The sequence below is a fragment of the Schistocerca serialis genome, chromosome 2, assembly GCF_023864345.2.
Source record: "Schistocerca serialis cubense isolate TAMUIC-IGC-003099 chromosome 2, iqSchSeri2.2, whole genome shotgun sequence".
NCBI lineage: Eukaryota > Metazoa > Arthropoda > Insecta > Orthoptera > Acrididae > Schistocerca > Schistocerca serialis.
The window spans coordinates 1,133,634,814-1,133,706,902 of NC_064639.1; positions in this window are offsets into that span (position 1 = coordinate 1,133,634,814).

Below are 72,089 nucleotides of genomic sequence, written 5' to 3' on the forward strand. Positions count from 1 at the left end.
AGGAAACAACAAAATGATGCCTCTGCTATTCTCACTTAAAATAAGAAATGAAGTTCTTATGACCTTATGTAACGATTGGCTCGTGAACTAAAATAACATTACTTAAGTAAGAAAGTTCACTAGAGACAGAGTTTCTGCAAGCAGCGACCTCCATCTCTGACAGTCAACACTAATCCAACTCTGTTCCAATCTGTGGCGAATTGACATGTTTAACGTTGATTTTGAACCACAACACAGTCCTGAGTTCTTTCCTTGGAATTTCTGGAGCTAAAGAGTGTAATGTAATAAAATAAAAGTAGTTGGGACTCTTTTTCTTTACTATTAGTGTAATGTAATAGAATAAGTATGAGCAGTGACCTATATAAAAAAGAAACAAACATTAATGCAATGGCTCAGCATAAAAGAGAAAGAACTAACGCAGGAATATTATTAACAGTATAATATGTTGTTTAATTTAGCCTGACATCTATAAGCACTCAGTAAACTAGCTCAGTTCTCAGGAGGGCTACGGAATTGTAAATACTCATGAGTTTAACTGTTAAATCACCACAGATATTCCTCAATATATCCTAGTCAAAGTCAAGTTAAACGTCGTGTGCTTATAGCACCATAGAATATTTCATCAGTGCGTTCACTGTACAACAATAAATTCCGTAACTCAAAATCGTGGTTTCGTCTTGATTCCCAATATAAGATAACAAGCGTAGATTTTGCAAATGAAATCTTATATTAGAACTAGAATCCTGTGACCAGTCCTTCCTGCCTGTGATGTTATCTCGCAACTTTGAAAAAATCTGAAAGTGAATCTTATTAAATTATTTGCAGCGACCGCCAGGCTCGTAGAATCTGAAAGAAAGGTTTCGTTTTCTAACCGGTGGCACGTCTCGACGATTAGCTAAAGGAAAGTTCTTAATTATTTTCTAAGAATTTCTGTTAAGGCCAATGTCTACTCTAGACAAGAAAGGTTTAGGATTACAAATGATTTCAACACGGGCATAACTTTTAAGTCACAAACAACTCTATTTTCAGATTTGTTAATAACTTACATTGGCTGATACAGCAAGATGAACCATCGTTAAACGCTCCTTACGGTTTGCGTTCAGATCATAAGCCAAGAAGAAGAATAGTAATGACAAAAGAGGTCGTGGTTCAAACACAGAATCACAGTTCCAAGGAATAGGCATACATTGTCGCATAATATATTGTTCCTTGCTAAAACTCGCAAGTTACTCATACATTACTTACCGTAAATACATGTAATCTATACATTTCACATCATGTCACCCAGGAGAAACAGTACAAGAGGGTACATTTGTGGCTGTTAAAATCTGTTACACCAGTGGGAATCGCACCCACGCTTTAGCCATTACAAGCTAGCCTCAGTGCAACCAACGACCGAATTTCACATGTGCTCGCATTATGTTTTTTCTCATAATGGAATATGCAGCACATGGTACGAGAAGTGTTAACTTCCATTTAAGCTGTTGTGAATAAAGTATTCACGGTCTAGTAGCCGTCGTCATGCAGAGCAAACGCAAAGCCTTGATATCAAACCCATCCTTTCCCTTTCTTTTCTAAGCCGTATTCCGTCTGTCTGCTAAGAGCATGATGTGATAGAAGGCCAGAGACACTTTCGTTCATTCTCGAAGCAGCCAGTAATAGAAAAATCTTGCCAAAGCATGTTTTTGAAAGGGTTTATGACTGTCTGTCAAGGTAAGACCAATTTCAGCACCATCAGCGAGCGGCCATTTGATGAAGACCGATGTCTCCCCGAGTGATCGCGACGCATTGGACTTAGAGCCTACGATCTCCAGTGGACTTTTATGCTCTCGAATTAGCAAGTATAACATTATCTCATACTATCTTTCAGCATGCTCCATGGCGATTTTGTAAGGAATGTTACTGTAAGTGTATTTTGTTCAAGTTTGTAGTGTAGTTCGAGGCATGACAGCTTGAATATGTTTCATTTTTGACATTATGAGAAGCGTCGTTTATTTATTATAAAACGGTGTCATAACGGAGTGAAGTCTAACATTTGTGTCATTGTGCTATGTTTGTATTTAATAAAGGGTGAAAGCAATGGAGGTAATTCGAAACACCGGTGCCTTGTATGGTGTGAGTGCTACCAAGAAGGTTGTATCATTTCAAGTACGAATGTTTGGAGATAAATTAATCACCACATTTAGGAAGGGAAACAGGCGCTGATTTATGCGATTTACTACTGTGGTTAATGACAGTGTATCTGATAATTAATTGAGGTTAAAAGAAAGGAAGGAGGACTACGGAACAACGTCTCGTCGAAAACGTGATTACACTCGAAGCAGAATCTCGAACTAGGAAGGATGGGGAAGGAAATTGTCTATGCTCTTTCAAAGGATTGATCCTGGCACTTCCCGTAGTAGATTTGAGGTCAACATAAACGCAAATAAGTGCTGCGTTGCGAGGTGCCGGGGTGGAGAAGAGTTTGTACCTCTTTAATTCAGACGAATTTTGCATGAGAAGGAGACATGCACTCGATCCACCTCCTTATCTATCAGCTAATTAATTATTCGCACAACGGTAACGGAAGGAAATGATGGTGTACCCTGCTAGTTGGTAAAATAAGGAGTGCACACTCACGATAATTTAATAAAAATCGTAACCTACTCAAAAATTTTATCATAATAAACAACAGGAAATGGGATTCTACCTATATCTAGAAAATGATACGCGGATTAAATATTACAATGAGATTTATTACACATCAGAACATAAATGCACACGATTGTCGACACACACAGTTGGTTAAAGCATAGGGTATACTAAAATGTTATGAGAATAAGAGTTGGCTCGAAAACAGGGGGCTCCTACTCTTTGTGATGCAACAGATTGACGATAATGACTGTAGGTCCTAATGAATCAAATTTTCATCTCCCGACTATATAGCAGTATCGCAATTAGTAGTGAGAGGTCAAATGGGATCACATGGAGAAACAAGCAAGGTGGACTTGTAGCAAGCAGGCCGAAGTGGCCGAGCGGTTCTAGGCGCTACAGTCTGGAACCGCGCGACCGCTACGGTCGCAGGTTCGAATCCTGCCTCGGGCATACATGTGTGTGATGTCCTTAGGTTAGTTAGGTTTAAGTAGTTTTCAGTTCTAGGGGACTGATGACCTCAGAAGTTAAGTCCCATAGTGCTCAGAGCCATTTGAACCAACTTGTAGCAAAGCGAACGCCCGTGCTGCTGAGGGATTCAGTATAAATCGATAAGGTCATACAATGCTGGAGAAGCGAAATCTGTACCAGTACTGAAATCTGCAGCACGTCGTCGCTAGGCAGCGTCCTGATGATGTAGGCGCCGACTTCTGCCGTGCAGCAACTCTGTGCCAAGCCCTGGCCGCGAAGGCTGTCCAAGAATTCTAAATTCTTCCGAAAACGAGCGACCAAGTCACAAGACTGTCCGACTCTGAGGAAGATCAGATCCCGACATCCCTGCACAATCGACGCAAGAGCAAAGCCAACATTGCTCTACCCCCTACTCTCCTCGAAAAACCGCGAATCAGCATTCAGTTCTGAATCCAAAATTCCCCCACACTGTCTCAGAACGTCATTCACGCCAATAGCGACCGTTCCCTCCAGTTTCTAGCAGGACTTTATGGCGTCAACTAGCCTCAGTTGACTAATCATGCCTTTGCTATTGAGCTGAGGGCACTGAACTTGCCGATTGACCATCTATGAAAACAACCTGCCTAGAGCACTGGCCATCCGGTGCCAGACAGTCGCACTCAGCAGGGCACAGTCCACAAGTTTTCTCCGAATCAAGAGGACAATGCAGTCAGTTGGTGCCAGGAATCTTCATTCCGGACGCGCCGGAACGGTAAACACATCAACTGCAGCGACACTCAGACGTCTCGCAGGTCGTTTCGCCCTGCATACAATAGGTGAAACTCGACCGACGCCAGTCGTTCCATCAGGCGCTTAAGCCTATTGTGCGACCCCCTCAGAATTCAGGGAAACGCAGTGTGCCGCGTCCTCCGATGCTCGCCTCGCACAGGTCACCCAGGGAAGTAAAACAACATGTTTAGGAATCGAGTGAAAAGTATGTTTTGAGCTCTTACAATAACCTTATTCGGTCTGTTACTACTGTGCAATGACATATAACATTAATAGAATTGATGAAAATCAGAGGCGACATTCAAAAGAGGGCATGGACCCTCTCAGCCTGGTGGAGATTTGAAGTACCTTACGGCAACTTCATGAGGTGAAAATACAGGAAAGCCAAACAAAAATTATCTCAAACAATGGCCTGTATACATTCACAAAATACCAGGTGATCAAAAAGTCAGTATAAATTTGAAAACTGAATAAATCACGAAATATGTAGATAGAGAAGTACAAATTGACACACATGCTTGGAATGACATGGGGTTTTATTAGAATCGAAAAAAAACAAAGTTCACAATATGTCCGACAGATGGCGCTGGACAGCAAAACTGCTACCGTGATGGGTGAGAGGTACGCCGATGTGTTACAAAGTCACATCATCCCCAGCCTGGCTGATAAACACCTGCTGGAACGTACGATGTTTATACAGGATGGCACTCCACCGCATATTGCTACACGCGTGAAAGATCTCTTGCGCACGTCGTTTGGTGATGATCGTGTGCTCAGCCGCCACTTTCGTCATGCTTGGCCTCCCAGGTCCCCAGTCCGTGCGATTATTGGGTTTGGGGTTACCTCAAGTCGCAAGTGTATCGTGATCGACCGACATCTCTAGGGATGCTGAAAGACAACATCCGACGCCAATACCTCATCATAACTCTGGACGTGCTTTACAGTGCTGTTCACAACATTATTCCTCGACTACAGCTATTGTTGAGGAATGATGGTGTACATATTGAGCATTTCCTGTAAACATCATCATCTTTGCTTTGTCGTATTTTGTTAGGCCAATTATTGCTATTCTGATCAGAGGATGCACCATCTGTCGGACATTTTTGAACTTTTGTATTTTTTTGGTTCTAATAAAACCCCATGTCATTCCAAGCATGTGTGTCAATTTGTACCTCTCTATCTACATTATTCCGTGATTTATTCAGGTTTCAAATTTATACTGACTTTTTGATCACCCGGTATATTGTTATTGATATACACCTTGTGGCACGACGAAGGTACTTTGTGTTACGATCTGCTTCACAGGGATGTGTGCCTTGCAGGAGACATTTCTTAGCAACAAATGAGATGCCTTGCAGTCGCAGAGTAACAAATGCGACCTGGTAGGCAGCACCAAGAAGCCTGGCTGGCAAACAGGTCTTCTGCAAGTCTTCTAGTTTGGCATCTGAATGTGTTTACTTTTCTCGCCGCTTATCGATCAACCACAGACAGAGTTTTTGTTTTCTTTCGTTTGTTCGGTTTTTGTGATTGCCCTTTGGATGTGGCTAAACTGAAAATTAGCAAGTCGCTCCATAAGTGGGATCGAAAAACTACCTGCGCATCATTAGCAGGTTTTCGATAACGAGGTGGAATATGCGCTATTTGATCTGGAAAATGTCTTACAAGTTCGTGGCGCCCTCCATCGGTAATGCTTCCACTCTCGCAGGCATACGTTCAGTCTGGTGCTGGAAGTTTTCTTGGGGAATGGCAGCCCATTCTTCACGGAGTGCTACACTGAGGAGAGGTATCGATATCGGTCGTTCAGGCCTTGCACGAAGTCGGCGTTCCAAAACATCCACAGCTCTTCTATAGGATTCAGGTCAGGACTCTATGCAGGCCAGTCCATTACAGGGGTGTTATTGTCGTGTAACCACTCCGCCACAGGCCGTGCATTATGAACAGGTGCTCGATCGTGTTGAAAGATGCAGTCGCCATCCCCGAATTGCTCTTCAACTGTGGGAAGCGAGAAGGTGCTTAAAACATCAGTGAAGGCTTGTGCTGTGATAGTGCCACGCAAAACAACAAGGGGTGGAAGTCCTCTCCGTGAAAAAATCGACCGCACCATAAGACCAACGCCTCCGAATTTTATTGTTGGCACTACACACTCTGGCATATGACTTTCACCGGGTATTTGCCATACCCACACCCTGCCATCGGATTGCCACGTTGTGTACCGTGATACGTCATTCCACACAAGGTTTTTCCACTGTTCAATCGTCGAATGTTTACGCTCCTTACACCAAGCGAGGCGTCGTTTGGCATTTACTGGCGTGATGTGTGGCTTATGAGCAGCTGCTCGACCTTGAAATCCACGTTACTGTCATAGTAATTACAGTGGATCGTGATGTAGTTTGTAATGCCTGTGTGATGGTCTGGATAGATGTCTGTCTATTACACATTACGACCCTCTTCAACTGTCGGCGGTCTCTGTCAGTCAATAGACGACGTCGGCCTGTACGCTTTTGTGCTGTACGTGTCCCTTCACGTTTCCACTTCACTATCACATCGAAAACAGTGGACCCACGAATGTTTAGGAGTGTGGAATTCTCGCGTACAGACGTATGACACAAGTGACACTGTAACCTCCCAAAAGAAAAAATAGTTATAACATTCACATTTAGTGTCGCCTGTCAACAGTTTACTTCCGTAACCTCGGAATAATAAAATGTGACCAACCTCCCAATGAAAACTGTGGCTCACATATAACCTTTCAATAATTAACTGACTGTGAATTTAAACTGGTAAATTTTGGACTTCAACAGTGCTGCGTCATGGCCATGAAAGATCGTTCAGAATAAATTGAAAATTCTTGCCTCAATGAAATCGCCGGATAACGCGTGGATATCTGCTCCTATAAGAAATTTTTCGGGCACAGCCCAGTGCAATGCTGACTGCTAGATTTGTCATGTATAAAAAGAAACAACTGATTTTTCTTTACAATAATCGGGATGACCATGGATAGGGTAAATTAGTAAAATCTTTAAATTCAGATGAATGATTATCAAAAGTTACTTTTATAAGTAAGATTATTATTAAATGATTAAAAAAAAACATTTACATGGGACTTGATATAACAACATTCGTTGAAAGTTTCTTCATTTATAACTGACCTAGGTGATCCAGAATCGATTACTGCTGAAAATGTGGATGATCCAATCTTTACTTCAATAACAGGGTGGGAAATGGTTTTTTGTATAACTGGTTTTTCATGTAAAAGCGTATTTCGGACGTGGTCAAAAGTAATAACATTTTCGTGAACAAGATTCTGTGTATCAAAAGTATTGCTTACGTTGCTGGAAGATGCAACCTGTACTGTATCTAGTCAAATTCTTTCTGACGTGCTGTTATTTGCGGGAGGATGCTGTGGCATTTCGACTATTTACGCTGTTCTGTTATTTCTTCCTGACGTATTAGGTTGGGGATGATATCGACTGCCTGGTTCATTCATGATAATCTGTTGTTGTGGATGATTCTGCTGCTGATAAGACCTACTGTTATTAAAGGTACACTGAAAACTGTGCTCATTAGTCTTACGTCTGTCATGATAATCATTACTATACGGCGCGTTGCGTTAGGAGTTGAAATGATGTGTCTTCTGTAGGTAGTGATTTCCTTGTTGCTGTGGGTTACTATTTGGCGGAGACGACGCTATATGTGTAAGCGGCGAAACATTAAAGCTTGGTTGACTTTGCACATTATATTGTTGGTTAGGTATGCTAACCGGCTGGATTTGTTGCTGTTGTGGGGAAAAGCCTCTATTGTTGCCAAAATGTGTTTGCTGTTGCTGATAATTTTGACGATACTGATAATCAAAATTTTTTATGTTATTAAAGTTCTGGTTGTTGTCATTCCTGGAGCATTTAATGAAAACTGTCACTTTCAGGTAAAACTTGTTATATCAGGTTTCCTTTACTCATTTCTAATCGTGGATAGGTCGATAGTTGAAGAGTTGTTTTGATAGATATAAAGGACAGTAAAAGAGTAGACAGCAGTGCAGAAAACTAAACTCGGGGCCCCGTGCATGCTATGGAACATATTCATCAAAGTGTAATGAATCCCCTGAGGTCAAAAGCTGCAAATAAATTTTAGTTTCTGCGTTACAGGCCAAGCCTGTGGAAATGCAAAAGCAAATTTTTGTATCGAGTCCAAAGGGTGTATTTGTGTTCTGTCATTTTAAATACCTTAAATTTTCTCACGGATAGAAAGTGCTTATAGTCAAAGTTATCGTCTCTAAGTGTTTGAGTAAGATCAGGGTTGTATAAGAATCTGTTTGTCTGCGTCTGTTTGGAATCTAAGTGACACACTCTCTGTAAATTACCTAAATTATACTGGCTGTGTGAGTGTGACAAATTTTCTGTCACTTCTAGCTGTAAAGATGACAGTTTTCTACGTAATGTGTTGTTGGATGTACCTTTCTCACTGATTGTCTGCTGTATGTTTTGGAATTCAGGTATTTGATTGAACGAAACTGGTGACGTATCGTCTGATTTGCTGTAATTGTTATTTTCGATAACGTCAATGCGACTGACCAATTCATCAAATTTTTCAGTCAGTGCTTTTACCTGGTCGTGATTTATAGTGTCACAAGCATTAATTTGTTTTTACATTTTACATGTGGTGTTGTTTAGTTTATTAACGTCTGTTTTAATGGCATCGGGATCCTGTATTAATTCCAATTGTTTAAATTTGCTGGTCAGTGTCTGAAAGTATACTGTGTATTTACTTTCCAAAGCCTGAATAACAGTGTCTGTTTTTGTTTTTAGATCGGAGATATCACCACGCAATTCGGTGTTCAACTGTTTGATAGTATTGATTTCGTCTGATACTACAGCAATGTTGGTGTCTACGTATGTTTTTGCTTTCGTAAACAACTTACACTTAGCTTCGTGTCTCTGAGCAGTAATCGTTTCCATGACTTGTTTCTTTACTTTGTTCTGTTCCTGAATGAATTTACGGTAACGCGTGTCACTGTTTTGTAGGTAGTGATTAAAACGTTCGTCAGTTTAGCTGTTCTGTTGTTCAAATTTCTTGTCGACTATCTCATCCAGAGTGCGTGAAAGTTCTGCTGACATTAACTTAAACTCGTCGCGTAACTGTGTTGCGTTTTCTGAACATTGTCTAGCAACTGCACTAATTTCATCTCTAAGTAATCTCGCTGTGGATGCATGTGTTTTACGTAATTCTTGTGCAACAGATCTAATTTCTTCACTATTGTTCCTAGCACAAGCCTTAATTTCCTCACGTAATTGTTCTTTAGTATCATGAATTTGCACGGCAATGGCTGTAATCTGTTCACTAAGTTCTTTGTTCGATTCATTAAGTTGTCTATAATTGTTGTCTTGTTTTTCATTCAACTTTTTGAGACTTTCATTAAGTTGTTTGTTCGATTCAGTAAGGTTGTCGTGTTTTTCATTCAACTGTTTGAAATTTTCATTAAGTTGTAGCAAATCTTCCGTAACTTGATCCATGCCAAAATTAGCGACTCTATTCTCTGTGTTGTCTGATGGTGTATCTGCATTTGTCACCTTTTTTGTAACCATTTGGTCATTGTCTGATTCATGAAAAGGTTTCCTAATTGGATGTGCACTGTTGGTCACAACGTCGGAATCAAATAAATCTGACATATTTTGAGTCGTTCATCTTCGTTAGAAACATTTCTTTGTTCGCTGTGTAAATTTTGCAAATCAGGTGTGTCAAGCTGGGCAGCGTTCATTGTAACGGAATGTGCCATGTCATCAATTGTCGTTAAATTTACTGTGGATATAATTGAATTTGTATGTTCATCATTTAGATTAAAATCTTTACTGGTGGTCGGCACGCACTGATTATCTGTAATTGGAGGATTATCATTATGAAACTGAGTGTCGCTAGTATTATCAGTCAAATTATTCAAGTCGGCTTTTCCACTCATTACGTATCGTGATGTACTGTTAGCAGTTTTTCGCGACATTTTCACAACTCAAAGGTAGGCACAAAATCAGAAAAGACAAAGCAAAAATGGAACAAATATCATAAAAGAAAGAGCAATAAATTGCCGATGATGTGTGAAAGAAGGAGTGACAAATTAGTAAATGCGTTGCGCCAGATGCAAACTCCATCTAACATTAGGTAAATAAGAGCAGATATATAACTGACTACTTCTCAGAAATACACAAAAAAATACGATCCTGCCCGGCTGTCGATCAGTGTAGCCCCCCTACAGAACAAATAGTTATAACTTTCACATTTAGTGTAACCTCTCAACAGTTTACTTCCATAACCTCGGAATAATAAAATGTGACCAACCTCCCAATGAAAATTGTGGCTCACATATAACCTTTCAACAATTAACTGACTGTGAATTTATACTGGTTAGGTTTTGACATCAGTAGTGCTGCGTCATGGCTCTGAAAGATCATTTTGAATAAATTGAAAATTCTTACCTCAATGAAGTCGCCGGATAACGCGTATATATCTGCTCCTCCCCCTCCTCCTCCTCATCATCATCATCATTTAAGACTGATTATGCCTTTCAGCGTTCAGTCTGGAGCATAGTCCCCCTTATAAAATTCCTCCATGATCCCCTATTCAGTGCTAACATTGGTGCCTCTTCTGATGTTAAACCTATTACTTCAAAATCATTCATAACCGAATCCAGGTACCTTCTCCCTGGTCTGCCCCGACTCCTCCTACCCTCTACTGCTGAACACATGAGTTTCTTGGGCAACCTTGCTTCTCCCATGCGTGTAACATGACCCCACCATCTAAGCCTGTTCGCCCTGACTGCTACATCTATAGAGTTCATTCCCAGTTTTTCTTTGATTTCCTAATTGTGGACACCCTCCTGCCATTGTTCCCATCTACTAGTACCTGCAATCATCCTAGCTACTTTCATATCCGTAACCTCAACCTTGTTGATAAGGTAACCTGAATCCACCCAGCTTTCGCTCCCATACAACAAAGTTGGTCGAAAGATTGAACGGTGCACAGATAACTTAGTCTCGGTACTGACTTCCTTCTTGCAGAAGAGAGTAGATCGTAGATGAGCGCTCACTGCATTAGCTTTGCTACACCTCGCTTCCAGTTCTTTCACTGTGTTGCCATCCTGTGAGAATATGCATCCTAAGTACTTGAAACCGTCCACCTGTTCTAACTTTTTTCCTCCTATTTGGCACTCAGTCCGTTTATATTTCTTTCCCATTGACATTACTTTAGTTTTGAAGATGCTAATCTTCATACCATAGTCCTTACGTTTCTGATCTAGCTCTGAAATATTACTTTGCAAACTTTCAATCGAATCTGCCATCACAACTAAGTCATCCGCATATGCAAGACTGCTTATTTTGTGTTCACATGTCTTGATCTCACCCAGCCAGTCTATTGTTTTCAACATATGATCCATAAATAATATGAACAACAGTGGAGACAGGTTGCAGCCTTGTCTTACTCCTGAAACTACTCTGAACCATGAACTCAATTTACCATCAACTCTAACTGCTGCCTGACTATCCATGTAAACACCTTTAATTGCTTGCAAAAGTTTGCCTCCTATTCCATAATCTCGTAGAACAGACAAAATAACTTCCTCCTACGAACCCGGTCATATGCCTTTTCTAGATCTATAAAGCATAGACACAATTCCCTGTTCCACTCATAACTCTTCTCCATTATTTGCCGTAAGCTAAAGATCTGGTCCTGACAACCTCTAAGAGGCCTAAATCCACACCGATTTTCATCCAATTGGTCCTCAACTAATACTCGCACTTTCCTTTCAACAATACCTGAGAAGATTTTACCCACAACGCTGATTAAAGAGATACCTCTGTAGTTGTTACAGTCTTTTCTGTTTCCATGTTTAAAGAATGGTGTGATTACTGCTTTTGTCCAGTCTGATGGAACCTGTCCCGACTCCCAGGCCATTTCAATTATCCTGTGTAGCCATTTAAGACCTGACATTCCACTGTATTTGATGAGTTCTGACTTAATTTCATCCAACCCAGCTGCTTTATTGCACTGCAATCTATTGACCATTTTCTCCACTTCCTCGAATGTGATCCTACTTCGATCATCATTCCTATCCCATTGTACCTCGAAATCTGAAACATTACTGATCGTATTTTCACCTACATTGAGCAACTCTTCAAAATATTCCCTCCATCTGCCCAAGGCATCCACAGGATTCACCAGCAGTTTTCCTGACCTGTCCAAAATACTTGTCATTTCCTTCTTACCTCCCTTTCGAAGACTGCTAATTACACTCCAGAATGGTTTTCCAGCAGCTTGACCCATAGTCTGCAACCTGGTTCCAAAGTGCTCCCAAGATTTCTTCTTGGATGATGCAATTATCTGTTTGGCTTTATTTCTTTCTTCAACATAACTTTCTCTGTCTACCTGAGTTCTAGTATGTAGCCATTTTTGATACGCCTTCTTTTTCCTTTTACAGGCTTCCTTGACTGTGTCATTCCACCAAGCTGTTTGCTTCATCCTACTTTTACACACTACTGTTCCAAGACATTCTTTAGCCACTTCTAGTACTGTGTCCCTGTACCTTATCCATTCCTTTTCCAATGACTGTAATTGACTACATTCAACTAACTGGTACCTTTCTGAGATCGCTGTTATGTACTTGTGCCTGATTTCCTAATCCTGAAGTTTCTCCACTCTTATCCTCCTACATATGGACCTGACCTCCTGTAATTTCGGCTCACAATCCCAATTTCACTGCAGATTAAATAATGATCAGTGTCATCAAAGAATCCCCTGAATACACGTGTGTCCCTCACAGCCTTCCTGAATTCCTGATCTGTTATTATATAGTCAATGACAGATCTGGTTCCCCTGCCTTTCCAAGTATACCAGTGAATGGTCTTATGTTTAAAAAAGGAGTTTGTGATTACTAAGCCCATACTGGCACAGAAACCCAAGATTTGTTTCCCGTTCCTGTTGGCCTCCATATCCCCTCCAAATTTACCCATAACCTTTTCATACCCTTCTGTTCGATTTCCAATCCTGGCATCAAAATCACCCATGAGCAGAACACTGGCCTTGTCCTTTTCTCTAACAACTACATCACTGAGTGCATCATAAAAACTATCCATCTTATCTTGATCTGTTCCTTCATAATGCGAATATATGACACAATCCTAATTTTCTTGCTAGACAATGTCAAATCTATCCTCATCAGTCGTTCGTTTACATACCTTATTGCAACTACGCTGGATTCCATTTCTTTCCTGATGTAAAGCGCTACACCCCATTGTGCTATTCCTGCTTTGACTCCTGACAGGTATACCTTGTATTCTCCCACTTCCTCTTCTTTCTCACCCCTTACCCGAATGTCACTAACAGCTATAACGTGCAGCCCCATCTTACTTGCAGCCTCTGCCAGCTCTACCTTCTTCCCAGAGTAGCCCCCATTGATGTTAATAGCTCTCCATCTCATTACCATTTGTTTGCCAAGTCGTATCTTAGGAGTCCCTGGTTTGTCAGTTAGAAGTGGGACTCTGTCACCTCCAAAGGTCCGAGGCATTTTGCTCTGATTGTTGCCAGCATCATATTTAAAGTACCAGGGAAGCAGGTTGCTAGCCTTACTTGCCGTGAGTCCCATTGGGTTTTACCCCTAACGGTTAAGGGACTAACCGGTGGATTTGGTAGTCTTTGCTGTATGAGCACAAAGGTGACCACGACTCAGAATATGTCCGAGATGCCCAGCCTTATTCCAAAGTAACTGGTATCCCGACTGTCGGGACCACTTACTTGGCCACTCATACGTTGCCCGTGGTTCATGAACTAGGACATGACTGCAGGAACCCACACCATGAACCACTATATCTGCTCCTATAAGAAATTTTTCTGGCACAGCCCAGTACAATGCTGGCCGCTAGATTTGTCATGTATAAAAAGAAACAACTAATTTTTCTTTACAATAATCGTGATGACCATGGATAGGGTAAATTAGTAAAATCTTTAAATTCAGATGAATGATTGTCAAAAGTTACTGTTATAAGAAAGATTATTATTAAAAGATTTTTTTAAAAACATTTACATGGACTAGATATAACAATAGTACAAAATCAGTTGTTACAAATTACATATGCACGCAGCTATGAATAGTAATTTTTGGTTTTACCTTATACTACATCGCTTAGGCACCGCCATCGCTCTCCAAGACCGGCCCAACCGCTCGACTGCGAGCTACTAGTACTACTACTGCTGCTGCCGACACTGCTCTCTGATCTGCGATTCTATTGTAGCTTACATATTGCAGGCAGCGAGTGAGTAATCCATCGAAGTTACATCTGCTCGAGTGCGCTAGCAGTAAATTCCTTAGTCATGGACCTCTTACAACACACACTCACCTGACCATGTTTGAAGTCCATGAGTTCGGTGGAGCGCCCCATTCTGATCTCTCATGATGTCTAATGATTACTGAGGTCGCTGATATGGAGTACCTGGCAGTGTCTATTTTGTTCAGTAACTTTACGGGAAACGCTGTTAATATGCACTACCCTAATACAACTGGTATTAGTTGGCGAGTGTGAAGTTAGTTGTTTTCTACATAACAAATAGGGAACAGTGAATGAACGGGAGCAGATGTGTCTATTATATTACAAAATATTACAAAAATCGTAGGAAGGCATGTGGAACAAACACTACGTTTATATGTTGGAACTGTTCCTATGACAATGTGTAACGCCGGAAATGCATATCCTCCTATTTCCATCTATTGTACTATAAATTTTTTTCCTTATTTTCTTACCTGAAGATAAGATAATTCTGTGTCTTTATATATTGTAATTGTTCTGCTATTTGCATATATATTTATGCATTTATGTCGATGTATAATTGGTTTGTTTTGTAAATATTATTTGTATTTTTATGCTGAGTCTGGCCTAGGGAAAACTATGCTATCGAACGATTACATCGATAGGTCGTGTGGAGAACCAAAGTGTTTAGGATCTTTGGTAGTGTTAACTCTGCAGCATGGAGCGTGGGCAGAGCGAGAGTCTGGCTGGAGTAGGGCGGTGGAGCAGGTGTGTTGTGTGACACTCTTGCGAGTTGCCGCGCTTTCGAGGTTTGGGAGCATGTAATTGCACTCGACTTGCTATGATAGTTTCTGACACGGTGTCGCGGACGGGAAGCATTAGCTGGCGCACATCAACAGCCCGTTTCGCCTGGTGACCGTGTCGAGAAGAAGGCGCGCCAGCATTCAGCTTCTGCAACAGTGACGGCCGACAATGAGTGACTGTCGCCACCTCTCCGATCGACGACTCAAACCTTCAATCAACCAACAAGGAAGACTGGAAGCACGTAAAGTTTTAGAACTGTATGGCAGACCTAAGCTTTTCAAACTGTTGCATTACAAAAATACAGCAACTGAGCATAAACCTTTGTTGCTCATTGTCCCAATTGCATTACCAAGCAGGGTCCCTTCCTTTTCTAAAATAAACCCGAGTGTCGTTGAAATTCATACGCCAGGATTAAAGTAATATCATTCCATTTCACTGCTTTAATTTCAAAGTTCAGTTAAAGTATTCATAGCTGGCTACAATATTTAGATTACACAAGCAGAAATTAAGAGTGCGAGTTTTGTTATTATATTTTAGCTTACCTGTGACTGCAGCACAGCTTCGTACGTACTAAATTTTACTATTGTTAATTGTTCAGAATCATTTAATTCAAGTTCAAAGTTAAATCTCTTATTTCTAAATTGCATAGATTCAAGTAGCTTTTGAAGTGATTGTTGAGGTAGCCCAAGACTAACCTTATTTTATTGAATTTCGTGGTGCTTCAGAAACAAAGTTCACTATTAATTTCAGTCACTAAATTAACTTTCAGTTTTCCGGTTTTGTTAATTCTTTTGCTAAATTAAGTCAGAGTGTAGCGAAATTTATTACTTCTGACAAACATTCAGTTTTCACACAACACGTGTCAACCTTTAGCTGCCACGCTTTTAGTGCTAATTATATGTGCATTAATCCTTCATTTTCAGTTATTATTGTAGTTGTCCATAGGACTGGCGACCGTAATTTTCCCCAAATCTCAAATATCTAATTAACGCCAATTAATTGTTAATGTAACGATGGCATATTTACTTTCTTTATTAATTTTACCGTTTTCTCAAAATTAATTTCCACCAATTTCATTTGCATTTTTCCATTCATTTAGATTTACCGACAAATTAACTTCGGTGACGATTGCTTTTCCCAAATTTCCATTAGGTGCACGCGGTTTAATTTTTAACTGTCATTAAGGTCGATAAGTGAGGGGGAGGTTACAAATGTTGTCTTAAATCCCCAAATTACAATATTATGACTGGAACGAAGCTCCATTTGAAAGAGAAAACAGGCAGTAGTTGCAATAGTGAACGCGACTTTTTGTAGCAGTTCTTTTCAAAAATTTCCGCTTTCGCTGCGCCTCACCTCGTTACAGGAGGTATTTTGGAGACGACGACGCACCATGCTGCTATTCGTTTATTCTGAGTTCAAAATAACGTATCCAAATCTGTCATACTCGTGTTGCAGTTAATTATGAGCCTCCCTTATTGTCGTAGCCGTCGCCGTGAAACTGATGTGGGATTGCAGTTACACGGTGCGCACAGTCTGAAGCACGCTGCAGTGACGAATTTACGGAGTGTATTGGAATATATTCAGCAAATAATTGACGTATGTTGCAAGTGCTACTCCAAGATGAAGAGATTGGTACAGGGGAGGAATTCCTGGTGGGCCGTATCAAACTAGTCAGCAGACTGAAGACTAAAAGAAAATAAATAAATAAATAATAAAATAAAATAAAATGAAATCCTCTGTGCATTATCCTACATTGTGGCATGGACGAAATAGTAAGCAATGAATGGTCGACACGAGGGAGTTTAAGACTTATTGACATCACCGTACAATCTTCGAAATGTTCGAAAATGACATTCTTCACATGCACTGTTGTGTTCATTTGCGTGAAATCATAAAGGCAGGGTGTACAGTACAAATTTCCCTCTATATTATTGTCTCTCTGCAAGTCGCATAGTAGGGTGTACACATTGATTTAGATGTTTTATCTATGTCTTTACAAATGAAAATCAACATACCAGCTACATCACTGCGTCAACAAGCAGGACTTATTCTTCACTGAACTGCCCAATCGACTGTTCAATCTCTATAGTCGAACACAGGCACTCTTCTAGGGAATACATATACAAGTCCTTTGGAATATTTACATTCCGGTAGACGTATTATTTGAATGTCCTGACATTTATCGCTAAACTTAATGAATGAATCAATATAGCAACGGAAATAAATATTCATATGGGCTCCCTAGAATTACTCCTTTACAAGTTTTGCCTCAAGAAAAGTTGTAATTCGACGGTAATATCTAGAAAAAGATTAACAATGCTGATAGATTTATTAATAACTTCACTGATGAGCTGAAACATTATGAGCAATGTAATACAGCAGCGATTCTGTATTACGTACGTTCTAAAAGTTTTTGGTGTGTTTCTGGAGATATGTGGCACGTCACGAAATTCCCGTAAATTACGAACAGCTAATTTGTGGTCTCGGAGCTTGCACCTGGTAGCGTCCCAGATGTGTTCAACGGGACTCGGAGCAGGTGAATTTCATGGCTATGACGTTAACTGAGCTCCTGAAATCGCAATTCTGTTGTTGTGACATGGACAGCTACCCTGCTGGAAGAAGCCGTTGTCTTTGGGGAAGACATCAGACATGAACAAATTTGCGGCTGGTCCGCAACACCGTTCACGCAGACTACAGCTCCCACGGTATCTTATACTTCTACCAAAGATCCCTTGGAAGACCCGTAGCATGCATAATACTGCCGTCACTTGCCTACGTCTATGGCGCGGTGCATGTTTCGAGAAGTCGTTCGGATTGATAACTACGTACCCAGACACGAGCATCGACCTGTCGCAAGAGAATACGTGATTCATCCGTCCAGGTGACAATTTTTCATAGGATCACGGTCCAGTCTCGATGATCCTTTGCCCATTAGAGTTTCAACTGACGATATCGATGGTCAACAAGGAACAAATACGGGTCCTCCGCTGCAGAGACCCACACGATGTGCGCTGGACATTCGTCGAAGCACTTGTGTCTGCAACAGCACTGTACACTATTGTCAGATCTGCCAAAGATCGCATCCTTGTGTTGCTCTACTGATCAGGTATTACTTCGACCTCCATGTTCTGTTATGAGGCGTGGACGTCCATTGCCTCATCGCCTCTTTGTGGTCTGAATGTCTTTCAGCCACTTTCCCTTGATCGTCACGACAGTAATACGCCAATAGTAGACCAGCTTACCGAGATACTCACTCTCGTATTCCAAGATATAAAACTGTACCCTTTGTCAGAGTTGTTTATGTCAGTGAATTTTTCTATTAGCACTGTGAGCAAGATGTATGAGACAGGCGAAATACCCTCAGACTTCAATAAGAATAAAACAATTCCAATCTCAAAGAAAGCAGGTGTTGACAGATGTGAAAATTACCGCGCTATCAATTTAATAAGTCACGCCTGCAAAATACTAACGCGAATTCTTTACAGACGAATGCACAAAACTGGTAGAAGTCGACCTCGGGGAAGATCAGTTTGGATTCCGTAGAAGTATTTGAACACGTGAGGCAATACTGACCCTAAGACTTATCTTAGAATATAGATTAAGGAAAGGCAAACCTACGTTTCTAGCATTTGCAGACTTAGAGAAAGCTTTTGACAATGTTGACTGGAATACTCTGAGGGTGAGAGGAGTAAAATACAGTTAGCGAAAGGCAATTTACAATTTGACAGAAACCAGATGGCAGTTATAAGAGTCGAGGGGCATGAAAGGGAAGCAGTGGTTGGGAAGGGAGTGAGAAAGGGTTGTAGCCTATCCCCGATGTTGCTCAATCTGTATATTGAGCAAGCAGTAAAGGAAACAAAAGAAATATACGGAGTTGGAATTAAAATCCATGGAGAAGAAATAAAAACTTTGAGGTTCGCCGATGACATTATAATTCTGTCAGAGACAACAAAGGACCTGGAAGACCAGTTGAACGGAATGGTCAGTGTCTTGAAACGAACATATAAGATGAACATCAACAAAAGCAAAACGAAGATAATGGAATGTAGTCGAATTAAGTCGGGTGATGCTGAGGGAATTAGATCAGGAAATGAGACAATGTAGTAAAGGAGTTTTGCTATTTGGGGAGAAAAATAACTGCTGATGGTCGAAGTAGAGACGATATAAAATGTAGACTGGCAATGGCAAGGAAAGCGTTTCTGAAGAAGAGAAATTTGTTAACATCGAGTATGGATTTAAGCGTCAGGAATTCGTTTCTGAAAGTATTTGTATGGAGTGTAGACATGTATGGAAGTGAAACATGGACGATAGATAGTTTAGACAAAAAGAGAATAGAAGCTTTCGAAATCCGGTGCTACAGAAGAATGCTGAAGATTAGATGGGTAGATCATGCAACTAATGAGGGGGTAGTAAATAGAATTGGGGAGAAGAAAAATTTGTGGCACACCTTGACTAGAAGAAGGGATCGGTTGGTAGGACATGTTCTGAGGCATCAAGGGATCACCAATTTAGTGTTGGAATGCAGCGTGGAGGGTAAAAATCGTAGAGAGAGACCAAGAGATGCATACACTAAGCACATTCAGAAGGATGTAGGTTGCAGTAGGTACTGGGAGATGAAGAAGCTTGCACAGGGTAGAGTAGCATGGAGAGCTGCATCAAACCAGTCTCTGGACTGAAGACCACAACAACAACACATTGTAACGTCGCTAGAATGATTCCCCATTCATCTCTGCTCCGCTTATAAGCTTTCCGTATCGTTCTTTTTGTTTAATCACTGTATCTAATGAACTTTGCTGTTGATGACAACACTGTTCAGATGTTTAATATTTAAGTATTTATTTGTATACTCTAAGGAAAAAAAGATAAAGACAAAAGAAAAACGAAGCACCACGAAGAAAGTATTCGAGTGGGACGAAAATCAAAAGATGTGATGTAGATTGACAGACAAACAGAAAATTACAATTTCTGAAAAACTGGATCATTTGTTCAAGAGAAAGAGCTCTAGAAATTGAGCTAGTCAATGCGTTGCCCCACCTCTGGCCCTCATGTACGCAGTTATCTGGTTTGGCACTGAGTTATAGAGTTGTTGAATGTCCTCCTGAAGCATACGGTGCCAGATTCTGTCCAATTGGTGTGTTAGATTGTCAAAATCCTCAGCTGGTTAGATGGCCCTGTCCACAATGCTACAATCGTTCTCCGTTAGGTTGAGGATCGGTGACCTCTTTGGCCAAGGTAGGGTTTGGCATGCACGAAGACCAGCTGAAGAAACTCTTGCCATGTACAGGCGGTCATTACCTTGCTGAAATGTAAGCCCAGGATGGCTTGTCATGAAGGGCAACAAAATTGGGCATACAATAAGGTGATGTACCGATGTGTTGTAAAGGTGCCGTGGGTGACGACGGAAGTTCAAAATGGTTCAAATGGCTCTACGCACTATGGGACTTAACATCTGAGGTCATCAGTACCCTAGAGTTAGAACTAACTAAACCTAACTAACCTAAGAACATCACACGACGGAAGTGGTCCAGCAATGAAAAAAAGTGGCACCCAGACCATCATTCCTGATTGTTGGGCCGTATGGTGGGCGATAGTTGGGATGGTTTCCCACCGCTATCCGGGGCGTCTCCAGATAGGCCTTCGGCCTGGAATCTCAATAACTGGATTTGTCTATAGTGATGAGTTCGCTTCGAAGTGAGCCCTGATGAACAGCGGAGACGTGTGTGGAGGCGGTGTGAAGCCGCCATGTGCTGCAATCGGAGCCTCTAGATGTCGTGGCGTGGAATCAGTGAGGTACTGGATGTACTGCTCGAGAATACAGTATCACTTAGTAGGCGCGTCAACAAAGCATCTACTGTGGCTTCAGGAAGGTCAGAACGAACAAGTTGCTCACCGGCTATATCTCAGACAAGTACAGTGATCACCATGTCAGGTGAACTTGCTTGCCACGAAAGAAGTGCTACCCACCGTTCTTCGAAGAACACTTGTACATTCCTCGGGCACGTGGCCGGGAATTATCGTGCTGGAATATTGCATGTGAAATTTCCTGCAGGAACGGCGGATCTCGGGCTCTGAGGCCTCCATGTTGTAGCGGGTGCTGTTCAGATGGCCTTCAAAGTGTAGTAGGCGAAATGTTATACCCAATGGCACCACAAACCGTCACCCTTGCGTTTGTCCACCATGCTGCTCAACAGTGCAGTCTGCAATATTACATTCAGCACGTTAAGGTCTCAAACGTAGGCTGCGACCACCGTAGGACCACTAGAAGCGGAACTCGTCCGAGAACACTACGTTTTGCCACTCAGCACGCCGGTGAAGGCGTCGACGTGCATAGTGCAGTCTGAATCGTTGGAGGTTTCCGGTCAGTGGAAGCCGTCGGAATGGCTTGCTTTCCACAGTCCAGCCCTCACTCAGCGGACGCCGTCGAACCGTCGATGCACACATATCAACATCCGTTGCAGTAATCAGACGTCGAGTCAACGTTGTGGACAAAGTTTGTCTGACTATTACGGCCATGTTGGCAAGATGGCGGCCATCTCGCACTGCTGTCACATTGTAGGTTTATTATCCGCCGTCTCTCTATAAGACGCTCTTCTATCCAATTTTTCCACACACGCATCACTATGGTAGTAATGCACGAGCCGCAGCGATGGCGAGCGACAAGCCCCGATCTATGCCCACCTGATTACTTTGCAATTTACAGGTCAGTATCTGGCAGAGGGTTCACCGAACCGCCTTCGAGCTATTTCTTCACCGTTCTGCTCTTGAACACCACGCGGGAAAAACGAACAATTAAATCTTTCCGTGCAAGCTCCAATTTCTCTTATTTCATTATGATGATCATTTCTCCCTAGCTAGGTGGGCGCCAACAAGATATTTTCGCTTTCGAAGGAGTAAGTAGGCTACTGAAATTTCCTGAGAAGGTATTGCCGCAACGATAAACGCCTTTGTTTTACTGATTGTTTATCATATCCGTGGCACAATCTCCCCAATTTCACCGTACTTCTATGAACTTTTTCGATGTCCTCTGTGAATCCTATCTGAGGCGGACCCCACACTTCAAAGCAATACTTCAGACGATGGCAGACAGAAGTAGTGTAGGCATTCTCTTTGGTAGACCTATTGCTTTTTCTAAGTGTTCTGCCAGTACTCATTCATATGCTGCTATTGCACCTTTTGACGTCGAGAAGTACCGGCCCTTGACTGCGCATTTCCTCTTCGTTGAAGGTTCTGCTCGCACTGAGGGTGATGCAACACAGACCTGATGGTCACACAAAAGAGGAAGTTGCTGGGCCTAAGTGCACGCCATCTCCCTGCAATCTTAATTAATTATTGGGGTCCGCAGCTCAAAAAAATTCTCCGTCTTTTGGAGTGATTCAGACCATTCTGTTTCAGTGCTGCGGTTTTCACAAACAGTGGTTTATAGTGGACTGGAGACCATATTAGTCAAAGAGTAATTAAGCTTTCTTTTGCGCATCTCAGTTATAGGTGACTGCATTGTATTATTTACATTTTCATTTTTTTTTCTTACTTCGTGTGGTGAGAGCAGTAACTTTGTGTACAGTTTTCCCTTCCACGGAATCGGCAGCATTAGCCATTCGGAGTGGGGGTATCAAACAGACCATCCAATCTGAATTCAACAATCACTTGTCGTCATCCACACCTTCTAACCAGATGTGTCATTGAACAACCAGCTTAAGTAAAATTAATATCAAGAGCATGCACGTGACATTATAAATTGGCCCATTTAGTGCCGTCTGGGTAACACAAAATGTTTGTTGAATGTTTCGTATTAGGTGCACAGGCATGACTTACAATCTGACGATGTGGGAGTCCCAAATTACGAATTATGATGGCTTATAGCCTTTTAATCGGTCTCGTAAACTGACATACGGTCGGGAGAGCGGTGTGCTGACCACATGCCCCTCCATATCCGCATGCATTGACGGCTGTGGGCTGAGGATGACACGGCGGCTGGTCGGTATCGTTGGGCCCTCCAAGGCCTGTTCGGACGGAGTTTAGCAGTAGCGTTTATTAGCCTTTTAATGCGAGGCTATTTGTAGCGAAATGTGATACTGCATTAGACTTCGCTGCGCTGATACTGAATGATTGATTAAGAACAATAATAATAATTTTTATGACAGTAATAAATCCATTCACAAAACAAAAACATCGAAGATGAGGTAAAACATCACATGGCAGATATTAAACCATTCCGCACAGTAATTTACAGTAAATTAAAACATTAGAAGTAAATTGTAGACGCCTTGAGTTCAGTGTCATCGACATTCCTCCATACACTTCAGACTTGGGCCCATCCGATTTTCCTCTGCTTCCAAAACTTAAAGAATACATTCGAGAGCTTCACTTTGATATTGATGAAGTGGTGCAAGCAGAGATGAGGTCGTGGCTCTGTCAACAAAGTCAAACATTTTACAGTCACATTATCAACAAACTACTCTCTCTTTGGGAGAACTGTGTTCCTGGCCACGATGACTACGCTGAGGAATAAATATGTAGACATGAAGAACAAAGACGTAGAGTGTTAATAAAGTTTGTTTTATTTAAAAAGCAAAAAAAAAATTTCTCATACAAAAATTAGGAGGCATTATTTTTCAGCATGCCCTCGTAATATACAGGGCGGTCAGAAACAGTTTGAAAAGCTTGTAACGGTGTAGAAGAAGTAGATGTGCTGGTAAATAGGTGTTAAGAAAAAATTCAAAACTTTGGGCTTTTTCCGAGTTATTTAGCGCTGAAATTATCAGATGAGGTCATTGCTCGCTCAAATTAAATCACTTCTGCACGCTAAAGTGTGGTAATGGTCAGACATCTGTTGGTCCATGAGCCACCATTTGATGAAATTCTCTTTACCAGTGAAAACGTACATTTTTCGAAAGTGATTAATTTAATTATGTAAACAAAGGCCATATTTGTCCGGTTTGAGGAAAACCAAATGAAGACCACATTTTCCGACACTGTTTATGTCAGGATGCTTGAATTTGCGGGCGCAACGATCTGATTGGCTAACTTCAGTGTTAAATAACTTGAAAACTGCGAAAAGTATGAATATTTTCTTAAAATATTTTTCTCGGCGCAACCTTCCCTACAACACACTTACAAGCTTTTCAGACTGTTTCCAACTACCCTGTATATTGTAATAGTGCTTCATTGTTTATTTATAAAGTGAAATTTCATTTTTGTTTTATTTCAAAGCGACGGTCTCAGATGGATTCTTCTATAGGATTGATTGCGGAGCGCCTTAGCAATATTAAGTTCCAGTTGTGGCTTAGCCACTTAAAAATTATCCGTCTCTGGTTGAGGTATCAGTCTACATCACTGTAGTTATCAGACCCTCCAATCAACTGTCGCAGTGAGGTGTCTGTAGTAGCTAACAAAATAACTAACTGTACTGACCGTCAAAACATTTATCCACGTAAAAAAACAGCCAATACTCTAGACAGGGTATTTAGAGATACATTGACAGGTAAACATTTGCTAGATAGTAATAGAACTACGACTCAGAATAATGCCCTTTAAGGCATTTACACACGCCGTGTAGTGGAAGAGTGACGACTGCAGGTCACTGATTTAATCCGTTTAAACGTCGCGGATTTTATCTATTCATGTATTCCACGCTTTTGTACGTCTCGCCCCCGAGCCAAGACAACCGGTTTGCAGAACAACGCAGCATGAGACTGGAAGCGCCGGCTTTTCGACCTCGCGACGTTGTCTTATTAAATCCGGGATGTTATGCAATCAGGGAGAAGGCTGCATAAACAGAAAAAAATGTATGACGAATGCGAGGCACGTGCATTACTCTCCTAGATGCGGCTAGAATGGAAGTTAGGCTGCACTCCCGTTGCTGCGCAGTAGACGTTACCAACATTGTGTTTCGTTAATGGGCTACAGTTGTAACAGATGATATATATGTTGATGTTTCTCTTCGGTTAACTCCTGTTGAGTGAAACGATGAGACATAAAATGTCTGTCAAAACGTAAGAATAATGCCAATAATTTGTAATCTCATCCGATGCCTGAGTTTGGCACAGACTACTGCGTCTCTGCTAATATTTCATTATAAAAACTTGCCATTGGCATCGGAAAAACTATATTCTGAACCGTGGCGTTTCCTGTTTATCTTTGAAATGGTATTAACAAAACTACTGAATTTAATATGGGTCATGTAACAAGTATTTACAGACATTTGCAGTGATTTTAGGTTATCCGAAAACCATTAAGCATTGTGGTACACCAGATTTGTCTACTTGGACTGCATTTTACTGTTGAACGATTTGAGCGCTATCTTTTCCAGATGCACGACAGAAAGGAACTGTGCAACGGTAGTAGTGCGCACTGGTGGTCTAGGGGTAACATCTTTGATTAGTACGCAAAACGTCCTGGATCCAGGGATCACCACTGCTTAAATATTGAATAAAAGTCGTCAGAAATACTTTCAACGTAAGAATTAAGAAGTCACTTTCTCTCTGTCAAAGGCCTTTTCAAATACGGTGGAGGAGCGGATGAAGGTTCAGCGTAAGTTGTTGGATGGTAAATTAGAGGCGGAAGAACGGGCAACATGAGGTTACAGAAGGAAACGGAAAGCACTGCATTAAAGACACATCCATAAGACATGTGGACTGTAATTGAAAGAAGTGTCATGGTGATCTCGCCATTGGCAAAATATTCCGGATTAATCCCCCATTCGGATCTTTGGGAGAGGAGTGCCAAGAGGGATATGATCATGACAAAAAGATTGAACAACCAACGACGGGATAACATGCTACGTGTCGGAGCATCAAATGGAAGAAGTTTGAAGAGAGCATGAAAGACAGAAAATCTGAAAAGGGAAATGCCCAGGCTCTATCGAGATATAGTGAGGATCAGTGAAGTGAAAGAAGATAAGGATTTCTGGTCAGACGAGTATAGGGCAACAGAAGTCAGACGAGTATAGGGTAATATCAATAGCAGCAGAGAATTGTATAACGGAAGGTACGGTAGAGAATATGTTACTGCGAACTGTTCAGTGATAGATTTGTTCTTATCAAAATCGACAGCAAATCAACACCGACAACGATTGGTCCGGTATAAATGCCGACTTCGCAAGCTGAAGATGGAAGAGACAGAGAAAATATATGTGCATCCTGAACGAGTAATTCAGTATGTGAAGCGAGATGAAAATCTAATAATCTTGGGAGACTGGATTGCGGTTGTATTGGCAGGAGTAGAAATGAGGGTCATGGGAGAATATGGGCTTGGTAGTAGAAATAACAGACTCAGGGAGAACAGGAATACAGAAATATAAATCACTTAGGAATGAAATAAATAGGGACTGTAAGAGAAACCAAGGCTAAATGGCCGCAGGAAAAATGTGAAGTATGAGTCGATATGGAAGACGTAGGGGTTTCAGTATTATAGTCAGAATGTAATAGAGCCTTCGAAGACTTAAGGTCAAATAAAGCAAAAGGGACAGGTAACAGTCATCCCTAAAACTATTGGTGTGAAAAATATATGAGATTGGCGAAGTAGCATCGGACTTCGGGAAAACGTAATCCACACAATACCGAGGACATCAAGGGCCAGTAAGTGCCATAACTACCAGACAATCAGCTTAACAGTTCAAGAATAATATACAGAAAACTGAGGATGTGTTAGATGACGGACACTTTGACATTAGGAAAGGTCAAGGCACCAAAGATGGGGTTCTCACGTTGCGTTCGATAATGGAAAACCAACTGAAGAAAAATCAAAAGACGATCATAGGATTTGTCGAGTTAGAAAAAGCCTTCGACTGCGTAAACTGAGGCAAGATCGAAATTTTGAAAACATAGGACAAAGCTGTAGGGAAAGAAGTATAATATAGTGTACGTACAAGAACGAAGAAGTTACTAAAAGACTGGATGATCAAGAGCGAAGTTCTCGGATTAAAAAACTGTTCAATCTATACATCGAAGAAGCAATGACAGAAATAAGGAAAAGCTTAAAGAGTGGGATTAATATTTGTAGTGATATCAGTGTTAAGATTCGCTGATAATATTGCTATCCTCAATGAAAGTGAAGGAGAAATACAGGATCTATTGAACGGAATGAACAGTCTAATGAGTACAGACTATTGGTTTAGAATAAATAAGAAAAAGATAGATATGATAAGAAACAACAGAAATGACAGTATTGAGAAACTTAACATCAAAATTGGTGAACACGAAGTAAACAGAGCCTAGGAATTCTATTACAATGGAAGCAAAATAAACTATGACAGACGAAGCAAGGAAGATATTAAAAGCAGATAAGCACAGGCAAAGAGAGCATTCCTCGCCAAAAGAAAATTACTAGGATCAAGCGACGAAATTTAACGTGAGGAAGAAATTTCTGAGAATGTACGTTTGGAGCACATTGTTGTGTAGTAATCATGGACACTGTGTAAACCGGAACAGAAGAGAATAGGAGCATTTGAGATGTGGTATTGGAGAATAATATTGAAAATTAGGTGTACTGGTAAGATAAGCAATGAGAAGGTATTCCTCAGAATATGTGAGGAAAGAAAGATAAGGAAAACACTCAGAAGAAGAACGGTTAGGATCACAGAAAGATAAGACATCACGGAATAACCTCTGTGGCATTAGATGGAGCTTTAGAGAGCAACGCTATAGGGCGAAGACAGGGACTGAAATACTTCCAGCAAATAATTAAGGCTGTAGGCTGCAAGTGCTACTCTAAGATGAACAGTTTGGTGCAGGAGACGAATTCATGGCAGGTCACATAAAACGAGTCAGAAGACTGACAACCGAAAGAAGTGCAATAAATCTAATGACTTCATAATGCAATTTCCATTTCACTGTATGACTACCCCAGTCCATAAGTTGCAAGACTACACTGGACTTGCGATATGGTTTGGAAGTTGACAGGCGACTCTGAGTTATCCCCGAATTAACCCCATGACAGCAAACACTTTAACTAGTAATCCTTCCACATCACTACCTGCCCCATGCGCCTGCTAAATTGAGTGCTAATTTAACTGTGTTTGTTGTTGATAGCCTTCCTTAGACGTTATCACAGTTATCGGAATCTAAATAAACTGCAATACTAAAATAGTATTAATGAAATGGTTACCCTATCATTATGTTTGTCAGTTATTGATGGGTGATTTATATATATATATGAATATTGGACCTTGTATAAAAGTTGTGACAGAAGTTTATTGATTAAAAAGTGGACAAAAATACATGTTAAGCGTGATGACAAAAATGAAATATGACCTGATGGCAACACAAATATGCAACGGACAGTTGGCAGCCCTGTGTGGTGGCTGGTTGACAAAGACTAAGGATAGTCAGATTGAACTGTTTACTTTGGCTCAAAATATGGATAACACGATCTGAAATTGTCTGACATTGATTAGACCATGATGGATTTATTCTACACAGAAGTTAAACTACATTGGTGCAGCTGAGAACAAGTGCTGAGATTGTGATTCTGTTTTCCCTAACAAGCTGGAGTAGCAACACAACACGCCTTTCCTCGATGTGCAGTGCTGTCTCAGGTGACGGTCATGTTCAACTGCCTGCCGAATAGCAATTTGCGCCACCAGTAATTCCTTATCACGGGCACAAAACTTGCAAAATCACAGCTTACGGTCAGTTAGATGGATCAAAATTACTCTACGATGGAGCCCTGAAGTCTTAGCAGACTCCAATGTATGACACTACCGTTATGGCCGTTCTCAAAACCTTGGTCCACCGTGCCCATACTATCTCTGACGCCAACAGTCTTCAAGCGGAACTGGAACACCTGCAAAAAGGATTTTTGAAGAATGGCTTTTCTCCTACGTAAGTGAACAGAGTGAAGAAGCCCTACAAACGACGGAACAAGGAAGAGGAAGAGGCCTTCAGGTCGACTGTTTATCTGCCATTTATTGGGAATATTTCTTCACAGATAGGCAGAATATTGAGAAAGTATCAAGTGAGAGTCATCTTTGGTCCTCCTTCCAAAATTTCATCACTGGTGGGATCCGTTAAAGACGACCTGGGCCTGCGTAAACCAGGTGTTTACAAAATTCCGTGTGAATGCGGCAAATCATATATAGGGCAAACAACACGAACTGTGCAGGAACGCATTGTGGAACACCAACGGCATACTCGCCTTCTCCAACCCACCAAGTCCGCAATCGCCGAACATTGTATTTCCACAGACCATTCCATGAATTACGACGACACAAAAATTTTGGCACATACATCAAACTTTTGGAGCTCGATTATCAATGAATCTGTGGAAATAACATTGTCTGACAACGAGACTCTCATCAATCGAGATAGCGGTTATCAGCTAAACTCTGCTTGGAATCCTGTTACAGAGAAACTTCGTAGTCGACGTAGTTATCTGCATGAAGATGGAAATCGACCTGACACCGATACGCCGGGCTTTCGCAGTGGAGGGCGCGAGGCGCAGCGCACGGAACCGCTATGAACGCGCACGCTGAACAGCGCATGCGCAATGTCACCTCAGTATGGCTTTAAATAGCGGAGCTCAGCGCCTACTCGCCAGTACTACTACAGTGGCATTCACCTGAAGATGGCCAGAAGACTCTGCGCCGAAATATCGTGGCAGAACGTTACTGATATCCGGCAGTTCTCCCGTGTTTTTATGGAACCTTGTCTCCTACCTTCCAAACTTCACGGAAGCTCTCCAGCGAACCTCGCAGAACTAGCACTCCTGGAAGAAACGATGTTCTAGAGACAAGGCACAGCCACAGCCTGGGGAATGTTTCCATAATAAAATTTTCACTATGCAGTGGAGTGTGCACTGTTATGAAACTTCCAACTGAGCTACCCATTCAAGAATTCAAGACTCACAAAGCCTGTCTGCCACACGGTTTTAATCTGCCAGGAAGTTTCAGTTTCAGAGCTGACATAAATGTTGCGTTCCTTCTAAAGTTCTTTTGAAGCCCTGAAGCTTCCCAAAATACTCTGGAGGTCGAGGGATGACACCACGTAACAACTATCTCGATATCTTCCTGTCCACTGTGAACATGGAAACTCGTGAATTTTTATGGCCGCTGTCCCTGTTCACAAAGGACGTTTACGATGCTGTCGTAATGTGTTTGCTGGACGACCTAGATTTCACTCACGCCCCTGGCCTCTGCTGTGGCAAGAGGGCCTAAAAAGATAGATCCAGATAAGCCGTTTTCCCGCCTTGCCGACCGAAAGTATTGTCTGCACACCATGGGAGAAATTCTTAAGCCCATCATTCTGTCCCCAGTAAGTGCTTCAAGGTGTTTTTTCCCTAATAACTGCAAGTGGCATTTAAGCCCCAAACGTCCACTGCCAGATTTACTGTTAAATGACCAAACTGCCTGCTTGTTCTCAACTCCAGAAACTACTATTGGAAGGAGAGCCACCATAAGGATACATTAACGATGCCACACTTCCATCAATCCGTGCTCATGCTGATAACTTTCTGTCGTCTCACAAACAGGACGTCCTGGGTGAAAAACTTAAAGTAAAATGTTCCATTGAATATGGAGAATACAGAGAGACTGACTCGTCCTCTCTCAAAGTGAACATTAAATTCGCGTGCCTCACAAAGTAAAACATCGGATATCATTACCTGTTAAAGACATGTGACAGTTATACTTGCTTTGTCTAAAGGCAGAAAAGCTATGAGATACATTGTGACTCAGGCCACCTTTGTGGCCATTGAAATCTTTGAATGTAAGAGATAGAGAGCATGTGAAATATTTGTACAGAAATTATCGTGTGCTGAACTGCGATACCTTTTGATACCAAGCTCAACCAATCACTAAACTACATAAATGTATTTACCACTTCGTACTTCATCTCTGGTTTTTGACGCTCTACCAGCTGATCTACGCAAGAACATTCAGTTAAATCGAGAATGTTCAGTAAAAAAAGCAGATATTTAACTATTTTAGTTTTCTCTTGATTTCTGTGGAGAGCGGTGTGCTGACCACACGCCTCTCCTATCCACATCCTCAATTGAGGATGATACGGCGGTCGGATGGTCCCGATGGGCCACGTGTGGCCTGAAGACGGAGTGCTTGATTTCTGTAGATAACTTACGGAAGAGAACGGGTCAGTTTCAACCTGTGACTCATTCCAGAATGAAATTTTTCACTCCCCAATGAAGTTCTCGCTGAAAGGAACTTTCTCTATCTCGGGTTGTTGTCCCATACATGGATTTAATTTTTCACCCGAAACCTGTTTATGCACACTCCATGGAGAGATGAAAATATCACAAATGGCTTCTGAACATTACGAACTTGGTGAAGCTTGTAGCTCCTGCGGGCTCACTTCGTTGCTGTCAACATATATGCGACGCCCAAAAATTCTTGATTTCCTGCATTATGTACCTTGTTCTTAAGGACACTTAAAGTAGTGTTATCCAAAGGCGAAAAGAAAGATATTCCTTCTCAAGTGAAACAATATTACACCTGTAAAGGGTGTTCGCAAACTCCCATTACAAATTTCTAGGACTTGTACAGGGGAGTAAGTACATAATGTTTTGAATAGGAAGCCATGTCCGGAAACGTACGGTTTCCGTTATACGAAGGTTTCAATTTAGATGTGTAACGCGTCCACGTCTGCTCAAGGGAAAGAGAAAAGTCGCAGAGTTGCTTGTCCTGGTGTACAATAGAATAGACAGGATGACTTGTACAATGTCTGCAACAATGCTGGTAGCCGTCACATCGATTAGCTGTTGTAATACATCACTACAGTTCTGGACATACAGTATGCTGCATTCTTTTATGTTTTGGAATAATATAAACACATAATGTTTAAGTGTCAACAAACAAATGTGCTTAAGTGATAAACGCAACTTTACTTACATTTTATTTCGAATTGTTGATTAATAATTGGGCCTGCGTCACGTCTAATGCAGTTCCTCAGGCAGAAGTGGATGAGCAAACATCTGAATTGAAACCGATGCACGACGGAAACGATACGTGTCCAGACGTGGGTTCCTATTCAAAATATTGTGTACTCACTCCCCTCTAAAAGTCATAGAAAATTGTAACGGAAAATTAAAAACACCTCGCATATTTGGAGTGTCACAACAATCGTTCGATCATGAACAAAAGACATGTAAAAGAGTGTAAAAAGTTAAGTGATTGTAATTAAGACTTAACAACATTGTATTGGGAAGCAAGAAGACGAATGACAATAACTCAAGTGTCAGAACAGCAAAACAATAGAATAATAATAATAATAATAATAATGTTTGGAGTCTAGCATTCACCAATTCTTGTCTTTGAAGGAAATCGTTCTGGATTGCACAAAATCACATAAAGGTATTTACACTCACAAAAAAGAAAATGGTACAAAAGTTAGGTAAAGCACACCGTTCACTGCTTCTATATCCACAAATACATTAATAATATTCAAATCACTATAAAAAACGTGACATGAGAGTGATTCTCATTGTACGAGGTGCATTCAAGTTCTAAGGCCTCCGATTTTTTTCTCCGGACTGGAAAGAGATAGAAACATGCGCATTGTTTTAAAATGAGGCCACGTTCATTGTCAATACGTCCCAGAGATGGCAGCACCGTACGGCAGATGGAATTTTACCGCAAGCGGCGAGAATGAGAACTGTTTTAAATACTTAAAATGGCGACGTTTTCCTTACTTGAACAGCGTGCAATCAGTCGTTTTCTGAATTTGCGTGGTATGAAACCAATTGAAATTCATCGACAGTTGAAGGAGACAAGTGGTGATGGAGTTATGGATGTGTCGAAAGTGCGTTCGTGGGTGCAACAGTTTAATGAAGGCAGAACATCGTGTGACAACAAACCGAAACAACCTCAGGCTCGCACAAGTTGGTCTGACGACATGATCGAGAAAGTGGAGAGAATTGTTTTGGGGGATCGCCGAATGACTGTTGAACAGATCGCCTCCAGAGTTGGCATTTCTGTGGGTTCTGTGCGCACAATCCTGCATGACGACCTGAAAATGCGAAAAGTGTCATCCAGGTGGGTGCCACGAATGCTGACGAACGACCACATGGCTGCCTGTGTGGCATGTTGCCAAGCAATGTTGACGCACAACAACAGCATGAATGAGACTTTCTTTTCGTCGGTTGTGACAATGGATGAGACGTGGATGCCATTTTTCAATCCAGAAACAAAGCGCCAGTCAGCTCAATGGAAGCACACAGATTCACCGCCACCAAAAAAATTTCGTGTAACCGCCAGTGCTGAAAAAATGATGGTGTCCATGTTCTGGGACAGCGAGGGCGTAATCCTTACCCATTGCGTTCCAAAGGGCACTACGGTAACAGGTGCATCCTACGAAAATGTTTTGAAGTACAAATTCCTTCCTGCACTGCAACAAAAACGTCCGGGAAGGGCTGCGCGTGTGCTGTTTCACCAAGAAAACGCACCCGCACATCGAGCTAACGTTACGCAACAGTTTCTTTGTGATAACAACTTTGAAGTGATTCCTCATGCTCCCTACTCACCTGACCTGGCTCCTACTGACTTTTGGCTTTTTCCAACAATGAAAGACACTCTCCTTGGCCGCACATTCACCAGCCGTGCTGCTATTGCCTCAGCGATTTTCCAGTGGTCAAAACAGACTCCTAAAGAAGCCTTCGCCGTTGCCATGGAATCATGGCGTCAGCGTTGTGAAAAATGTGTACGTCTGCAGGGCGATCACGTCGAGAAGTAACGCCAGTGTCATCGATTTCGGGTGAGTAGTTAATTAGAAAAAAAATCGGAGGCCTTAGAACTTGAATGCACCTCGTACCACATGTTAGTGTTCTCAATCCGTTCACATACGGAGCGCAGAAAAAAAAGATTGCTTAAATGCCTGTGTGTACACTGCAATGAAACCTGCCTCCACAGTTCATATGGGTGCGACACTTTGGCGGCTGTAGCATATTTCTAGATCCGTCGCACAATGTCGTTTCTTGAAACTTTTTGAGTAGCTTTTTCACAATAATTTACTGTATTCTATATTCAAACATATTTCAGGGCGGTCTCCGTTCAGTGAAGCAAGCTAGAGAGTATACTTGCTGTCTGTCTTTCTATACGTTCGAATTTCCCATTAGTCCTATTTGCTATGGTTTCCAGATACGCGAAGCAATATTCTAAGATGGATCGCAATATTGTTTTGTAAGGCATCTCCTTTGTAGACTGTCTACATTTTCACGATGTCCTACCAAGAAGTGAAGCCTGGAACCTTCTTTACGTACGACTGAGACCATGTCATTATTGCATTTCATATCTCCACAGAAGGTTCCACGCTGGTATTTATATGAGTTGGCTGATTCCATTCATCATGACCCACTGATATTGTAGTTGTAGGATAACACCTTTAGGCGTATTTTGCACAGTTTTATATTTATGAACATACACACATCAAAAAATGTTTTGCTTCACCTCGGTCCCGAGAGTTCCGGAACCTGTACAGAAAATTGGAATAGAGATCAACATAAACATCATTTCCTCTTTTTATTACTCATGAAAACTACACATTGCATGCTCTACCACCATACAGCGAGACCTTCAGAGGTGCTGGTCCAGATCGCTGTACACACCGGTACCTCCAATACCCAGTAGCACGTCCTCTTGCATTCATGAGTGCCTGTATTCGTCGTGGAATACCATCCACAAGTTTATCAAGGCACTGTTGGTACAGAATGTCCTACTCCTCAACGGCGATTCGGCGTAGATCCCTGAGAGTTGGTGGTTGGTCACGTCGTCCATAAACCGCCCTTTTCAATCTATCCCAGGCGTGTTCCATAAGGTTCATGTTTGGAGAACATGCTGGCCACTCTAGTCGAGCGATGTCGTTATCCTGAAGGAAGTCATTTGCAAGCTGTGCACGATCGGGGCTCGAATTGTTGTCCATGAAGACGAATGCCTCGCCAGTATGCTGCCGGTATGGTTGTACTATCGGTCGGAGAATGGCATTCACGTATCGTACAGCCGTTACGGCGCCTTCCATGACCACCAGCGGCGTACGTTGCGAGGTTTTGACCTCCTTGCTTCCTACGATACGTTGACGGCACGTTCTTGATATGGCGTCATGGTGAAAACTGACTACAGCAGTTCGTCGACCTCATGAACGACGTCCATCCCAACATTAAACTTATTTTCGAGCTGGAGAGGGATAGCAAGGTTCCGGTCTTGGATGTTTTAGTTGCACGGAAGGCAGAAGGGTGGCTCAGTCAGTCAGTATACAGGATATCTATGCGTACAAAAGAAATCGTTACTGAACACGATACAACATAGCATAAGATTATTTCTGACGACGACCATTTAGACTCTGAATTTCAACATTTGAAGTGTATGTTCACAGAAAATTGACACAGCAAGGGAGACATTGGTTAAACTTTCAACTACCACCGACTAAAGACGCCTCATGAATCGCCGGAAGAGGCCAAGCCAGCTGTATTCCTTCCACAAAGTAGAGCAACTGCTAGCAAGATATGGTGCATGTTGAAGACACATGGACTGAGATCAGTGTTCCGGCCCGCCTCCGGGATAAAAAAATATGTTATACACCCTTAAAGCCAACATAGATCTTCGAGTTTCTGGCTTTTATAGTGTCCTCTGTGAATGTGATATTATTTACATAGGTCACATCATTTGCACTATTGCCGAGCATAGAACAGAGCATTCAAGACACAGCAAACAATGGGAACTTGAGAATTCGGCCATGTTTGAACATTGGCTGGAAAACGGCCATAAAACACAATTTGAAAAAAAAACAAGAGTTTTGGATCAAACCACATCATACTGGGATTCTGTTCCTAAAGAAGCGGTTGAAATTAGCATAAACATAAACAGTTGTAATTGAAAACAATGAGCCCTCGGTCACAATTTTTTAGTCTTAGTAACCAGGTTTCAACACTTCTAAGAGGGACTTCATCAGAATTTAGACATTTACATGGTCTACAACATAATTACAAATTTATGGAAGAAAAAATTTTTACGTAGAAAAGTGTAAGTACTGACTAACAATACAAGACGCAAAATTTCTAATGAAACTTTTTCAGAAGAAAATGCTTATTAACATGAACCCTCAGCCCCCAAAACTTCGGTCTCAGTTTAAAATCTATAAACCTAACCATACGATACGCCCGATACCTAAAAATGGTTCAAATGGCTCTGAGCACTATGGGACTTAACTTCTCTGGTCATCAATCCCCTAGAACTTAGAACTACTTAAACCTAACTAACCTACGGACATCACACACATCCATACCCCAGGTAGGATTCGAACCTGCGACCGTAGCGGTCGCGCGGTTCCAGACTGAAGCTCCTAGAACCGCTCGGCCACTCCGGCCGGCGATGTCTAATAGTATGAATAGCGCGTACCATGATGTGGCCAAATTTGTACATGATACTCTGAAAAAATCATTCATTTTCGAGAACAATTATAACATTCCCAATAGTCACGCCTTAGTCCATAAAAAATAACATCAAAAATCTCTATACTAATGTCTCTGTACAGGACACACTTCCAGTCGCAGAAAAAAAAATTACGTCATTTCAAAAAAGATTTGTCAGACGAACCAATCACTGACTAGATGAATCTCATCGCAGTCGTAGTCAAGAACAACTATTTTGAATTTAATGAACAATTTTATCAGAAATCCGACGGACTTGCTATGGGAAATCCCTTAGCTGATACTTTTGCCGTTATTTTCATCAACTCTTCAGAAGAGAAGTTTTTTTAACTGTTTTTCAGCTACATCACTAGGCATTCTCTCCTATCTCAGATACGTTGATGATATTTTAGTCATGTACAAGGGACCCGCTGATGGCATTGACCGCATTTATAATCTCTTCAACGAACTTCATGAGAAAATATCTTTCACCATCGAACTTGAAAACGAGGCCCGCCGATTACACTTTCTTGGCTTGACGCTTACAATATAAGAAAATAAAATCTCATTCAATATTTTTCGTAAAGAAACATATACTGATCAGATCGTTCCTGCGTCTTCTATGCATCCACAGTCTCATGAAAACTCCTTCTTTCACTCTGGTAGTGACAGAGCTACTTCCATTCCACTTTCGAAAGAAACGTTCAACGACGAAATCGATTTACTCAAAACGATAGCAGTTAATAACGAGTATGAACCTGGCATAGTAGATGACATCCTCATAAGGAAAACTGTTAAAAAAGTTACTACCTTGGGCACCTCTATCACTGAATCTAACCCAAAAAATATGTTTCCATTCCTTTCTTGGGGTCCATCTCCTATCAGATCCAACGTCTTCTGCGTAATAAATACAACTGCAACGTTGCCTTTTCTACCAATAACAACTTGACATAAAAAAACTTCTTTGATAATTTAAAATCGATTCTTTCCCCTTTAGAAAGTTCTGGCATCTATAAGATTTACTGCGATACCTGCTCTTCTTACTACATAAGATGAACAGGACGTGCCTTTACAACCAGATATAAAGAACACCTTTTAAGAAAAAATGGCCCTACCCCTCAAAAACCATCTTTGCCGACGATCTTATGATCACAGGTCAGGCGCCTAAAGCTACTTCCGATATCGACATTTTGCACACCGAGAAGAAAGGGCATAGGCTAGATATTGTTGAAGAATTAGAGATTTTTAAACATATTTCTCGAGATGATAGCCTCATTGTTAATGAGCAGCTGCAGTTGCGTAACAAAAATGTCTTCAACGGTATAAAGCCGTTATTTGACATTTAATTTCGAATCTCCTCGTGCAGTTCACCGAAATGTTTTTTTTCTATCTAAGTCATCTCATAATTTTTCATTTATTAAAAGGTTTATTGGCTTAATTACATGTTATATCGTTTTCTACAGGCTTTGTCATACAGCCCTTTCTGTATTTTCTATAATGACGTTTTTATGCTTCAAACTGTACTTCTAAGATGTGATGTAGACAAAATGTTACTTTATCTCTTACTGTTTTACTGTATGTACTGAACAATATTTATTATAATTTTCGCCTGTCTACATTTGAATGTTAAGTAGTCAAATTGTATCTGCGGCTACTGGATGGCGCTCTCGCTGCAATGTCGTGTTCACCTGCCGCGCTTGTAACTCGGACGCCTCAGTCCGTTGCAACCTGTGGCTGTACAGGTATGAGCAAGCCTTAGCCTTACACATTCCTTTTAAATATTTTGTGGCGGAGGTCCTTCTGGCCCGTTATTTATATTATACGTGACATGTAAGTACTGTCTTGTATATTTAGTCAGTACTTACACTTCCTTGTATAATTTTTTTTTCTTCCCATTAATTTGTAATTATGTTATAGACTACTTCAAATGTCGAAATTCTGATGAAAGCATTCTTAAAAGGTTGAAATCTGGTAAATAAGACTAAAAAATTGTGACCGAGGGCTCATTTGTTTCAATTTTAATTTATAAACGGTCACTGAACCAAGCATCCATGTTCGAAACTTTGCGATAAACAACTGTAGTAGAGACCACGGCGTGGGGGCGGGCTTCGGACACTGGGCGAAACCAAAGACGTGGGCATGACGCTTGTAGGGGCGATTATTCGGCTCCGCAACGGGACGGAGTCACTAGGGGCTGCTGAACTCACCTTCCGCTCATGCGCCACTCCCACACTCTTCGGAAGGTTCCAGACGCTCGATTACATCTATATAAGCAGAATACCATGCCTGCCCCTGCAGTCAGTAATTTCAAATCATGACGACGGCGGAGAACGCTGTCGAAGGACCGAAAAGATTTTATTGAGCATACCACCGTGGCTCCGAGGACACATATTATTACAGTGATAACAAAGTCGGGGCAAATTTGCAATGAACTTGGCAGTATGAATCAAATATCAACATGACGTTGCACCCGCTCTGTCCTGGGTGCATACGCTGATTCGGTTGGGAAGGGTGTCATAAAGCAAGTCCTCTCCTGAGGCAAACCGTTGTAACTGGTCCTTGACATCTTGAATGTTGGCGCTGGGGTCAAGCTGACGTCTGAGCTGCTGCGCCACGTGTTCTGTCAGTGACAAAATGGTTCGAATGGCTCTGAGCACTATGGGACTTAACATCTGAGGTCATCAGTCCCCTAGAACTTAGAACTACTTAAACCTAACTAACCTAAGGACATCACACACATCCATGTCCGAGTCAGGATTCGAACCTGCGACCATAGCAGTCGCGCGGTTCCGGACTGAAGCGCCTAGAACCGTTCGGCCACTACGACCGGCTATCAGTGACAGATCTATAGATTTTTCTGATCATGAGAATACCTCAAGATCACGCTGACAGGTCATAATGAAAGTCCCACGTGTGGATGATAACTTTTCCTTTCTGTCGAAAAATTCTCAATCTAGTCACAAATTTCGTTTGGTAAAACATATGATCGTAATTTCGTTAGTAAATGTTGGTTTGTTCTTTGGAGCCTCGGTTTGCTGCTACACTCCAACCAATGGAGTGAGATGACACGTAATTTTGCAGGGCGTCCATTACTTGTTCTGAGGTGGTAAGCGCGGATGTGACAGGGGTATGGTGTGCACTGGACGATGATCCTCGCTTGTGCTGATCAGACGCAATCGGCGCTACATTATCAAGTTCCCCTCCAGTCCAGCATCAGATCATTGGCACATCTACATCTACATGTACATCCATACTCCGCAAGCCACGTGACGGTGTGTGGCGGATGGTACGCTGAGTACCTCTATCGGCTCTCCCTTCTATTCCAGTCTCGTATTGTTCGTGGAAAGAAGGATCGGAGCACATCACTAATCTCAATATGACGCCATTCGACCAACTGGCTAATGAAGCCCATTTCGAACTCTGTTCACGACCCTTATACACTGTCCTCTCACATTAATGTGACTACGTGTCAAAACCGCGAATAACCATCTTTTGCAGCGCCGACCGCTGCAATACGTGCAAGTTCTGGAAGGTATCATCAGTGATGGAGCCTTGCTGATTCAAGTGCCGGGACGAGCTGCTCTGGGTTACTCAGTTGAGGACCCTTGGCAGAAGCAATTCGATCGAGGTGGTCCTACCAATTCTCCACTGGGTTTAAACTCGAGGTGCTTGGTGGCCAGTGGAGCACAGTAAATTCATCCTGGTGCTCTTCTAACCACGTAGATGCACTGCACGTTGTGTGACACGTTGCGTTGTTCTGCTGGTAGATGCCATTCTTCCGAGGAAAAACAAACTCCCTGTGGAGGAGTACATGGTCCAAAAGATCCATTGTGCCTTCCGAAGTGACAAGATCACCCGATGAACGCTTCGAAAACATTTCCTTTCCGACGACTGTTGCAAGGTGTTTGCTTTTAGAAGTTTCACGTTGTAACGCCAACGGCCACCTGTTCGATGGAGCATAAAATGTGATTCATCTCAAAACGCCCCCTGTCGTCATTCAGCGGACACCCAGTTGCGGTATAGGCGTGGATATTCCAGGCTTCGTCACCGATGGACAACAGAGAGCATTGGTGCATAAATCAGGCGCCTGCTGTGGAGGCCAATATGCAGCAACCTATGCTGAATGATTTTTGAGAAGACACTGTTGGTAGCCGCGTGGTTCATCTGGGTGGCCATTTGTTGAGCAGTTGCACGCCTATTTGCCTGTAGACATCTCCGCAGCAGTCGTTCGCCCTTCTCATCGTTGCTCCGAGGCACACAACAGTTCAATCGGCGTCGGTTTTTGACATAGCTTCATTTTGCCATGCATGGCATATTTTAACCACGGCTACACGCGAACAGTTCAAAAAACTTCGCCATTTCCGGTATGCTTTAGCTCTTGCCCCGAAAGACAATGATCATGCCCTTTTGGACATCAGATACATCGGTCCATTTCCGCTTTACGACATCAAACTCACTGTTTTCCGCGTCCCCCTGACACGCTTTATATACACTTCACTGCTAGAGCTGTCACCTGCTGTCTGTGAGTGGTTATTGCACGTTGACGTCGATGATACGCGTTGATCACAGTAATGCGACTAGACCGTGTCATATCCTACTAGCCCAAGTAACAACATTAAACACAAACAACTTAATGCATCCGTGCTGACTACTGTTAATAGTCGACGAAGGCTCAAATTTGCACGCCAGTATTTCACTGTGTGCCGACAGGTGCCCTCTTCAGATGACAGATGACGGTTGGTGTGTACAGCGTAAAACTTCTGGAAGTAGACACCCTATAACAACCATCGTAATGGTTGAGACCAGAGGATGGGGCTTTATGACGTAGGGTATGTTTATGTCGAGTTCCCTGGGTGATCTCATCATTCTTGAAGGCACAGTAGACCAACATATGTTTGTATCTGCCCTTGAGGATTTTGTCCACCCCCACATGAGATTTGTTTTTCCACTGTACAACGACATCTGCAGGCAGGACAATGCAACGTGTCACACAGCCCTCTATGTACCTACATGGTTAGAAGAGCACCAAGATGAATTTTCTGTGCTCCCTGGCCACCAGACATCCTGGATTAAAACCCAGTCTTCTCTGCATCGTGATGACTGGGTGTTGTGTGATGTCCTTAGGTTAGTTAGGTTTAAGTAGTTCTAAGTTCTAGGGGACTGATGACCATAGATGTTAAGTCCCATAGTGCTCAGAGCCTTTAAAACCCAGTCGAGAATCGGCGGGACCACCTCATCGGGCTGTTTGCGCCATGGAACGTCAACGAGAAACTTAGAACAGGTGGTCCCAGCACGAGAGTCAACAACGCTGATAATGCCTTTCAGAACCTCACTGACAATTTTCCCGCCCGTCTTGCAGCGGTACGGCCTGCAAAAGGTGGTTATTCAGGCTTCTGACACGTGGTCGCATTAATGTGAGCGGACAGTGCGAGACGTGTTATCACTGTGAAGGGAGCGGTAATTCCTCTCGTGTGAGAGCGTTACCAGCGTCTGATAGAGTTTGAAAGAGCCTCATTGACCCCCTGGTCGAAACGTGCAGCATTGAGAATAACGGTGCCTTAGGACGTGGTAGTGATCTGGTGTTGGACTGCACGGCTATTCCATCTGTCACAGAGAATTGTAACTCGGATAATTTACATGCCCACTGATGGTGATGTACTAAATTACTCTGACTTCTGACCACGTTTATTTTATTTTAATTTAGACGTCTAGTTCCTTAGGGCCAAATTGAGGAGCAAATCTCCATGGTCATGGAACGTGTCAGTATATGAAATTAGGAACAGAAAAGTAATAACAGATAAAATAAAATGTTTATGAATCCTAAAAAACGTCAAACTATAAGTCTATCTAAACGCAATCAACAACATTACAAAGGAAACAGCTTAATTTTTCAAGTAACTCATTGACGGAATAGAAAGAGTGACCCATGAGGAAATTATTCAGTTTGGATTTGAAACCGCGTGGATTAATGTTAGGATTTTTGAATTCTTGTGGTAGCTTATTGAAAATGTATGCAAAAGAATACCGCAGGCCTCTCTGCACAAGCGCCAAGGAAGTGCGATATATACTCAAACTGTGTTTCTGCATAGTATTGAGTGAAAGCTGCTAATTCTTGGCAATAAGCTGATATCGTTAACAAGAAACGACAGCAAAGAATACATATATTGAGAGGCCAATATTAGAATACACAGACTTATGAACAGTCCTCGACCAGCGGTTCGCCAACTTACACCACTTATTGGCCAAACCACCCATTTCTGACCTAAAAATGGCCTTTGACAATGGGAAGAGTTACCCATAAATACAATATTATACCTCATAAATGAAAGAAAATAAGCAAAGTAGACTGCTTTTTGTGTCGAACTATCACTTAGTTCATACACTATTCTAATATTAAAAATGACAGCGTTAGGTCTTTTAACAAGACCCTCAGCTTGGGCTTACCACAACAGTTTACTATCTGTCTGAACACCTAGAAAATCGAGATATCCAGTCTCACTAACAATATGCCCATTCTGTGTAATTAAAACGTCAGGTTTTGTTGAATTGTGTTGGAAATTGCAAAAACTAGGTATTACTGTGGTTTAGCGTTAGTTTATTTTCTACAAGCCATGAACTTACGTCTTGAACTGCACTATTCGAAAGAGTGGCAACGTTGCACACAACAACCTTTACTACCAAGATAGTGTCATCAGCAAACAAAAATATTTTAGAATTACGTGTAATACTAGAAGGCATATCATTTGTATAAATAAGGAACAGGAGTGGCCCCAGCACTGTTCCCTGGGTATTCCCCATTTAACCGTGCCCCACTCGGACACCACATCATGGACATTCTCAAAACTGTGGTGAATAATCTTTTGCTTTCTGTTCTTAAAGTAAGAGGTGAACCAATTGTGAGCTACTCCCTCTATTCCATGATGGTCCAGCTCCTGAAGCAATATTTTGTGATCAACACAATTAAACGTCTTAGTTAAAACAGAAGGGATGCCTCGCGTTCGAAACCCTTTGTTTAATCCATCCAGTATCTCGCAGAGAAAAGAGAATATAGCATTTTCAGTTGTGAAACGACTTCTAAAGCCGAACCGTATATTTGATAGCAAATTATATGATATAAAATGATCAATTATCCTTACACAGCATTTTCAGTAACTTAAGCAAATACTGAAGACATAGAAATAGGTCTACATATGTATCTCTTTCTTCCTTTTTATAAGGCAGCTTTGCTACTGAGTGTTTTAATCGTTCAGGAAAGTGACCATTCCTAAATGAAAAATAACAAATATTGTTAAGTACAGAGCTAACATGCGCAGCACAGTACTTTAGTATTCTGATAGCTACTCCATCATATCTACGAGAGTCCTAGGTTTTCAGCGATATAATTATTGACTCAGTCTCTCCCTTGTCAGTATCACATAGGAATATTTCAGGTATCAGTCTCGGAAAGGCATTTTCAAAGATAGTTATATGATTTCCTGTAGAAACCAAGTTCTTATTTTATTCCCCAGCTGTGAGCAGAAAGGGATTGTTAAATACTGTACACATATGTGACTTATCAGTAACAGAAACATTTTTACTACCTACTGACTCAATACTCTCGACTTGTGCTGCTGACCAGACACTTCATTCACATTGACCACATCATTTTAATTATATCCTTCGAATTAGTTATTCTATTTGCGTACGACATACTCTCTGCCTTCCAAATAACATTTTTTTAGCACGTCGCCGTACTGTTTGTAAAGGGGTACTGTAGTTCGATTGAGACTACTAATATTTTCATGTAATTCCCACATTCTTCTACATGATATCCTTATGGCACTAGTCAGTCTCCTAGGCTGCCATTTACTGCTAGTAGTCTGTTTAGAACGTTCTAATGGAAAGCAACTTTCTTAGACCATGAGAAATGTGCTAAGGAAGGCATTATATATGCCATCTACACTCCTGGAAATTGAAATAAGAACACCGTGAATTCATCGTCCCAGGAAGGGGAAACTTTATTGACACATTCCTGGGGTCAGATACATCATATGATCACACTGACAGAACCACAGGCACATAGACACAGGCAACAGAGCATTCACAATGTTGGCACTAGTACAGTGTATATCCACCTTTCGCAGCAATGCAGGCTGCTATTCTCCCATGGAGACGATCGTAGAGATGCTGGATGTACTCCTGTGGAACGGCTTGCCATGCCATTTCCACCTGGCGCCTCAGTTGGACCAGCGTTCGTGCTGGACGTGCAGACCGCGTGAGACGACGCTTCATCCAGTCCCAAACATGCTCAATGGGGGACAGATCCGGAGATCTTGCTGGCCAGGGTAGTTGACTTACACCTTCTAGAGCACGTTGGGTGGCACGGGATACATGCGGACGTGCATTGTCCTGTTGGAACAGCAAGTTCCCTTGCCGGTCTAGGAATGGTAGAACGATGGGTTCGATGACGGTTTGGATGTACCGTGCACTATTCAGTGTCCCCTCGACGATCAGCAGTGGTGTACGGCCAGTGTAGGAGATCGCTCCCCACACCATGATGCCGGGTGTTGGCCCTGTGTGCCTCGGTCGTATGCAGTCCTGATTGTGGCGCTCACCTGCACGGCGCCAAACACGCATACGACCATCATTGGCACCAAGGCAGAAGCGACTCTCATCGCTGAAGACGACACGTCTCCATTCGTCCCTCCATTCACGCCTGTCGCGACACCACTGGAGGCGGGCTGCACGATGTTGGGGCGTGAGCGGAAGACGGCCTAACGGTGTGCGGGACCGTAGCCCAGCTTCATGGAGACGGTTGCGAATGGTCCTCGCCGATACCCCAGGAGCAACAGTGTCCCTAATTTGCTGGGAAGTGGCGGTGCGGTCCCCTACGGCACTGCGTAGGATCCTACGGTCTTGGCGTGCATCCGTGCGTCGCTGCGGTCCTGTCCCAGATCGACGGGCACGTGCACCTTCCGCCGACCACTGGCGACAACATCGATGTACTGTGGAGACCTCACGCCCCACGTGTTGAGCAATTCGGCGGTACGTCCACCCGGCCTCCCGCATGCCCACTATACGCCCTCGCTCAAAGTCCGTCAACTGCACATACGGTTCACGTCCACGCTGTCGTGGCATGCTACCAGTGTTAAAGACTGCGATGGAGCTCCGTATGCCACGGCAAACTGGCTGACACTGACGGCGGCGGTGCACAAATGCTGCGCAGCTAGCGCCATTCGACGGCCAACACCGCGGTTCCTGGTGTGTCCGCTGTGCCGTGCGTGTGATCATTGCTTGTACAGCCCTCTCGCAGTGTCCGGAGCAAGTATGGTGGGTCTGACACACCGGTGTCAATGTGTTCTTTTTTCCATTTCCAGGAGTGTATATTATCAGCACTATAGACATTGTACCACCATTGTTCCTTAACGAGATTTAAAAAAAAAAAAAAAAACTCTCTAACTATGCGGTCAAGCTTGTCCAAAGTATCAGAATTCCTTTCCAGTATGGAATTATCTAATTATTATTAGCCTACGGTCAAATACTGATGGCACAAAGTATGCAAGATGTCAAGTTTATGATAGAGAAGCTAATGGAAGAAAGGAAGCATTTAATGAGGTGGGGCTATGAGTAAGTATGAGCAAACCAGAATATTTAGTTGTGGAAGGAGAGGGAAGGGATATATGCCTGCCGCAAGGAGTTATTAAATCTTAGGATCTGTTATCTATTCCTCGCGAAGCTGTGAAGCATATACAAGGTGTAGCATTAATCTTGACCACCCTAAATAACTGGTTGTTCAGACGCAAATTACAAAATGTTTGAAGCAAATGTTCTTTAGCCGTCAGGGCGACATCAATCAGCAGGATCGCCTTCACTGTAGCTTTCTTATGAACAGCGGTGTGACGTTTTTTAAATGGCACCCTGTATTTTGTATTCGGTAATTCATTTCCTCTCCTAAAGACATATTCAAAAATGTATCACAGTGTAACATTCACTGAAGTACAACGTTATTAATTACATAATACAACATTGACTTTGAGCCTGGGATCACAAACTCGTCCACTTGCTGGAGTTGTCAGAAAACAAATGAAAACCAAGTAAAAACATAACACAAAATTGACTTTGACTCTCCTGTACCATTGCCCAGGACAGAACATGCAAAAGTGCTCAAAGTGGTGACCCTGGACACCGATATACTGGTGCACTCGTTGAATGAAAGAATTATTTACTGCTTCCAGTGTTGCCTGCTGAAGAAAATTACAAGCAAGCACGATACGTTCCTGCATGTCCTCTGGAGTTTTTGGAATATCGCGATAGACAACGTCTTTAATGCACCCCCAAAGAAAAAAGACCAGAGGATTTAAATCAGAACTAGCAGGCCAAGTAACTGTTCCTCCTCGACCAACCCATCTGGCAGGATACCTTCGGTTCAGAACACGACGTGCACGCAAAGCATTATGTGCTGGAGATCCATCGTTTTGATACGACATAAGCATTCTGATTCTTAGCGACACTTCATCCAGAAGAGGAGGGAGAATTCGTCTGAGGAAGCTGGCATACGCTGTGCCGTTTAGACTACCATTGATGAAATAAAGGCCAATAATTGTAGTACCAAGCATCCCACACCAGACGTTCACTATCTATTGACGCTGATGTTCAATCTGTCTAACCCATCGTCGGTTGTCGCTGGACCAGTAATGCATATTCCTTGTATTTACCTGTGCTTTGTTTGAGAAGGAACATTCATCGGTAAATACAACATTGGAGAAGAAGTTCGGATTGGCGAGGATTTGCTACTGTGCCCACTGACAGAACTGTACACAATTCTGGAAATTATTCTCATGCAATTCTTGATGTAGCTGTACGTGGTAAGGATGGAACCGGTGACGTGTAAGAATACGATGTACACTGATTTTAGGAATGTCAATCTCGTGTTCAAAGTATCGTGTGCTCACTTGTGGATACATAGCAACGGAAGCGAGAACAGTAACTTCGGCAGCTTCCTCTGTGCGAGTGCTACGACGATTGTGTTGTCGTGGGATGAAACTTGCCGTTCCCTGAAGCGTCGCGACGAGAAAACATCCGCCGGGGAGGTGGGTTCTTGTCAGGATATCGCTCTCTGTACAGTTCCGCTGGCTGCATAGCATTTCGCCAATGTTGTGTTACGTAATTAATAACTTTGTGTCTCAGCGAATGGTACATTGTGATACATTTTTGAATAGGTCTTTAGGAGAGGAAATGAAGTACCGAATAAAAAATACAGGGTACCATTTAAGAAAGTCATACCACTGTTCATATCTTTGTAAAAAAAACAAAAGCCACTACGAAGGCAGTCATGCTGATTGATGTCCCCCTGACGGCTAAAGAACCTTTGCTCGAAACATTTTGTAATTTTCATCTGGACAAACTGTTATTTAGGGTCGTCAAGATAAATGGGACACCCTCTATAGAAGGCAGGATCTAGCAGACGAGATTAGCAGTTAAGATGCTAAATGGAACCACGATACGCACGTTTTGGCATGGCTGTTATGTGCAATTTATGTATCCGTATTCAGTAACATGATCTTTAGTGTTTCGTACTGCAACAATGGTCACTCGTATAAGCTGTTGCTTCTTTGATAACTATACTCGGGTGTTCATACAAAGTTATGAACTCGGTTTGTGACCCACAATATAGCCGCACACAGTGAATACGAACCGTCGAAAACGTCATCTGCCTTCGGAAAGGACAACAGGAGATGGAAAGCATACTCAAAGTGCTCTGAAAGAAGCACTACGTCACGCAGAAATAGCACAGTTGAACAATGAACATGCATTAACTGCGAATCAAACACGACACAGCTTCAAAGTATAAGAAATCGTGCATTACAGGCCAAACTGTGCAAGCACAAATGCTTTGTCGTTTTTTACTTACACCACGTAGTAATCTGAAAACGTGGAGCTTACGTGGCGAATTAAATGATCTCGGCCGCAGGATATCTCAGAGAGTGGCATCAACGTCAACTTGCTAGGATTGCTTAAAATCTAAACTAAGCTTAGAGATGCGAACACGGAGGCAAAATGCACGTGCTGGAATTGATGGATCAAGGAGAAAGGGGTAAGATAACGAATTCATGAATTCAAAATGTATGAGAAACGTAGTATCAGATCCAAGCACATCAGATGAATAGATTAGTCATGGTGACTATGAACAATAACGCAGTCGGGACATCTAACATGCCTTCCGACCATCATGTCACTAAACTACAAATGATTAAAATTCTTCCGTGTACTGTACCGCGTCATTGCATAAAATAATACATTTTATAAAATGACACGTCGGAACACACAGAAGAATTTTCGTCAGCTTGACACCAGCTGCGAAAGCCTACATTACAAATCGTTGCACTGTCACAAGTGAGAGAAGCTTTTTGTAGGTTACTTGAATTTACCGAGGTCTAATACAGGGACGGATTCCAATCACCATGTATTCTGAAAAAATTTAACATGAGATCGAAACCACAGCATTGTACACGAGAATTACACACGTAAAGGTAACAAGAAAAGACGTGATTTTGCCTAGTTTGAATTTTGTCTTGGATCCCATTTATATGATTGCAAGTGTAATGCTGGATGATTACGGCAGTCTCACCATTACACTGAAGGCTGCTGATCGAATGCGTCCGTATCAGACATAACACAAGTGGTTAAATACAGCTTTCTGCTGCGTACTGGCCTTGACGAAGAACGAGATGAGAGTGTCCTTGTATTTCAAAAGCAAGATGAAATTACAAGCAATGTTGTGCGCCTAGCACTCTCATCGGTCGGTTCCTGTCAAAGTTTTTTCCTCGCGGTGAGAGATACCTGCACCTCACAGTTTTGGGCAAAGATGCGCCGCTGTCACGGACAGAGGGAACTCGTGACTGACTGCCTGTGAGTCAACAAGTGGCTTACGAAACACAGAACACTGTTCTGCAATGTATGAAAAGCGCCCGACACGATGCGCCCGCCTTTCGTGTGGTATAAAACACTACAGTGTGGAAACGATCAGAAGATTCTGGCAACTGAAGAAACGTGATGTGAGACATCTCACACATGGTTCGCTGCTGTTTATACGAGAAAACTGCGAGATAAGCCGCAGGGTAGACCACACAGAAACACTGCCTCACCCCATGTTTCGTTACAAGAAATGTAGTGTGGAATTCTGGTCTATGAATCACCATCATAGTTACACCAAAAGGCGACTCAAACATTTATGTCAGCATCTATTTTCATTTACTTTTCTGCATTTTGGTAGAAAAGCTATATTCAAAGCACTTGAAAGAGCGGTGCAGTGACGTATAACATCACTGATTGAAGGCGATTCACATTTCGCAGAATCTGTAGGGAAGCAGCCTACTCATGCCTTATAAAATTCTCATGAGTCTTTCCATTGTGTGCCAGCCTAGTCCGCTGTAACTAGCTCTGACGTCATAAATGTTGCGCAATGCTTTAAAAATCAAGTAAATAACCTGAAACGTTTCTAGCATGTCAGGAGTAATACTAAATCAATATGCGTTGAATATCAGTTCAATAACTTTAACCATTTTCGAAATTTGGACGTTTTTCTGTAAAAATCATTGGCGCAACAGAAAAGAGCTAGAGGCTTAAAATTTTATATTTAGATTCCTTTTTCATAATAATTTAGTAGAAACAGTATTTTGGATCTCACAAATTAAAATTTTAGTTGAAATTCATAATTTTCTGGTTTTTGTCTTAGAAATTAAGGAAGCAAGATAGATTAAGTAGGCTAATAAATAAGGCTAGGATGTTTAAATTTAAGTAGAAAGGAGATCTGCTATAATCATAAAGATGTGAGAAGTTTCAATTGAATAACTATAAAACTATAGTTATAGCGTATCTCCAAAGGGCAAGTTCAGGGCTCGTCTACTGCGTGTTGTGTAATTAAATTAATTCTCTCGCCCAAAATATTTGACTTAGCCACATCAGACTTTTATTATGATTACTTACCTGTGTGCTGATTGCATATTTAAATTTAGAGCTTCATCGGCCATCAGCAAAGGAAGCAATGACTTATTCAATAAGTTAAAGTGGTGCATTACTAGCCCAGCGGCTAGTCGGGAGAGCAGATTTGATCAGGCGTTCCCTCAGTCGTCCGCACCGCGGCTTTATATGTAAGAACAACGCTGCGCGAGAGAAGAAGGCCCCAGTTCTCTCCAGACGCTGAATAGTGCACCACTTGTGCCGGGAGTCGCGTCGCGTCGGTATCATTGCTATAAACAGTCTCGGATGCCGTAATAAGTTACTCGGGATACGCGTAACCATGATATCGTTTTCGAGTGAAGTGTTAATTCTGGGATGACTTTAATGATGTATCTTCAGTTTGCGTATGTCGTATTTTCACGTGCCACCGCGGGACAGACATTCTACCATTATTTAGCGTGACGTTTGATGAACGTTATCATCAAATTATGGCGAGCATTCACTTAAACACTTAATTTGGACAGTTATAGTTGCATCAGCGCATTAGACTCTGAACTACTCTGTTAGTTGGATTGTGTGGATTCTTTTGGTCTGTGACTTTCAGAATATACTGAACAATTTTTAGAACATCGTTTTTGATTATGAATCCCAGACAATCCCCTAATTCCTCAGAGCTATAAGCTGTAGCTATAAGTGTGTTTCTCAGGTGAAGTGGGCACTAGGAATTTTAATTACAGGCTTCACGTTTTGCTAATCACTTTCTGGTTGCCAATACTGTAGTTAGAGAGCCAGTGTTGAGAACGGCAAACAACATTGAATAAATAATAGGAACAACATTTTTATATAAACAATTAATTCCACCCGCCGCCCCACATACGGTTCATTGGCCGGGAAATGCATCTTTTCTACATGACATTCTACATTTAAACAATTAACAATAATTCCACCCGCCGCCCCACTAATCCTAGAATATTCTGCCATTTAGGCTAAGCAGGAATACTTAAATCCCTGCCATCACAAAAGTTGGTTTACCAGATAACTAAAATACTTACTTTGAAACATGATACAACAAATGATCCTACGTTCATTAATATCATTATTGAGTGGGTCGGGATTTATGGCGCTGTCTGCGTATGTTCATGCGTATTAGCTCGTAGTATATCTGAAGTGTACTCTCACGTAGATGAGCAGGTATGCTTATGCACTTGGCTACGATATAAAGATTGGAAGTGGTCAGTGGTTTAAATAAATGTTATCTTTCAAACAACCATTTTGCGCGGAAAATAGTTTTTGCAGCCGAGTCGTTCTGCCTGTGGGACTTGCGTATGTTCCACATGATCTGTTGGCGTTTTATACCCAAAAAATATATAAATAGGAGTCCAATAGTATTTGCAGTACTCATGAAATATGATTTAACATTACTTGCTCTACTCTTCTAGAATTTTTAATTCTACGTAAGGATGTGCAGGGTTTCCCAGGAGAAATGGTCAGTATTCAGGAATATGACAGGAACGATCATTCGAAGTAAATAAGTCCAGTACACATCTTTAAATTGCGTACCTTTAGAGGTACGAGAACTTGTTCAGTAGAAGAGATGTATTTCACAGTAGCGAAGATGGACTAGTCCTCATTGATCTTAAGGTATGCGTTCTAGGGACCATATTCACTTGTCCTTTTGCATCGAATGATCATTCGGACCATGTCCCTGAATACTAACTATTCCTCCTATATATATCTCCTGGATATTTATGACAAATAAAATAATGCACCTCGAATAAAGACAAGCAATGGATGCTGCAACTATGAACGACTCTGTTATGTTAGAAAATTTTAACTCAAGATAGTTGCTCATTAGATACATGATAATTTTCCATGATCAGAGAAGAGGCTGAATTGATAGATATCTCATGGATGGAAAGATACTGCGATTATGAGTTGTTTAGTGTAGCATGTACTCTCTATAACCTTACTCTCTATAGCCTTTCAAATACAGCTTCAAACGTTTGCTACAAAATTAGGTGTCATTCCGCGACTGGTGAGAATGTGACTACTACAGCAGTAATTAGCAAATTACAGTCCTAACATTTACATAGAAACTTAGTATTTTGAGAGTTAGTAAGTAATACGTTAACTAATTGTTCTACATGTTTGATTCATACGATATCTGAACATCTGTCCTGTAATAAAATCATCACAACAAAATTATTTACAATACTTTGGATCCTACAGTAATGTGGGACCCGTATCGTCTTTTTACAAAATGCCATTGGAAAGGAAATACAGTGTCTGGAATATGGGATCCTTCGGTGTACGTAGTTAAAGCATAATTTTGTCTGGTCGTTTTTGTCACGATAAACGAAACATAATACGGTTCATAATTACATTATTTCACAAATATATTGAATTTACCAGAGAATCCCACAGAACGATAATATAAACGTCAGCTTTAGTTGAGAGAATGGCCGATAATCATGTAAGTAAACGCTTCCCAGTACAATTAACTGAAAGCCGCTTTTCAGAGCCTGATTCTGCATGGGCATCATTTAGGGCTCAAATCAAGATGTAGCTTAAATTACTGTGACTATTTTGTTGTGAATTTTGCAGTACTCTTCATTTATGTGTTACCCTAAAGAAGGAATCACTGTAATAAAAAGCGAGCGAGATGATGCAGTGATTAGCACAATGGATTCACATTCGGGAGGAAGACGGTTCAGATTCGCGTGCGGCCATCCAACTTACATTTTCGTATTTTTCCTAAATCGTTCAAGTCGAATGCTGGGATGGTGCCTTTGAAAAGAGTACGGATGATTTCTTTCCCCATCCTACCGTAATCCGATATTGTGCTCTAATACCCTCGTTGTCGACGGGACAGTAAACTCTGAACTTCCTTCCATTTTCCTGATTTACTAAAAACTTGCGGAAAATGGTAACGAAGCTTGTACCTCCTAGATCCTTTATTTTTGCGGCAAGGTATGGTACCACAGCGGGCTTTGGGCTGCCAGTTATCGGCAAAGAGGTTACCGAAAAGAATGCCCATTCTACCGTGCTTCGTCGTTGCACAGATGACTCCCTCCGTCAACGGTAAGCTTCATTGCCTACTCCCTGGAATGTGGGTGGAGGCTCTCTAGATCTTCATTGAATTTTCAGCATTATATTTTCCTAAATTTTTTACTTGTACTTTTCTTCTCTGTATTTTCATAAATTTATTGTGTACGAGACATGCTCGTAGTGGAGGTAACCTTGTACAGCTCTGCAAATATCTTGCTTTCCAGGACAATCATGCGGTAATGATAGAGTACAGGCAGAACGTTTTGTGAAACTATGGCGGTCATGTCCTTCCGAGGGGATGTCCAAGCAGTGGGCCTACATATTATCCCTCCCCCTGAGGATTCTAGGAAAGACCCTATGCAGGATGCAAAACTAGCCCTGGAATTGCTATCTTGGCTCTTTTGTTCATTCAGTCCACCATGGCATATCGATCAGTGAAAGTTAGTCAGTTTACACACTAATAAGGTGTCACCACTTAACCTGCTAAAATAGTTCTTTTCCCTATTAAAATTTACATTAGCTCTCCTATTTTGATAATCGGTTTAAAAATACGGATATTAGATTGCAGTTCAATAACGTACATGCATGTTTGTTTGACATGAAAATAAATTTAAGTCTGTCAGTTTACAAAATAAAGTCGAAGGATATTGTAACAAAAATATACATCGTAAACAACTCGGGTTAGAGAATTCAAAGTATTTACTGAAACTTAGTAGTAAATCATTGTTTGCAGAAAATATGTCATAGTTCGGTAAAAATATTGCAGAGAAATTTCTGCAAAAGCTGTGCCTCTGAATGTCTAGCTTCTCACTGCTTTTACGTTCACTAGATATTATTTTGTTAAGGTACATTTTGTAATGGTACTTGAATTACATAACCATTACGGCACCTCATCTCAACCTCTCGATACCAGCAATATTCTACTGTGTTTCTGTAAAATAATTAACATATTTCTGTGACATCATTCAGATTTGATTTCATTAATGTAGAGGTACTTTGTTACATCGACATGTTCATATTGCAATGATATTATTCTTATGTGTATTCTTTTTTTGTCACTATGATCTTTGACGTACTTGTAACTCTGATTTTTGGGCGCGTAAGCAGTTATTAGAGAGTCAAGTCTTGGTCGTCGTGTTGAAAGGGCGCAAATTGTAGTAAGTTTATGAAATGTGAACTTTAACAGTGATGAAGATATTTTCAAGTATGTTTTATATTGTGAAGTGATGTTGCAACAAAAGTAATAAAAAAGAAGTGTAACTTGAATTCGGAGTGCTGATTACTACTTCAGATCTCCATTGTCCTAACTTGCAAAAGTTTAATCTTCAAGAATGGTTTATAAAACACATCTATAAAACTTTTGAATATCGCAGTATAACACCTATGCCTTTTTGAATCCGAGCTTGGAATCATCACCACCTAGATTTTCGACGATTGAGCCATGAGTTCACAACGAGACCAGCGTGGAAAACACGAAAAGATGAGTGCCTAGTTTATCTATTGTTATATTTAACGTATTAATGGATATACTTGAACGTTCTATTACTTGGTTAGTGCTTCTCGCATTGATAGTATCAGTTTCCTACTGTAATGTGTGCAGTTTTACGGAAAAGTGAGTGCCCTTAGCGATATAGTTTTCAGTTAATAGCATAGCAAGTAACTATATTGTTTGTTAGTGGATAATGGCGTCTAACCGAAACGAATTTCATATCTGGCGGTCGATAACATTCTACGTTGAGGTGACCATCTGCAACATTTTATTGTAAGCTAACAAATTTCTCCTTCTCATGAATAAGACTGTTTCCCATCAACCTGTACCTGAAGATCGAGTTCCATGCTTTCAAACGCATTGCACATATTAATTTACATAAAAGCCTGAAGGAGGATTTCCTAACCCAGAAATGAGTCTGCACACACGACTCAAGCATCAGTAATGGATAAAATGTTTCACAGCATCCGTCACCAGAGTAAGTCAGGTTATCTGAAGCGTGTTTAAGTCTTAAAGGCTCTACATCTTTCAGTTTTAAGCTGCCAAGTTATCGCTTGTATTATTACCCAGTAGTCCTACAACAAATCACTGTTTAATTTATTACTTTTATTCTTCTATTCCCTTTTGTACTATTTTTCGAATGTATAATCAGATTCATCATTTTGAACACAAAATCTCTGCGTATTCCGTTCTTGCACATAATTGTTTTGGGGCAACTTTCGAGCTTCCATAACCTCTAGTACTGTCAAATTCCACCAACATCTTCATCGAATTCCTTACTGTTTACTGCGAACAACCTAGTCGTTTCTTCTAGAACTGTAGCATAAATTCGGCCTCCGGTTTACATACGTTCTTTCCAGTGAATTTATAAGACGCGTGTTTCAATGGAGACACTCCGAAAGCTCTTTCATAATTTACAAATAGTGATCCAATTGAGTGACTGTTTCCTTTCTTTGTTTCCATTAACACTCCGCCCTTTTGTATGGCATAGCAAAAAACGTTACCCTTCTGTTGTAGTGTTCTCTCCCCCTTTTCTAAGAGGCGGTTAAATGCTTCACTCTGTCCAACTCTATTTTGTTGTTCTACTGCCGGCCAAAGTGGCCGTGCGGTTCTAGGCGCTGCAGTCTAGAACCGCGAGACAGCTACGGTCACAGGTTCAAATCCTGCCTCGGGCATGGATGTGTGTGATGTCCTTAGGTTAGTTAGGTTTAAGTAGTTCTAAGTTCTAGGGGACTAATGACCTCAGAAGTTGAGTCCCATAGTGCTCAGAGCCATTTGAACAATTTGTTGTTCTACTGTTTTATATCTAGCCTGTGTCATTGTCCGCGCGTCCGTTCTCGTTTCACTTAATATAATATTCCTGATAGGCCGACAAATTTTCACACCGGAAACTTTAAAATTTCTTTAGCAAAGGTTTGTAGCAGACCATGAACTACAGGAGCTGATTCGTTCATAGGTTAATTTATTGCTGGGCACAAACTTTTTGGTGAATTTCTACGCCAAGCAGGATCTCTTCCTCATTAATGGGTACAGCAGCCACCACCAAACACACACCACTCTACATCACAGGTCAGAGGGATTGCCATGGTGGCTCTGACATTGCAAATTATGGAACGAGGGTATCTGAATCTACGGATCGTGGTACTTGCACGTGTGGCCGGCACTTGCCAGTAGTTTACCTGTCCTTCTACATCTACATCTACATACGTACGCTGTGAACCACTTTTTGGTACATGACGCAGGGTAGTTGGTACAACAAGTAGTGGTACGCTTCCTGTTCTCGCAAAGAGAGCGAGAGAGAAACGACTATCTATATGCCCCCGTATGAGCCGTTATTTCTCTTGTCTTCGTAGTCATACCGAAATGCACGTTGGCGGCAATATAGTAGTTCCACAGTCAACTTCATATGCCGGATCTCTAAATTTTCTCAATAATATTTCGCGAAAAGAACATGGTATTGCCGCCAGGGATTCCCATTCAAGTTCATGAAGCATCGCCATAATACTCATGTGTTGACTGGACCTATCAGTGACAAATCTTCCATTAATCTGACGTGGTGGTGATCCTACCCGATCAATACTTGAGGACGGGTCATACCAGTGTTCTATACGTGATCTCCTTTACAGATGAACCACGCTTTTCTAAAACTCTACCAATAAACTAAAGTCGACTACTTGCCCTCGTAACTACTGTCGTGCTCGTTCCATTTCATACCGCTTTGCAATGTTTCACCTAGAGATTTACTGTGTCGAGCAGCGCTCCACCAGCGCCGTATTCAATCAGTGAGGGATTATTTATTCCACTTATCTGCATAAAATTACATTTCTCTACTCCTAGAGCAAACTACGATTCATAGCACTTACTAGAAATTTTCTTTTTGTGGTGCTGATCCATTTGCTGTTTTCAGTTTCTCAGTAAACTATCATCTACCCCCTCGCTTTGTGTCCTCTAGCTGCTGCTACGGTCGCAGGTTCGAATCCTGTCTCAGGCATGGATGTGTGTGATGTCCTTAGGTTAGTTAGGTTTAAGTAGTTCTCAGTCTAGGAGACTGATGACCTCAGATGTTGTCCCATAGTGCTTAGAGCCATTTGAACCAATTTGTAATCTAGCTGCCCAGTTAATCTTTTCAACCAATCTTAAATTGGATCCATGAGCCAAAAACTTCACTCAGCTGCTCGATGTACAATGGTTGCCATAAATTAGGAAAACAAAACTTAAAGTGTCGGACAATATACGAACGTATCGTCCCATATGTGAATCAGTTTGTTCGTTCTCCTTGAACAGCACACCGGCGACTTGTAGTTTCAGCAAGACAGTATTCCATCTTATCGGTCTCCAATTGAGTCACAGTTCTGATTCGCTGAACACTCCACAGGTATTCAGTCTGTACCTTACATGTTCATGGTTTTGTTGACTACATCATGGACGCCATCTAGTGAGCCACGTCCTCCTTTGATCTAGTTGCGATCAATCTCCGTATGCAAAAGGTGATAACTGGCCATGGATAAGAATGGCTGGCGAGTCCACGTCATGATGCCGTGCTGATATTGACAGAACGAAATCAATTGCTTCGCACTATAAACTAGATGTCACTAGCTCGGTTGCTCACGAGTGAACACTAATGGCGTAGGAGACTTTTTTTGTAAAGGACATCATATTCGCCGTTGACTGTAGAAACTACACTCCTGGAAATTGAAATAAGAACACCGTGAATTCATTGTCGCAGGAAGGGGAATCTTTATTGACACATTCCTGGGGTCAGATACATCACATGATCACACTGACAGAACCACAGGCACATAGACACAGGCAACAGACGATGCACAATGTCGGCACTAGTACAGTGTATATCCACCTTTCGCAGCAATGCAGGCTGCTATTCTCCCATGGAGACGATCGTAGAGATGCTGGATGTAGTCCTGTGGAACGGCTTGCCATGCCATTTCCACCTGGCGCCTCAGTTGGACCAGCGTTCGTGCTGGACGTGCAGACCGCGTGAGACGACGCTTCATCCAGTCCCAAACATGCTCAATGGGGGACAGATCCGGAGATCTTGCTGGCCAGGGTAGTTGACTTACACCTTCTAGAGCACGTTGGGTGGCACGGGATACATGCGGACGTGCATTGTCCTGTTGGAACAGCAAGTTCCCTTGCCGGTCTAGGAATGGTAGAACGATGGGTTCGATGACGGTTTGGATGTACCGTGCACTATTCAGTGTCCCCTCGACGATCACCAGTGGTGTACGGCCAGTGTAGGAGATCGCTCCCCACACCATGATGCTGGGTGTTGGCCCTGTGTGCCTCGGTCGTATGCAGTCCTGATTGTGGCGCTCACCTGCACGGCGCCAAACACGCATACGACCATCATTGGCACCAAGGCAGAAGCGACTCTCATCGCTGAAGACGACACGTCTCCAATCGTCCCTCCATTCACGCCTGTCGTCGACACCACTGGAGGCGGGCTGCACGATGTTGGGGCGTGAGCGGAAGACGGCCTAACGGTGTGCAGGACCGTAGCTCAGCTTCATGGAGACGGTTGCGAATGGTCCTCGCCGATACCCCAGGAGCAACAGTGTCCCTAATTTGCTGGGAAGTGGCGGTGCGGTCCCCTACGGCACTGCGTAGGATCCTACGGTCTTGGCGTGCATCCGTGCGTCGCTGCGGTCCGGTCCCAGGTCGACGGGCACGTGCACCTTCCGCCGACCACTGGCGACAACATCGATGTACTGTGGAGACCTCACGCCCCACGTGTTGAGCAATTCGGCGATACGTCCACCCGGCCTCCCGCATGCCCACTATACGCCCTCACTCAAAGTCCGTCAACTGCACATACGGTTCACGTCCACGCTGTCACGGCATGCTACCAGTGTTAAAGACTGCGATGGAGCTCCGTATGCCACGGCAAACTGGCTGACACTGACGGCGGCGGTGCACAAATGCTGCGCAGCTAGCGCCATTCGACGGCCAACACCGTGGTTCCTGGTGTGTCCGCTGTGCCGTGCGTGTGATCATTGCTTGTACAGCCCTCTCGCAGTGTCCGGAGCAAGTATGGTGGGTCTGACACACCGGTGTCAATGTGTTCTTTTTTCCATTTCCAGGAGTGTATTTATTTCAAAATTGTAGTTTCGGTGTTTGGCCATTTTCAAGTGGTACTGCAAAAGATTTTGCTTCAGCACACGTCACACTTTAAAATCATCCTACACTTCAACGTGAAAAATATATGTGTACATGTCGGAGGGTTTTAAAGTCTGACATGTGCTGAAGCAAAATCTTTTGTAGTACCACTTGAAAATGGCCCAAAGGACGAAATTGAAACTGAAGTAAATAATTTCTATCGTCAAGGGCGATATGATGTCCTTTAAAAAAATTCGACATGGCTGTGAACCCCGACCATGAGAATTTAATCAAGAGTAGGAGATCTTTTCTCTTTTCTTGTCTTCCATCCATGCTAACCACATAGTCATTGCTACATGGCTGTGCTGTTACTGACGCTCTACTTGATGCAGTCTGCACTTCTATTTGCTGCAGAGCATCTGTCCTATCGCCTGTCTGGCTGTAGCTTTAATTATTCTGCCGTCTCCAACAGCAACTTGCTCCTAAACAGTGGATTAAGCTCTGAGGGGTAAGCACTAAACCAATTTCTTTTCCTTCAAAGCAGTCACCAAAAGTTCTGGAGAGGCGAGAGAAATTCAATTAAAGTTTTGTGTCTGAAACGTGGATACTTGCGCCTGCAGTTCCCCAACGCGAGAAACGTGTTTATCGGCGTTTTACAGTGTTTTTACGACTGTGCCCTCTTTCATTCCATTGTTTACTTTTACAACATAATGAAAGTAGTTGTTAAAAGCCACTGCATTTACACCTCTGATTCAGAAGTTAAATAAGGAACGCAACGAGTGAGTCAATAAATGTGTGACTTCATAACTTTTTCTCATAAATGAGTTTCTACACTACTGGCCATTAAAATTGCTAGACCACGAAGATGACGTGCTACAGACATGAAATTTAACCGACAGGAAGAAGATGCTGTGATATGCAAATTATTAGCTTCTCAGAGCATTCACACAAGGTTGGCGCCGGTGGCGACACCTACAACGCGCTGATATTAGGAAAGTTTCCAAACGATTTCTCACACACAAACTGCAGTTGACCGGCGTTGCCCGGTGAAACGTTGTTGTGATGCCTCGTATAAGGAGGAGAAATGCGTACTATCACCTTTCCGACTTTGATAAAGGTCGGATTGTATCGTATCGCGACATTGCTGCTCGCGGTGGTCGAATTCCAATGACTTTTAGCAGAATATGGAGTCGGTGGGTTCAGGAGGGTAATAGGGAACGCCGTGCTGGATCCAAACGACTTCGTATCACTAGCAGTCGAGATGACAGACATCTTATCCGCATGGCTGTAACGGATCGTGCAGCCACGTCTCGATCCCTGAGTCAACAGATGGGGACGTTTGCAAGACAAAAACCATCTGCACGAACAGTTGGACGACGTTTGCAGCAGCATGGACTATCAGCTCGGAGACCGTGGCTACGGTTACCCTTGACGCTGCATCACACACAGGAGCGCCTGCGATGCTGTACTCAACGACGAACCTGGGTGCACGAATGGCAAAACGTCATTTTTTCGGATGAATCCAGTTTCTGTTTACAGCATCATGATGGTCGCATCCGTGTTTGGCGACATCGCGGTGAACGCACATTGGAAGCGTGTATTCGTCATCGCTATACTGGCGTATCACCCGGCGTGATGGTATGGGGTGCCATTGGTTACACGTCTCGGTCACCTGTTGTTGACATTGACGGCACTTTGAACAGTGGACGTTACATTTAAGATGTTTTATGACCCGTGGCTCTACCCTTCATTCGATCCCCGCGAAACCCTACATTTCAGCAGGATAATGCACGACCGCATGTTGCAGGTCTTGTACGGACCTTTCTGGGTACAGAAAATGTTGGATTGCTGCCCTGGCCAGCACATTCTCCAGATCTCTCACCAATTGAAAACGCCTGGTCAATGGTGGCCGAGCAACTGGCTCGTCACAATACGCCAGTCACTACTCTTGAGGAACTGTGGTATCGTGTTGAAGCTGCATGGGCAGCTGTACCTGTACACGCCATCCAAGCTCTGTTTGACTCAATGCCCAGGAGTATCAAGGCCGTCATTACGGTCAGAGGTGGTTGTCCTGGGTACTGATTTCTCAGGATCTATGCACCCAAATTGCGTGAATATGTAATCACATGTCAGTTCTAGTATAATATATTTGTCCAATGAATACCAGTTTCTTATCTGCATTTCTTCTTGGTGTAGCAATTTTAATGGTCATTAGTGTAGATGTGTGTCTATACCGCAAAAATCACTTCTGTGCAGAAGTTATTCCGTAATATCTTACAGGTGCTCAGGTAAAGAATACCAGTAATGTTATATTAATTATCTTATTTTCTTGTAGACGCTCGATCAAAAGATAAATTATGAACAGGCACGTTAATGCCACAGCGTTACCGAAGTACGTTTTATTGGAGAAGAGCAACGGCTGAGAGCTATAAGGACAGCTATAATTTGCTACTGACTTTTCTGACTGAAGTAACATACACGTAGGAATGAAAGTGCGTAGGTTGTTCATCTGAGCATCGCATATCCATATAAATATATGACTGTGAAGTCTGTTTGTTACGTTCAATTAAGATGAGTAATTTTCTAATACCTTACTCGTGCATCATTCAAAGATCGAAAGGAGTACAGTTCCAAGTGAAGCACTCTGGCGAGCAGTCGGAAAGAAGAGTGAGCAAAAGAATGTGTGAGTCGTTCTTCGTGGGCACAATGTAATTGACTGATAGACGTTGAAGACGAGTTATGACTCTTTCGTTATCAACAATCACCCGGTTAAAAATAAATAAATGCGTACTTAAAGTGAAATCAAAGTTTCAATGAGGTCACTTTTCTTGATTTAGTAGATTAGTGATAAAAGTATCGCAGAGCAGAAGCCGATGAACGTCTTCTTACAATGTTCCGGAAAATAAGAAAAATATATTTAGTGGCTGTAGATTACATCATGCATCTCTACTAACTCAAAATGGATGGTATTTTGAATAGATAAGAGCAATAAAAAATATACCTGTGACGAAATTTGTTTGTACAGTAAAATGACCAGCAGCCGACAACCTTCAATTGTGCACTCCGTTCACAATGCAACACATAAAGTTAATATCTAATGGTCGTTTTTGTAAGCTTTTGGCTGATGCCTAATGGTATGTACGCACTTAAGCGTTTTAGGTCATACAGAAGGTACCAGAAAAATACTTATCATTTTATGGGTTCATATGTGTGAGATCTTACTGCCGAACTGGATCAATACTTTTTGTATACTTGACTCTTTTGACTGTATCACATCTACCCGAACGTAATGACGACTGAAGAAACGTCTTTTAAGTGTAGCTGTGGAAATGTATCCGCGCCTGTTCTTCGTTATGGGCTACGAACGAAATAGAGAAAATTCTCAAGATCATATTGACTCTTCGTGTCACTTCTTCAGTTTACTTGCATGTTGGGTTTTGATATCATTAGCGTGTGGCATAATCATGTAAAAATCTGCAATGGTTTTCACTGCTGACTTTTTTTAAAAAACTGACATTATGAGAGCTAGCAAGGTGCAGCTCTAGTCACATTCGGTTTCACGTACTTGCTTATCCTGTTAATACCGCCTTCATTACTATTGAGCCTCCTGACCTTAAGTCACTGCCACATTTTTTTCACTTCTGCATTTTATTGCCGGGCTTAGTTTCAGTCTACCTGCAGTTCATATTTCCGGGTTTCCGTTGAACATACAAATTTTCGTGCCTCCTGAGCTGTCATCTTTCACTGACCGGAAAACCTGATTGGTTTAGCTCTGGAATGTTTTCAGAGATACGAGTTATCACGTAGAAGATTAAATGGAAATGAAGTCCCATGCTTTTTGACAGAGCATAGGGGAACGTTGGGGGAGACCCGCACCACCATACTAGGCAAGGTCCTGATGGAGGTGGTTTGCCGTTGCCTTCCTCCGACCGTAATGGAGTTGAATGATGATGATGAAGACGACACAACAACACCCACTCGTGCTGGGGCAGGTTAAAATCCCTGACCCCGCCGGGAATCGAAGCCGGGACACCGTGCTCGGGAAGCGAGAACGCTACCGCGAGACCTGGAGCAGCGGACAGGAGATTATATACCTCCCGGAAACAATTTTGTGTCCTTAAAACAGATTGAACGGAAATGTAGTGAGACGCAAAATGCTACCTCTCGAAGCGATATCAGGACATTATGACATATCCCTAGAGGAGTTACTGGAGCCCAGAGTTTTCGAACCGCTACATAAAGCTTAAAAATGGCAAACTGCTGATCATAGAAGAGAATAACTGTTGACAAATAAGCGAATTTCAGAAGACTGGAGAAGTGGCATCATGATTAAACTAGCGAAGAAACAAAATCTAAGTGTATGTACAAGCTGGAGATGTACCACGCTTTTCTGATTGCAAGGCAAAGTCTTTTGCGTTGTTTTTCCATAAAAGATACAACAATCAGCAAATTGTGGACTACGAGAACAGTCTCGGTTTTGAAGTGCGAGATCCTGCTGCGAACAAATATTTGTTCTGCGAAACATGATGGACAGCGTCTAAATTTCGTTGCATTTTATGAAAAGCATTTATCAGTATACATCGAGGATCATTACGGGACATTGCAAGTCTATATGGAATTCCTGACCCTCTCAATGATGTTTTTAGAAACCTGTATCCAGATTCGAGTTCTGTATAAGAACATAAGATGGGAACATCCCTTTCCTTAGTATTGTGACAGGCATCAGAGAAGGATACATTTTATCACCATTCCTTTCCCTTTTAGTAGCAGACTTTGTAATTAGAGAAAATATGGATAACTCCAACATGCGCATACGTTTAAACGAGGAGCCTAGGCTTACAGATCTGGATTTTGTTGATCACATCGTTCTTATGGCAGAAACACCACGAAGTGTACAACTAATGACTACAAAACTGAATGGAATCGCCAATTCTGTAGGGCTAAAAATAGATGGTGATAAAACTAAACTAGTGCGCATAAAAAGTGGAAATGTATATACTCTAACTAAAGAGCAAAATAAGGCACTACAAGATGTTGGTCGAATTCCATATCTCTGCAGCGGTGGTCTTTATGTACAGACCACGTGCAGAACTGGGAAAGCTGCTGCATTTTTCCAGCGAATGCGATCCATGTGACATTTGGACTCTTATAAGTTCACAAAGGTTCGGCTGTATCATCCTACCCAAGGGCTTACAAGCATATGAGGCCTGCAAAAAGCAAAATCAGTACACAGGCTCAATGTTTTCATCAACGATATTTGAGGCGAATTTTGATGATCAGCTTTCGCGACCACGTTTCACATGATAAGTGCTGGGAACATGTGGTCTAATACCGCCTAGATAAAATCGTTGTTGAAAAAAGACTGAAGTTTGCTTGGCATGTTCTACGCATGAAAGACGGAAGGGTCACCAAATAGGCATCGTTAAGAAAATCGAAGGACGGATACGGAACTACACTACTGGCAATTAAAATTGCTACACCAAGAAGAAATGCAGATGATAAATGGGTATTCACTGGACAAATATATTATACTAGAACTGGCATGTGATTACATTATCACGCAATTTGGGTGCATAGATCCTGAGAAATCAGTACCCAGAACAACCACCTCTGGCCGTAATAACGGACTTGATACGCCTGGGCATTGAGTCAAACAGAGCTTGGACGGCGTGTACAGGTACAGCTGCCCATGCACCTTCAACAGAATACCACCGTTCATCAAGAGTAGTGACTGGCGTATAGTGACGGCCACCATTGACCAGACGTTTTCAATTGGTGAGAGACCTGGAGATGGAGAATGTGCTGGCCAGGGCAGCAGTCGAACATTTACTGTATCCAGAAAGGTCCGTACAGGACCTGCAACATGCGGTCGTGCATTACCCTGCTGAAATGTAGGGTTTCGCGGGGATCGAATGAAGGGTAGAGCCACGGGTCGTAACACATCTGAAATGTAACGTCCACTGTTCAAAGTGCCGTCAATGCAAACAAGAAGTGACCGAAACGTGTAACCAATGGCACCCCATACCATCACGCCGGGTGATACGCCAGTATGGCGATGACGAATACACGCTTCCAATGTGCGTTAACCGCGATGTCGCCAAACACGGATGCGACAATCATGATGCTGTAAACAGAACCTGGATTCATCCGAAAAAATTACGTTTTGCCATTCGTGCACCCAGGTTCGTCGTTGAGTACAGCATCGCAGGCGCTCCTGTCTGTGATGCAACGTCAAGGGTAACCGCAGCCATGGTCTCCGAGTTGATAGGCCATGCTGCTGCAAACGTCGTCGAACTGTTCATGCAGATGGTTGTTGTCTTGCAAACGTCCCCATCTCCTGACTCAGGGATCGAGACGTGGCTGCACGATCCGTTACAACCATGCGGATAAGATGTCTGTCATCTCGACTGCTAGTGATACGACGCCGTTGGGGTCCAGCACGGCGTTCCGAATTACCCTCCTGAACCCAACGATTCCATATTCTGCTAAAAGTCATTGGAACTCGACCAACGCGAGGAGCAATGTCGTGATACGATAAACCGCAATCGCGATGGGCTACAATCCGACCTTTATCAAAGTCGGAATGATGATGGTACGCATTTCTCCTCCTTACACGAGGCATCACAACAACGTTTCACCAGGCAACGCCGGTCAACTGCAGTTTGGAAACTTTCCTCATGTCAGCACATTGTGTGAATGCTCTGAAAAGCAAACCATTTGCATATCACAGAATCTTCTTCCTGTCGGTTAAATTTCAATTCTGTAGCACGTCATCTTCGTGGTGTAGCAATTTTAATGTCCATAAGAAGTCCTTGTAACACCTGGATAACAACTTTTCCGAAAGATGTTCAGTGTGTCGAAATGAACTGATAGGAAGCTGAAAACTGGGTAGCTGACAGAGTTCGCTGGGGAAAATCTGCTCTCAGATATGGTACAATCGAGGGTGTGCCGAAAAGTGATGGCTCCGAACTTTTTACGTGAAAGTTCTTAAAAAGCTTTTTACATAAAGCGAACTTTATTAACATTTTGCATCTTCATTTTTCATGTCTTCATATTTATTTCTCAACAAAGTCACCGAGGCGACGAACACATTCCTCTCAACGAGAGACCACTTAGTTGATACCTTCACTGTAGAATGTTTGACTTTGTTGACCTCTGCTTGCACCGCTTCGCCGCTACCAAGGTGAAGTCCTCCAAGTTGTTCTTTAAGTTCCGGAAGCAGATAAAAATCGGATGGGACCAAGTCGGGAGTGTATGGGGGATTATCGATTACAGTGACCCCAAGACGTCGGACTGTACCAGAGGTCGCAGTCCTCTTGTGTGATATGGAATTGTCATGCTTAAAGAGAGGGCGCTCCATGTGTGGACGAAAACTTCGTATTCGTGTTTTCAGTTTTTCGTGCTTTCAGGTTTTAGGTTTTTAAGGATCTGGTAGTACGTTTCAGAGTTAATGGTGATGCCTTCTGGCATGAATTCCACACCCCAGAAGACTGTGAACATGACTTAGCGTTCTGATGGCATGGTCTTGAACCTTTCTCGCGCCGGCGACCCTCTGTGCCGCAACTCAATTGATACTCTCGTCTGGATCGAATGTTTATAACATTACAGGTCGGGATTGATCTATGAGGTCTTGAATATCTTATTTGTATCTGTCAGTTGGAATGGAGAAATTGAAATTTGGGAGATTTCTTTGTATAGTTTTGCGTGATTAAGTCCCGACGTAATGCAAAACTGTCATTTAGTTACGTGCGATTTACGATCTGTTATGTTATTATGGAAATGGAATAGGATGTAGATGAAGATGAAATGGGAGATATGATACTGCGTGAAGAGTTTGACAGAGCACTGAAAGCACTGAAAGAGTCGAAACAAGGCCCCCGAAGTAGACAACATTCCATTAGAACTACTGACAGCCTTGGGAGGGCCAGTCCTGACAAAACTCTACCATCTGGTGAGCAATATGTATGAGACAGGCGAAATACCCTCAGACTTCAAGAAAAATAATTCCAATCCCAAAGAAAGCAGGTGATGACAGATGTGAAAATTACCGAACTATCAGTTTAATAAGTCACAGTTGCAGAATACTAACGCGAATTTTTTACAGACGAATGGACAAACTGATAGAAGCCGACCTCGGGGAAGATCAGTTTGAATTCCGTAGAAATGTTGGAACACGTGAGGCAATACTGACCCTACGACTTATCTTAGAAGAAAGATTAAGGAAAGGGAAACCTACGTTTCTAGCATTAAAGAAAGCTTTTGACAATGTTGACTGGAATACTCTCTTTCAAATTCTGAAGGCGGAAGGGGTGAACTACAGGGAGCGAAAGGCTATTTACAAATTGTACAGAAACCACATGGCAGTTATAAGAGTCGAGGAGCATGAAAGGGAAGCAGTAATTGGGAAGGGAGTGAGACAGGGTTGTAGCCTGTCCCCGATGTTATTCAATCTGTATATTGAGCAAGCAGTGAAGGAAACAAAAAGAAAGTTCAGAGTAGGTATTAAAATCCATGGAGAAGAAATAAAAGCTTTGAGGTTCGCCGATGACATTGTAATTCTAACAGAGACAGCAAAGGACTTGGAAGAGCAGTTGAACGGAATGGACAGTGTCTTGAAAGGAGGGTATAAGATGAACATCAAAAAAAGCAAAACGAGGATAATGGAATGTAGTCGAATTAAGTCCGGTGATGCTGGGGGAATTAGATTAGGAAATGAGTCACTTAAAGTAGTAAAGGAGTTTTGCTGTTTGGGAAGCAAAATAACTGATGATGGTCGAAGTAGAGAGGATATAAAATGTAGACTGGGAATGGCAAGGAAAGCGTTGCTGAAGAAGAAAAATTTGTTAACATCGAGTATTGATTTAAGTGTTAGGAAGTCGTTTCTGAAAGTATTTGTATGGAGTGTAGCCATGTATGGAAGTGAAACGTGAACGATAAATAGTTTAGACAAGAAGACATAACTAATGAGGAGGTATTGAATAGAATTGGGGAGAAGAGGAGCTTGTGGCACAACTTGACTAGAAGAAGGGATCGGTTGTTAGGACATGTTCTGAGACATCGAGGGATCAACAATTTAGTATTGGAGGGCAGCGTGGAGGGTAAAAATCGAAGAGGGAGACCAAGAGATGAATACACTAAGCAGATTCAGAAGGATGTAGGCTGCAGTAGGTACTGCGAGATGAAGAAGCTTGCACAGGATAGAGTAGCATGGAGAGCTGCATCATACCAGTCTCAGGACTGAGGACCACAACAACAACAACATGTGTTACTTTCCGCAATAAATCGATTTTTTTCTGATTGCCTTTAAAATATAATAAAGATAAATGTTTGAGTTCATGTTGAATAATGCTTTAATAACCATGTAGATGACGTTTACTTTTAGAAAGAGAAGTGTGTTAATTGTGCGTTTATGGACGGTCAGTGTCGGGATCAGTGATTACTATTCCAGAAGTAATTGATTGGACGAAGTTCAACTGCACACAATCGTGTAGGGCTAATTATGAGCTTGAAATTGGTTGTAGGTGTATGCAGGTCAGTTTCGTGACAGGCTAGTAAGCGTCGCGAGTATGTCGCGGTATCAAGACTGCTTTCGCGCCGCCGATGGTTTGCTTTAAACTCGCGAAAATACAATTTACGCGAATTCTTAATTATCGCGAAACGGTAGAATATTTGATGAGCCATTGTGGAGGACGCAAGTTTGGATAGAAAGATCATTTTGAAAATACAATATAAATCCTGTTGATCGAAGTAGCCTAGCAACCAAAAAGCTCATACGTGGTCATCAGCAGAAACAGTGTACTATTTTTCATGCACACGTTTACACTCTACATCGAGGTGTGGATGATTTGTGTGCGCGAAATAAACATTTGAAAGCATTTCATTAAAAGAAAAGAAAAATATAAAGAAGCGTATATTTTGTTATTTCATGAACAGTGATATTTTCTTATAATGGTGTAGAACCTTACGTATTATTAATATTGTGACAGACTGATCGTAAGTGCTCTCGTTACAAGTCGCGTTTTGGGCCTGATTAAGAGTAACTGTTTCTTTAAGTCTCAAAGGTTAAGTGAAGAATAATATCACACTTAACGCAGCATCGAAAACCACTATCTGTATACTATATTAAGCTAGATGTTCCGGAATCAGGTGATACCGTGGCAGTGTAGTTGTGTGTTGTCGACAACAAATAGGTAAACACAAACATAAACATTTCTCACGCTCTGATATCGACGAGGGAAAGAAGAGACGACAACGACGACATACACGTATACATATAAAAACGCTATACGTGGCGCCTTAGAATACAACAACACAACGGACGTCACGGTAAATGATGAACCCAGCTTTCATCACCAGTCACCGTACATAGCTTTCATTCTTCTATGGGTTTCAATCGGAGGCACGTTTTCTGCGGTTAGAAACTCGACTGCAGTTAGCTGCGTTACACAACGATATCTTACCTACTACAATTCGGAGTGCTCTAGCGGCAAAGGGTTGCTACTAGCATCAGCGAAGCGGTAAAGTGGACCGAATAGTATGCATGACATGTAATAGCTCAATCGATATGCACAACAGAATAACAAAAATTACTTTTCAGCACGCTCTCGTAGCATTGGAGGAACTAACAAGAGGAGGCCACGACGTTGACATCACAGACTTAATTCAAACTTTGTACATCTTTAACAGGCGATTTAAACTACATAATGTGCAAGCAGAAGGTGCACTACTTTGGCAATTCCGAGAAAATCGCAAGATAACTTTTATGCGACTGTTAATTAACGGATGTATCTGTACGTAGGAGCCGGATGCTAGAATCCATGGGGGTGAAGTGATAGCCGGCACGGTAGCTCACCGTGTTCGGTCAGAGGGTTAGCTGCCCTCTCTAATAATAATAATAATAAACTGAGTTTATGGGTCGCCAATGAAACAGAACAAGCGTCACGGTACGTCCATCCCGAACGAATAGAACGAACGCTAATGAATCAAATGAGATTTTAAAAAAAAAATTTAACGAACAATAAAGAAAGCGGTTAGCGTGCGAGCTATGTAAGACGAATTCGTATGAGGCAACGGTTCGACTCCCGCTCAAGCTTAATTTTTAATCTATACCTATCATCACTGGTCATATTATTTAATTTGTATGACATTTGAGAGGTAATATAATTTTAAAACATCACGTGTATTTGCATGCAGTTTTAGTCAATTTCGTGTTATTTGACTACTTACTATTTTTAATTGAATTCAGTTATTAGAACAAACATGTTTGTAACTATCGACGAGTAAATGAAGAAACGTATAGAGTTTTCCTGAAAATGTATAGCTGCCGTGATTTACGAAATCCGTTAAACATGCGATCTGGTGAGGTGTTCGGAGCTACTTTGCATCTCGATGCTTCGAGCTGCAGACACAGAGCGAGGCCCCATTTGGCAATAAACCTGGGTACCGGTGAGACGTTACGAATGTAGCGAGAAAGAGTTTTTTGAATATCACAGAATTAACACTTGTACTACAGAAATGAAGGATTGAGGGGGAGTCGAACCGTCGCCTTACGCAGCTCGAACGCTGACCACTTGACACCATAAACTCTAACAACCAGCAGCTACGGACAGATGCATCAGTTACTCAATAGTCGCGTGAAACTTCTCTTGCATTTTCTCAGAACAGCCGGAGTAATGCGCCTTACTACATGCCCATTATGTTGTTTCGATGCCCTACTAAAAGTGTACAAAATTTGAAGTAAACCCCTAATCCCAACGCCATGGCTTTTTCATGTAAGTGTCAGCATGTAAGTAAAGCCGTTTCCTATGGCCTGTATACTCATACCGCTGATCGTTTGCCACTCTACACCAGCGCTGCGAGAGTACCTTAAATACCTTCTCGAATAGCCTTTCCCTTCCATTTTGAAGGGAAACAGTGAACTGAAAGGTACTCGTCATTAAGGGGACCACACCGTGGTTCAGGTCGAAAAAAATCGATTTTTGGTTTTCATCATATTTCGATAGATTAAGGTTTTATTTAAATACTCTGAAAAAGATTTTCCTGAAAAAAAATTTTACGAGCCTTTAAAGAGCAGTTTCTTACCATGTGTGTTTATGAGCCACGCCCACTTTTCTGTCACCCACTTTTTTGAATATATTTCGGATCTTTATATCCCCTACATTGCACGTTAGGGATTTTTTTTACTCCCGAGTGTGTTGGCTATCCTTGGAATGCAATGGTCGGTATTCTTTTGTTTCTGTTGTATGTAAACAACACACTTTCAAACACGCGGTTAGTTTTGTTCAAGAGTGATTGCAGTTAGTTAATATACAAACGTTTGCAGTGCTTGTTTACGTGTGTTTCGTTGTGTTTATTGAAGGTGACGAAACGTAAAGGCATTGTAAAGAAACGACAATTTAGAGGAATCAAATTAAGAAAGCTTTCTGTACGAGAGGTTATGTCGCCTGGCAACGATGTTTCTAATTGTAATTCTTCAACAAGTGCATCATCAAAGAAGCTCTCAGCATTTCAAGAGAGTTACAACGAATTTACTGTAAGTGACAAGGGGTGCAGTAACATTATTATAAATTTGAGAATATTATCAGATGTAATTTTTAAATTTGCACAATGTAGACAGTGTGGTGAGTAACAGAGTGTGAAAATTTGTGAGAGTGCCAGTGGGCGAAAAGGCCTAGCACTTGCTTTGGATTTAATTTGCA